This window comes from Acomys minous, assembly GCF_964271855.1.
Source record: "Acomys minous genome assembly, chromosome: 3".
NCBI lineage: Eukaryota > Metazoa > Chordata > Mammalia > Rodentia > Muridae > Acomys > Acomys minous.
The window spans coordinates 116108251-116180004 of record NC_140485.1 but is presented as its reverse complement, the minus strand read 5'-3'; the positions used below and the strand labels follow the sequence as shown (position 1 = coordinate 116180004).

General features: G+C 40.9%; 7 protein-coding genes across 7 annotated transcripts; 5 read left to right on the top strand and 2 right to left on the bottom strand.

Moving 5' to 3' along the window:
• Positions 1 to 3366: 3366 nt before the first annotated feature.
• LOC311593408 (trace amine-associated receptor 6) lies at positions 3367 to 5093 on the bottom strand (the record flags this gene model as incomplete). Its single annotated transcript, XM_084774670.1, has 2 exons — positions 4978 to 5093; positions 3367 to 4474 (listed from the first exon to the last, which is right to left on the bottom strand). Exon 2 carries the CDS (start codon positions 4396 to 4398, stop codon positions 3367 to 3369), a length of 1032 nt encoding a protein of 343 aa, XP_084630796.1. The 5' UTR covers positions 4399 to 4474; positions 4978 to 5093.
• Positions 5094 to 10404: 5311 nt separating this feature from the next.
• LOC311595109 (trace amine-associated receptor 7a) lies at positions 10405 to 11436 on the bottom strand (the record flags this gene model as incomplete). The annotated part of the gene is made up of 1 exon (XM_084777479.1): positions 10405 to 11436. One exon carries the CDS (start codon positions 11434 to 11436, stop codon positions 10405 to 10407), a length of 1032 nt encoding a protein of 343 aa, XP_084633605.1.
• Positions 11437 to 20155: 8719 nt separating this feature from the next.
• On the top strand, positions 20156 to 21232 carry LOC311595100 (trace amine-associated receptor 7b; the record flags this gene model as incomplete). The annotated part of the gene is made up of 1 exon (XM_084777470.1): positions 20156 to 21232. One exon carries the CDS (start codon positions 20156 to 20158, stop codon positions 21230 to 21232), a length of 1077 nt encoding a protein of 358 aa, XP_084633596.1.
• Positions 21233 to 24786: 3554 nt separating this feature from the next.
• Positions 24787 to 25863, top strand: LOC311595101 (trace amine-associated receptor 7b-like; the record flags this gene model as incomplete). The annotated part of the gene is made up of 1 exon (XM_084777471.1): positions 24787 to 25863. One exon carries the CDS (start codon positions 24787 to 24789, stop codon positions 25861 to 25863), a length of 1077 nt encoding a protein of 358 aa, XP_084633597.1.
• Positions 25864 to 35537: 9674 nt separating this feature from the next.
• Positions 35538 to 41680, top strand: LOC311595106 (trace amine-associated receptor 7c-like; the record flags this gene model as incomplete). Its single annotated transcript, XM_084777476.1, has 2 exons — positions 35538 to 35708; positions 40775 to 41680. 2 exons carry the CDS (start codon positions 35538 to 35540, stop codon positions 41678 to 41680), a joined length of 1077 nt encoding a protein of 358 aa, XP_084633602.1.
• A 3554-nt stretch (positions 41681 to 45234) lies between these two features.
• Positions 45235 to 46311, top strand: LOC311595105 (trace amine-associated receptor 7b-like; the record flags this gene model as incomplete). The annotated part of the gene is made up of 1 exon (XM_084777475.1): positions 45235 to 46311. The coding sequence occupies one exon, from the start codon at positions 45235 to 45237 to the stop codon at positions 46309 to 46311; it is 1077 nt and encodes a 358-aa protein (XP_084633601.1).
• A 13232-nt stretch (positions 46312 to 59543) lies between these two features.
• Positions 59544 to 60560, top strand: LOC311595110 (trace amine-associated receptor 7e-like; the record flags this gene model as incomplete). Its single annotated transcript, XM_084777480.1, has 1 exon — positions 59544 to 60560. One exon carries the CDS (start codon positions 59544 to 59546, stop codon positions 60558 to 60560), a length of 1017 nt encoding a protein of 338 aa, XP_084633606.1.
• Positions 60561 to 71754: the final 11194 nt, after the last annotated feature.

Below are 71754 nucleotides of genomic sequence, written 5' to 3'. Positions count from 1 at the left end.
ACCATCACTTTTTAATGGTGTGGTTTTTTTTCTCCCTGATAGGTGGGATGCACCTTATAGTCTACTTGGTTAAAGGCCTTGAGTAGAACTTTAAATTGTTAGCCCCTCACTGGTATCTTCCTGTGCCCCTTCCCTCTTTCACCCTATTCCCCTCCCCTAGGCCTGTGACAGAAGGGGACCTCCTCTCCCACTATATGATCACAGCCTATTAGGTTTGAGTGGAACTTTTATTCCCCATCCTTTTTGTTTTGTTTTGTTTTGTTTTTTTTGGGGGAGAGGTTGTTTGTTTGTTTTTTGTTTTGTTTTGTTTTGAGACAGGGTTTCTCTGTGTAACCTTGGCTGTCCTGGAATTATTTCCCCCAGTTTTTAAACATAAGCAAGTATGCTTACAGATGTAGAAGCAGCAAGATTAAGATAGCTATCTATATTTTTCTGTACTTTTAGGAGGGGAGTTAATACTTTTCGAAAACAAAATATTACATCATTTTCTCCCTCCCACCTGCTCTCATATCTATTATCTATCTATCTATCTATCTATCTATCTATCTATCTATCTATCTACCTATCTATCTATCTCATATATGGGGACACACACACACAAACACACAGGGCTCCTTGTACCCAGGAACAACTCTGATTTGGCGGGGACCATTTTGGGAGCAAGAATCTCAGCATCAAGCATGCTTGAGTCCCCAAGCCAAAAGCCACACCACCGTTTTCAGTGACACTGTTATTGAAATGACTGCTAATGCGCTTACCTCAGTTTCTGTCATCCTCAAAATCCTGACACAATAACCTGCCATTCATTAAATACCTCAAGGTGGGAGAAGCAGCTGTGTGAGGTTCCTCTTACACTTGACTATCCCTGGCCACTAGATGGAGCAGTCCATTAGGCCTTCTTGTTGATAGGCTCCAGCAAAGCATGAATGAAGGTTCTGGTTGAAAGAATGCGGTGAAATCTAAGCATCCTGCAGTCACTCATGTGAGGGCAGATGCCCAGGATAGCTTGCCCGGCACCGCATGAGCCAAAAATAACCCTTTTTATGCTAAGCTGTGGAAGTACTTGTTTTTAACTCAGCTATGTCTAACCTATACCTGACGGTGATCCTTGCATCCTAGACCTGTAATTGGTCTTAGGGCTTTGGGCATACTCCAGAATAGGATGCTGAGTATTCTGAATACATTATGTGTGTTTTGTAGGGCAGGGGCGGGGGAGAGTGAATACATATGTTTAATATATGGTCTAAAAGTGATTAAAAAATCATTGGCAAGACAAACTTATATGTTCTATGTTCTCTTAGGTGTAAATTTTATTAATTATATTCCTTTGTGGTATTTCTTCTTGTTTGTCCTAAATTTCCTCTTGCTTTTACTTATTGTTTAATTTCTCATTGTTAAATATTTGTTATATACCACAATTTTCCATAAAGACATTTCATTGAAATAATATCACATACTCAACCACATTCATACCCCAGTACCCTTCCCTTTGCCCCATTCCCACTAGCATCTTAATCTCATTTCTATTTTATGGCATTATATGTAGGTACATTATATAATGTGTGTATATGATGTAAAATCTAGGATCTGCAAATGACAGAAAATATTATATTCATCTTTCTAAGCTTGAGTTCTTTCACTTAACTTGATGACCTTCAGTTTGTATCTATTATTCTTCAGATGTTCCAATTAAACTCTTCTTTGTGACTGAATAAATCTCCATTGGGCATATATAAACATTTTCTTCATCCATTCATCTGTTGTCAGATAAACTGATTCCATAACGTGGCTATTGTAAACAATGCTGCAATAAACACTGTGGTATGCTGATTCAAAGTGCTCGGTGTATACTCAGAAGTGGTATAACTAGATCACATGAAAGGTCTGCCTCCCAAGTCCTTGAAAAATCTCCACACTAGTTTCCATTGTGGGTAGACTAGTTAGTATCGTGCAGCATTGTGCAAAGGGATCCTCTTTCTCCACATTTTTACCAATAGCTGATGTTGTTCATGCTCTCAGTTTTAGATATTCTGGGTGGGATAAGACAGAGTATGTCTCAAAGTAACTTAAGCTTGCATTTCACTGATGGATAAGGATGTTGAAAAGTTTTTTTTCATATATTTATTGACAACTTGTACTTCATTTTTGAAAGCAATCTGCCTCTTTTGTTGGGATATTTTCTGAATGTTTTGTTTAGGTTTTTAGTATTTATGTTTTTTATTTCTTTGTATAGTCCAGGTGTCAATCCCATGTCAGGTGTACAGTAAGCAAGAATTTTTCTCCTATTCTGTAGACTGCTAAATTTTTATTTATTTTAGAGAAAAGAATTTGAGCTTATTTATTTAAAAAAATATTTGCAATGAGCAACAATGTTTCTTACCAGAGTCATGGCTTACAAAGGGGGAGATGCCGTTCCCTGTTTCCAAAGCATTTAGCATGGATTTTACTATGGTGTAGGCACAAAGTTCATGTTTTGTTAAAAAACAAAAACAAACAAACAAACAAAAAAACCAAACCAGTAAACCAATGAATGTTTGAATGCTTGCTGTTAATTTATATTCTACATAGTTACTGAAACTCAGAAAATTTTCATGGTAGCCAAACTTCACTAAAGAAAATTAGAGACTTCACTTGAAAGAGATTCTCCTTAATGAACACTATTCCATGCACCTAAAGTGACTGGTGTGACGCAGAGTCCCGTGTGGCTCACGGATCCAGTTTCCACTCAAAGGAGCTGCCACAGAACCACAGGGCCTTCACTCTGGAAAGCCTAATGGAGAGAAAATGATGGTGTAGAACAGTAACAACAGCCCCACCGAGGTGGTGCCCATTTGCCAACTTTCCCCCTGCACTCTGGGATCTCTCACATGACTCAGTTGATTAAATTTGCCGAATAACCTCTTTTGTATGTTGTCTTTGAAAGATGAAAGGAAAGCAGGGACTGGTGGAAGCCTGTTCATGTCTGAAATGAAATATTGAGCAGGCTAGGGTCAACCTGGAAGCTTTGAAAAGAAAAAAGGAAAGCACCAGAGGTGGCCTGTGGTGCTTTAGCAGACGATGCTGGGATAAAGGAAAAACCAGTGGATTAAAAGAAGGAGTGTATGAGGGTAATCAAATGAAAGAAGTGTTGCTTGCTCAGCTCCGAAGTCGAAAACATATAATAACTTAACATTTGTTGGTCAGGTTGACCTTTAAGAGGAACAGCAGCAAGGTGCTCACCCCAACAAGGCTGGCAAATGCTGACTCATGATGCCAACGTGAGCAGCTGTTATTCTTTTCCATTAAGGGTCTTCTTAGACTTCTTAAGGACTCAGTTCATTAGGGAATTAAAGGTGTCCGCGCGCTCCTCTGTGCTGCTGCTTATATTTACTCAGAGACCAAGCTCATAGTGCTCGAGCTGTTTTTGAAGGCCTGGCCGCTTATAATAACCCTAATAGCTTTCTTAAACCATGGATAAAATAAAGCATAGATCAAGGGATTCATGGCTGAGTTGTAATAAGCGCACCAAACGCAAATCTCGTAAATGTAGGCAGGGGTGATGAATCCCATAAAAGCATCGATTAAAGAATCGATGCTGTACGGCAACCACGAGATCATGAACGCCACCACGGTGATTCCCAGGGTCTTGGCGGCTTTTCTCTCTCTCCTCGCCACTCTGGCTTTGTAGCTCTCCGAGGATGCTTCTGGTTTGCTACCAACATTTTCTATCTTTTTAGCCTGTTGTCTAGCCACCAGAAAAATGTTGCTATACAGAATTATCATAACAAGAGTAGGGATAAAGAAGGAGAGAAAATCTATCAGCACCCAGTTCTGATTCACAACTACTTGGCACCCTCCTATGCAGTTGAGCGCATTGGATACTTCCTCCAGACCATCGTCATAGACCCCAGTGTAGAACACGGCACCGCTATACACCAGAGGCAGAATCCAGGAGACGCCGATGCAAATTCCTGCCACAGGCACCGTGAACTTGGTGGGATAGACCAGAGGGTCGGTGACAGCGATGTGCCTGTCGATGGAGATGAAGCAAAGGTGGAAGAGAGAAGCGTAACAAAATGCCACGTCACAGCAGGTGTGGAAAGTGCAGAAGCTTCTCCCGAAGTACCAGCAGCTCTCGATGGACCTGACCATGCTGAAGGGCATCACCGAGAGCCCCACGCAGAAGTCAGCGCAGGCCAAGGACGCGATGAGGAAATTGGTGGGAGAATGTAGCTGCTTGAAGTGTAGGATGGAGATCATCACCAGGAGGTTTCCAAACACAGCCAGCACAGCCCCAAAGCCAAAGACTGCGTATAGGATGACGCTGGACCCAAGCGAGTAGGGAGTTTTCACGCAGGACCCGTTCACGTTCTCATAGCAGAGCTGCAGGACTTCGGGCAGAGACGAGTTCCTGCTCATGTCGCTGCTGTGTGCATGGGCAGACGGTCTGCGTTTGATCTTGGTTCTCACGATTCAGGAATTCTAGTTTTCAGTACTGTAGGGGAGAAGAAGTCCATATCAATCCAGTAGGATGATATCATGAGATATTAAGTCTACACGTCCCCTTGATGGGGAGGCCTGGTGGCACTCAGAGGAACGATAGCAGGCTACCAAGAAGAGACTTAATACCCTATGAGCATATACAGGGGGAGGAAGTCCCCCTTAGTCACAGACATAGGGGAGGGGAATAGGGGGAAAGTGGGAGGGAGGGAGGAATGGGAGGATACAAGGATGTAATATGAATTAATAATAATAATAATAATAATAATAATAATAATAATAATAATAATAATAATAAAAAAGATATTAAGTCTATTATATTTTTTTCATTTTTAACTCTTCTAACAATTTCCAAGCATTCTTTTGGTGGAAAAATCCAATAAATACTATATGGCCCAAAATTACTGGGGATGAATTTCAATTAACAAATGACATGTTTTCTTAATTGGTTAAATATTCTTTGATCCCTCAATATGCATATATATATATGTGTATTACCTCTTGTGCTCCTCTGGCAGCAGTCAGTAAGGGCGGATGTAGCTATGAAGCTGGTGGTTCACCTATAGATGACTTCCATGTGACATGTCTTAAACTACTGCCTAAATGGTGTGGCCCTTCAGCTAAATAGACACCACCAATGGGAAAACCCCTTGATGGGATCCCAGCAGGGCAAGGTGTGAACCAATAAGATTATATTCAACAGTGATTATTAGGAAAGTTGATCTACAAAACAAGTCTCTTCTACATTAATTACTATTGAGTGAGTTAGGCCAAATAATTATTTTCCTTTGTTGTCAGACTTGAACCACGCCTTCCTTCTCAGTCATGATTCAGTCACCTTCCTGGAATTTTAAAAAGATATGACAAGGCCACAAAGTTTAAAGGTCATCCTGGCTCTTTCCTGTCTGTTAACAGTCATTTATGCACCTACTGTGGCTACCAAGCAGAAAGATGACAAGCTGTGGGGAGATACTAAACTGCAGAGAGATGTGTTATAGAGGCCTTAAAAATGAAGCAGCTTTTCCCAAGGACTTCTGGGAAGATGAGTTCTGCTCTCGATCCATTGCTACCTAGGATATGTGTGCAAAGCCTGCCCATCCACTGACAGATCTACAGTGAGCACTCTGCTTGTGTGACACTTCCTTTGTGGTTACTGGAGACTGGCCTTTCTGCCCATGCTCCTAAGGAGATTTCATTTTACAAAGAGCAGTTTACAGGGAGTGAGAACTCTGAAATGGATTCCATATCCACAGTCTCAACCCTGGCAGAGCACTTGGGATTTTTTTTTCAATCTTCTTTGGTGAAGAGGTCAAGTCTCTGGCAGCGCAGGGCTGGAAACACGCAGGCATGTATAAGCTTGCACGGTGATTTATAAAGAGTGAGAAGTTATTTTTTTTTATCCATCCCACTGCCTACCTGCTCACAGATTAATATCAGCAATATTCTTATTTAGATATTGTTCAGATTTCTACTGACATTTTTTCTTAGTGCCCAACTTTACAAAACGATGTCAATTGCTTAGATTACAAAACCCTATGCCGGGCTTTCCCCGCCTGTGTTCTGTAGAGATGTGAACCAGTCCTACAGGCTGTGTGGCACCAAGTAGCATTCCTGACAGCCAATATTACCCACTCACAATCCCTGCTTGTGAATGTGTCTCTAAACATTCTTGAATATTCTCAGGAGGCAAACTTACCCCTTCCCCACATTGAGATCTATGTTCTGGCAAATACAAATCTTTCCCTTGGCATCCTTGCCACTGGGCAGACAGTGGATGTCTGTAACTGGGAATAAAGTAATGAAGAAGTGCATGTGATCTCCATGATCGTAAAGCCTGAGGTCCTGAAGATGAAGCGACGCTGATGGAGACCTGGGCATGTGACTGACTGCAGCGCCAGAAGGGATAAGACAGTGTTTATAATAGTACAGTAAGTGTAAGAACAGGCAGATCCAGGCCCAGAGATCCTAAAATAATAAGGTTATATGAATAACTGCTTCAGCATTTGTACAGTTCTAACTATCTCTCTCTATTTTTTTTTAATGTCATCTAAGACCAATAGGGGAACGTAGGTTAATTTGTACCCTCATGTTTACCAACTCAGGAAGAAGCACTTTCCCTGGTGCTGAGGTGGGATGGAACTGGAGGCTCTTTTGAGGCCTCTAAACTTCTTCCTCAAATACGACTCTCTAATGCTGCCCCCAAGGCCATGGCTAGTACATGGTTTGGCAGCGTCAGGAAGAGTTCCTGATTCCTGTGGGTTTATGACTGTAAAGTTCCTGATTCCTATGGGTTTATGACTCTAATGGCCAGGAAAGGGTTCCCAGGCAAACTTTTGGTTCTTACATCAGCTAAAGTTTTCCCTCTCATTTCTGCACTTGATCTTTAGTTTGGTCCTTTAAGACGTTCCTAATGAGACCGTCTCCCTGGTGACTTAATGTGTGAAATAGTCCTCATTATGACCAAAGTAGGCAAAGGATGTGATAACGATGGCCTGTGGTCATGGCAGAGCCCAGACCCACCCCGGGAGTGTTAATGAGAGGAAGCGTTTTTTTAGTCCTGTCTCTGTGGATTAGAGACTGGAGGTAACCAAACACCAGGCAGGTCAAAGTATTAATCTGTAAATGAAAACCACTGTGCATTGTGTACATGCAGCCAGGTTGTCTGGTGAGGCTCTCAGAAGCATTGCTAAATCAACTTGATTCTCTACGTCACCACCTTGCATTGACTTGACAAGTGTTTCTCTGAGTGTGTGTTGACTGCTTGTGGGTACTTGGAGTAGGGTGAGATGTTTTAGAAGCCATTTTTTTTCTCCAAGTGCAGTTTAACAAGTGTTCCCTTTTCCATTTGCTAGTCGGACCTCAACTGCCACACAGGCTTGTCTAGTCACTGTGGGCACCGGGAGCTTCAATGTTAGGATTCCAGTTAAGGCTGCAGTCCACACCCACTACAGTATGTCTGTCCTCAAAAAGCCCAGCTTTAGGCAAAGGATGAAAAAAATCCTTCACACACAAAAAGAAAAAGAAAAAAATTTTTTTCTTTTAAAGACAGGGTCACTGAGTAGATTTGTCTGTTCTAGAACTCACAGAGATGCACTATTGCATCTAGGAAGAATCTCAATCATATTTCCAATATTGTTTCTAAGCTTGGAATATCTGTACTAGAAGCTACATTTACTAGTTCCCCTGATTTTATGGTGACATACAAGATACAATTATGTGAACACATATATATCTAAAGAGTCAACCTTGCTCTGTGTCCTCACTATGTAGCCCTGGGTGCCCTAGAAATCACTTTGTAGATGAAGCTGGCCTCATACTCAGAGACCTGTGCACCTCTGCCTCATGAGTGCTGAGATTAAAGGTATATACCACCACACCCAACAGTGCAGATGTGTATGTATGTATGTATGTATGTATGTATGTATGTACGTATGTATGTATATGTGTATGTATGTGTGTATATGTGTATGTATGTGTGTAAGTATATATATACATTATGTACATATACACATATGTGTGTATGTATATATAACATATATTATGATTGCCTTCAAATCATCAGCCTTTATGTGGAAGAACAAACTCTTCCCTGATTTATATTCACTCATGGTAATGACTGAGAGGACTGAATTCTTAATAAGGATCTCAAGCAAATAAGGGACCTTTTAAAAGCAACCCTGCCTCCAAAAGAAAAGTAATGAAAAGAAAGGGAAAAAGAAGCCAATGAATCTTGTGTGGAATTTTCTGTGCTTCTAGGGCTGAGCCAAATCACACTGGTTTCACAGCGTAACATGAGCTCTCCAGTAGGGTCTGCCTCATGTACCCCACTACCTTGTGGCGGGGTGGTGTGATTAATTTTATTTGAACCCTTCATATTTACTCCTCAGATCCTGTAGAATGTGTCACTAACAGTGACAGAGGATAATATTGGATACTCTTCTTAAATCTCTCTGTGTGTACATCTGTATACCCCCATGCATGCAACACACACACACACACACACACACACACACACACACACACACACCCCAAACACAATTTAAAATATAGATATGCTTTCAAAATTCTGAGATTTCTTTTTGGGCCAGAGTTCTAATACCAGTTAAAAGTATAATTCTAATATAAATACCATAAATAGTCCATAAGTAATCAAAGAATAAATATAATGGTAATGTTTTTCACATTATGTTGGAGCAGGGAAGAGACAGCCATGGGTCCATAGAACCAGGATGGCACAATTTGATAGAGGAAGGGGAGGGTATGTTGTGACCAGATGAGGAGTCTTGGCTTTTCCTGAAGGACCACTGTTGGCCCAGTGAGTAGTAGAAACAGTAGAAGGGAGATCAGCGCCTCATCATCACTTACTGTGAGCGTGCACAACTCACATTTGTTAAGTGCTTCTGTGTTTAAAAGAAAGATGTTAAATATTTATGGATTTAAAGGAAAACACGTTTATTTGCCTAGTCACTGCTCAGCACACAGTGAAAAGTCCCTGGCCGGAGGCATACAGATGAACAAGGACACGGAGCACAGATGTGTGCATCACTATGATGCAGAATGTAGCATTATCACGGACAGGCGACCTCGGTCCTAAAGCCTGGGCTACAGTACAAGAAGGCTTCTGAAATCGCTTTTGTCTCAAGCTTTTGTACACAGGACACTTGTCAAGGTGCTGTTACATACATAAGCCACTGCAGGGACATGCAATTCACAAACATGGTTGCACTGTTCTTCCTAATAGCAAACTTGTGCCCATGGAGAGCAAGTTGTGACTCATCTAATCTGAATAAATGGGCTTGAATGTGCTAGTCTAGTTAGGGAGAGGTTCAAAGATACTGAAGGATCAAACTGTAGAAAATGTCATAGTCACAGTTTTGTTTGACGCACTAGCAACGCTGGTGTTAATAAGCAAAAAAGTTTGTCTTATTGACACTTTCTCTTTTTAGCCTTAGAGGAAAGCCATCTTGTACAACAAAGGTATTTTTGAATTGAGAAGTATGGATGAGAATGTTGGTGGATCAAACACATCTTACTGTAAATCAACTGTGCCTTCCGGTGTCTACTTTACCTGTGACTCTTATTTTACATCATGACAATTATTTTGCTCTGCCCATATAATATACATAAATATATTGCACTTCACAGAGCTCTAAGAACATTGACAACAGTGTCTGGGACTCTGTGTCCTCCCTTGGTGGGTAGAGGAGCATACATTTAAGAATAACCTCCTGTCCCCTGACTCGGAGGAGGAGGTCAGAGTGAACACTCATTTTGAGGTTGTAAATATGTGAACGGGTGTTACTGCTTATGATGTTAGTTTTCTTTATTGTTGCCAGTAGCTGCACCAACACTGTCATTAGTAAAGCTACTTATTGATTTATTTTTCATCACTGAAATTGAACTTTGTGACACACCGTGTACTTAAGTTTTGGGTACCTATGTTTTTATTTTGTACTTAAATTTCATTTTTTAAAAAACCATAGCAGATATATTATGTCTAGAGATTGAACTAATATGAAAGAGAAATGCTGTAATACACACACACACACACACACACACACACACACACACACACACACACATATGGATAGAGAAAGGGAAATATGCATAAACACTCACATTTTTCTCAAGAATACTACAAGGACAGGTTTACTAATCTATGAATATAGGGAAACTCAACGAGAGCACAGCAACAAAGGGCAAAGTGTGCTGGAATTTCCTTAAGCCTAGAATCGGTCCTGTTGGAACCATTATAAATAAGCTTCAATGTTATGTCACTCAGGGAACAATCGCAGATGGATTTACCCATTTGAGTCACAGCTGAAGTATAAGTCATCACTTTACAGGAGCATTCTGGGAACTCAGTTTCCCCAGTGAGAATGTTCTGGTATGAGTCTCTCTTTAATCCCCAAATAAACCAAGAATCTACTCAGGAAACAAGTTAGTGGTGGGGGAATTCTCTCTCAGGATTTGGCCAGTGACTATCATTCTGACAGCTTTTCGAAACCAAGGATAAAAAAATGCATAAATCAAAGGGTTCATGGCTGAGTTATAGTAAACAATCCAAACTAGTATTTCATACACATACGTGGGAGTGATGAAGCCTAGGAAGGCATCAATGATGGAGTCAATGAAGTATGGCAGCCAGGAAAGGAGGAAGGCAGCCACTGCGATTCCCAGGGTTTTGGCTGCCTTTCTCTCCCTCTTGGCCACCCTGTCCTTGTAGCTCTCTGCTGCATTGGCAGTCTGGTCACTCATCTTCTCAATCTTCTGAGCCTGCTGTTTAGCAATGAGGAAAATCTTAGAGTAGACAGTTATCATCACAAGCGTGGGGATTAAAAATATTACAAAATTGATGAAGACCCAGTTTTGATTCACAGCGACCTGACAACCCCCCACACAGGTGAGGGCACTGACTAGATCCTCCAGCCCTGCTTCACTTACTCCTGAGTAAAGGAGGGAAAAGATGTAGATAATGGAGAGGAGCCAGGAGAACAGGATGCACTTGCCAGATACAGATGCAGTGAACCTGGTGGGGTAGGTCAGGGGGTCACTGACTGCAATATATCTGTCCACAGAGATGAAGCTCAAGTGGAAAAGAGAAGAATAACAAAATGACCCATCAAAACAAGAATGGAATTTACAGTAAATCTCCCCAAAGTACCAGCATCCCTCCACAGACCTCACTGTGCTGAAGGGCATCACTGTCAGTCCCACCAAGAAGTCAGCACAGGCCAGGGACGCCACCAGGAAGTTGGCAGGAGAGTGCAGCTGCCTGAAATGAAGAATTGATGTCATCACCAGGAGGTTTCCACACACAGCCAGCACAGTCCCAAAGCCAAAGACTGCATAGAGGATGAGGCGAGGGCCTGTGGAGTATGGGACCCTGACACAGGAAGTGTTCAGCTTCTCATAGCACAGCTGGGCAGATGTGGCAGAGAGCAGGTCTTCACTCATAATTCTGGGTTGATCCCTGAGAATATTGCCATCCAATATGTCAATGTATGCTACTCCAGGTTTCAAAAAGTCCTTGGAAAAATATATAAAACATGTCAGTAATTGCTACTACTTGTCCTCTTCCTTGTACCTGTAAATAAATCTTTATAGCCACTTTTAGGAATCTACTTACATCTTCATTATATAAAATTAGTTTTTCATTACAGTTAAGCTGCTAACTTCTATCATCATTATTTCTTCCTTAATGTTCAAGTTGTCACTTTTCATTATCATATACAATGCTCTTTCTCTCTGCTTTCAAATGTGCTTCTAAATTACCTACTTTCTCTTATTGGAGAAGCAAGCTTGTGTCTTCCACAGTGCTCTCTTGTGTGGTACTTGCTTGTGGTCACATTTTATTGGTCATACTCCCTCAAGTCCCCAGACCCAAGAATGCCCAAAGCACACCTTCTTTGCAGGAAAGTAGCTTAATGGCTTCCAAAACCTAATGCCCTGAAGACTAAACCCCTAGAGTGCAAACAGGCAAGTAAGAGACTTTTCAGCATGTCTTATGTTTATGCCACAACTAAATTCACAGCCATTTAATTTGTGATGACATCACACCTTTCCTGGCGATGGAGAAAGGGGCAATTCCAGCTCTAACTGATCCCCATTCTGCGTTGTAAGCCATGATTATTATTTGAAATCGCCATTGTGTTTTAAGACCCTTTATGAACAATTCTTAACATTGGCGGCCTTAAAAATGTCTTCAGTAGTGTCTTTTGCTTTCCAGTACTGCTTTTTATTAATGACACAGTATGCTAAATTAGGACCAATAGTTAGATGTTTTTTTCTTTTTTTAAAATTAATTTATTCATATTACATCTAAATTGTTAGCCCATCCCTTGTATCCTCCCATTCCTCCCTCCCTCCCGCTTTCCTCCCTACTCCCCTCCCCTATGTTTGTGACTCGGGGGACCTCCTCCCCCTGTATATGCTCATAGGGTATCGAGTCTCTTCTTGGTGACCTGTTATCCTTCCTCTGAGTGACACCAGGCCTCCCCATCCAAGGGACATGGTCAAATATGGGGCACCATAGTTTGTGTGAAAGTCAGCTCTCCTCCACTTAACGGTGGAGAATGTCCTGTCCATTGGCTAGTCTGGGTAGGGGTTCGAAGTTTACTGCCTATATTTTCCTTGGCTGGTGCCATAGTTTGAGGAGGTCCCCAGGGCCCAGACCCGCCTGTCATACAGTTCTTCTTGTAGTTTTCCAGGACCCTCTGGATCCTTCTATTTCCTCATTCTCCCAGGCTTCTCTCACCTAAAGTCTCAGTAGGATGTCCTCCCCTCTGACCCACTTTCCTGGTAGGTAAAGTTTTTTATGGGGACGTACCCCTTGCACTAGTGTCTCGATATAAGTGAGTATATACCATTTAATGCTTTTTGCTTCTGGGTGAACTCACTCATTATGATCATTTCTAGTTCAATCCATTTGTCCACAAATTTCGGGAATTCTTTGTTTTTAATAGCTGAGTAGTATTCCATAGTGTATATGTACCACAGTTTCTTTATCCATTCTTCTACTGAGGGACACGTAGGCTGTTTCCATGTTCTGGCTATTATGAATAAGGCTGCTATGAACATGGTTGAGCATATGTCCCTGTTGTGTGGTAGAGCATCTTCTGGGTATATTCCAAGGAGTGGAATAGCTGGGTCTTGAGGAAGCCCTATTCCCAGTTTTCTGAGAAAGCGCCAGATAGATTTCCAAAGTGGTTGTACTAGTTTGCATTCCCACCAGCAATGAAGGAGTGTTCCTCTCTCTCCATATCCTTGCCAGCATGTGGTGTCAGTTGAGTTATTGATCTTAGCCATTCTGATGGGTGTAAGATGGAATCTCAGTGTCGTTTTGATTTGCATTTCTCTGATGACTTGGAGGTTGCACATTTCTTTAAGTATTTCTCAGTCATTTGATTTTCCTCTGTTGAGAATTCTCTGTTTAGTTCTGAGCCCCATTTCTCTATTGGGTTATTTGGTTTGGTGGTGTTTAATTTATTGAGTTCTTTATATATTTTGGATATTAGACATTTATCAGATGAAGGGTTGGTGAAGATCTTTTCCCAGTCTGTAGGCTGTCACTTTGTTCTGTTGACAGTGTCACCTGCCTTACAGAAGCTTCTGAGCCTCGTGAGGTCCCATTTATTAATTGTTGACGTTAAGGCCTGGACTGTTGGTGTTCTGTTCAGGAAGTTGTCTCCTGTGCCTATGTGGGACTCTTCCCCACTTTTTCCTCTAACTGGATTAATGTCTCTGGTTTTATGTTGAGGTCTTTAATCCACTTGGATTTGAGTTTTGTACATGGTGACAAATAGGAGTCTAATTGCATTTTTCTACATGTAGACATCCAGTTAGACCAGCACCATTTGTTGAAGATGCTATCGTTTTTCCATTGAATGTATTTGGCTTCTTTGTCAAAAATCCTGGCTTTCACTGGTGGAAAGAGAAGATACAAGGGATTCCCACCAGCGGTCTGAATCGCTAATGTCTCCAGCTGCTGGGGCTGCCAGCACTGACCTGGCACTCCCCAAACAACAGAACCTAGCTGGGTCCACTCTTGCGAGTGCGACAGGACCTAAAGCGATCTGGGAGCGTCCTGGCTTACAGGCGCGTGGAAATTGCTGCCTCCTTGGATACTGCCAGTGGCCTGAAACCATATTGTCTCAGGCCCACCAGGCACTGATCCTGTACTCTCCAACAGGCAGAACCTAGCTGGGTCAGCTCCTGCAGACCCAGCAAGACCTCCCAAATTCATGGGAGAGGCTGGACACTTCTACAGAGTATAGAGGAAGAGCTAAAAGACAGCTACAGCCCAGAAGATCTGATCCACCTGGGGTCTTGGCTACAAAGCAACAGTAAGGACAGGCAGCTGGGATCAACCTACACAACCAGAGAGCTTGTGTGTTAGATGTTTTAAGATTGTAATGCTGCAGGATTAGTTTTAAGGATTCTAACTTAGAATAATGTAAGAGTAGAATAGAAATAGAAAAGAAATAAAAATAGTCAATTCTTGCCACTTGGTGTGGCACATGCCTTTAATCCCAGCACTTGGGAGGCAGAGGCAGGTGGATCACTGTGAGTTCAATGTCAGCTTGGTCTACAGAGTGAGTTCCAGGACCGTTGGGGCTACAGAAAGAGAAACTCTACCTCCAAGAAGAAAAAACAAACTCTCTCTGTCTCTCCGAGCCCACTGAAACTCACTGAGGCCACTCTTTAGTTTAATGGGAAATATTGAAAACAATATATATTTAATATTTATTTTCATTTTTTATGTGTGTGTTTTGCCTGAATGTCTGTATGTATACCATGTGTGTTCCTGGTGCCTGTAGAGGCCAGAAGAGGGCATCAGGTCCTCTGGAACTGGATGGCTTTGCTGTTAACTCCTAACTCATTTTTCTACCTCTGGCATATGTATTTAAAATAAAATAGACAGAATGTAGACATTTTAATATGGCTTTCTTCTTAAGGTTTACATACAATAACTTTATTTATATACAATATGCACAAAAATGTTTATATCTGAGTGAGAACCCCAAACAGACAAAAATATAACTTTAATAGTGGTTTTCTTTTTTCTTTTCTTTTCTTTTCTTTTTTTTTTTTTGTGGTTTTCTTAATATGTCCTTATGGTAGAAATGTCACTGTTTGAATGTTTCATAGGCAACCCATATCTCACACTGATCTGTGTGTGATGGTTGTGTGGGTCAGCTACCATCTAGGCTTAATTTCTTTTACTCTACATAAGCATTCCTTGGACAAGGACAACTCTTCTCTTCTAGTATGTTAAAATAAGTTTTCATTAATTCTTTGATAATCTTATAGTATGTATTTATGTCTTATGAATATCTTTAGCCCCTTTCAGATCTATTGTCCCATTATTCCCCAACCTTGTGTCTTCTTTTCTCACTAATCCTGAATATGGCTTAATTTCATCTCACACAAATTTCCTTGTCCTCACAGAACTCCTGAGTCTTTTCTTTTTTATCTATCTATCTATCTATCTATCTATCTATCTATCTATCTATCCCCCCATCCTCAACCCTCTATTTACCATCTTTTCTTCATTCTCTCCCCCCCTCTGTCTGTCTTTCTGTCTTTCCTGTTTTCTAGTTAATCTCTTGATTGCTGTCCAAGCTGATTCCCCAAGTGCAAGGCTCCAGGATAGTGCCCTTGCCTCAGTTTCCCCAGTGCTAGGAACGTAAATATACACCATGACAATCAGCTTTCATCTTAGTCTTTGTAATATTTTGCTGAAGAATGACATTTGGTCATTTTCCAAAATCAGCATTGATATTGAGATATGGTAAATTCTGTAAAAAACTGTCATTTCAAATTTTCTTTACTAAACTTCAAAAAAAAATTCACTTTTATTAGCACATTTGACTATGTTCAATATGGAACATTGTTATGTTCTGAATTAAAATTTTAGAACTATAAAAAAATCTATTTTCATAATCCTGTTAGTCATATGTGTATTTTTTATTTCAGTGAATTGTCCACATTGCCACTGAAGTCATATTTATTATTACATTATTTATTCATTTATTTCCTTATTTGTGCAGGGCTGTGTGTTTCTATGTGTTTGTATGTGAATGCATGTGAGTGTGTGCATCTATGTGTGTGCCTATGTGCATAAATCAGTGTATGAGTGCATCTATATGTGTGTGCATCTATGTGTATGTGTATGAAAGTGTGTGTGCGTGTGTGTGCTCGAATGCACGTGTGTGTGTGTGTTTGTGTGTGAGACTCTCTTTTGTTTTTTGTTTTTTGTTTTTTTGGCTTGTTTGGTTTCTTTTCAAGACAGGGTTTCTCTGTGTAGTCTTGGCTGTCCTGGAAGTTACTCTGTAGACCAGGCTAGCCTTGAATTCAGAGATCAGCTTGCCTCTGCCTCTCAAATGCTGGGTGAAATTTTAGGCCTGCACTTTCTTATGTGGGGTTTTCAGGAGGATTAGGAGGATTCTGCAGCAAAGCCGGCACAAGGAACTCCTCCTTCGTATTTTCTTTTTTCTCTTCACTGTCCCAGTAGCTTAGAGCTCTTCTGTTTCTCCTTGGTTATAGTCTTTGGGGCTGTAGGCCATGCCCAGCCTGCTCTTTAGTTATTGTTTTTGTTTAATTGTGTTAAAAAGCACTCTTGCCAGGCTTGTCCTTTTCCATAGAGCGCCGTGGTCCTTCTGTTGCCCGCTTCTCTTTTCATGCATCTTGATCAAATTTCCAATTTCCATTTTTCTCAGACTCACCGCACCCTTTATGGTAGATTTCCGACGTCAGGAATTTTTCTTTCTTTCTTTGAATGCTCATGAGCTCTTCTCAGCTTTCTGTTTTCTGGTAAGCTAAACAGTATGTGCAGTGTTCATGGTGTAATTCAATATACTCAATTAGCAGCGTGATGACAGCTGTGGGACGCAGCCTCCACACTACTACATTTTAAACCATTTCTTTCAGCACATTTCTTTAAGCTCCCAAAGATCCAGGACCCAATCTTGTGTTCCATCAAACAAGAAAGGCTTTTAGTTTCTGCCAGCAAGAGTGAGCATGACATATTTGTCCTTCTGTGCCTGGTTAATTTTGCCTAAAATGTTGTCTTCCAGTTCATCATTTTCCTGCAAATGGTAGGATTTACTTCTTTGTGGTTGACCAGTACACCACTGTGGATATATACCATATTTTGTCTTTTGTTTTAAAGCTACCCGCTTGTTAGTGGGCATCTTGGTTAATTATTATAGCTATTGAGAATAGAGCTGTAAAGAACATGGGACTTCAGGTGTCATTTTGTATGTGGATTTCATTTCCCCAGGCACACTCCCAGGATCTGCACAGCCAGATCATAAGTTAGTGCCATTCTTAAGGTTTTTTTTTACTTTTAGTTTTAAAATTACATTTATGCCAGGTGTGGTAGCTTATGACTTTAATCCCAGCACTCAGGAGGCAGAAGCAGGCGGATCTCTGTGAGTTCGAGGTCAGCTTGGTCTACAAAGTGAGTCCAGGACAGCCAAGGATAACACAGAGAAACTCTGTCTCATAAAAAAAAAGAAAGAAAGAAAGAAAGAAAAGCACATTTATTTGTCCGTTTGTTTGTTTTGGTGGGAAGTTGGCATGTACATTTGCCATCGTATGTATGGATACGAATCCCTTATTGTACAAATAATTGTCCAAGATTTTCTTCACGTGTAGGTTGTTGGATTATCTTACTATTTGTTTTTGTTGTTTACAAAAGCCATTTAATTTGATGCAGTCTCACTGTATTCAATTCTTGGGTTCTTAAATTTTATTTAAAAGCACAAACTGTTTATTTTCATCATTTATTTATTTATTTATTTTATTCATTTGTTTTAATGTGGCCTTACTGTATCCCTGACTGACCTGGAGCTACGCAGACCAGGCTGGCCTAGAACCCAGATCTGTATGCCTTTGTCTCCTCGGTGCTAGGACCAAGTATGTGCCACAGTATCTGGCTTAAACTAGTTCTGTACAGATTTGCTGCTAATTTTGCACATGTCTGTCTGTCTCCGTGTGAGCACAGGCGGCTGTGAAGAACAGAAGACAGAGTTACCTGGAGACAGACGTACAGGGGCTTAGGGTCACCCAGTGCGGATGCTGGGCGCCAAACTCACATCTTCTTCAAGAGCACCACACACTCCCAGCCACTGAACCATCTCTCCAGCCCCTATACACCATTAAAAAAAAAAATAGAAGCTTTGTATTCAAAGATTATTGGTCTATTTTGATAAAGCTACAAAGAAGCCAGACTTTAGTTTCTGGCAATTTACAGACACTCTACCTGTGAGCTGACTATATCTAAGCCACTGCTTCCCACAGGTGAACAGTGGGCTCCACCTCCCGTACTCCTAACATCCCCCAGTCTGTAGCAAATTCAATCTCTAACTTCAGGAGACCTTCATTTTGTCAATCTACTCTCCCTGTAAAAGAAAACTGCCGCAGCTCTTGAGTCTGGGAAGGCTAGGAGAAGCTGATATCACTCCACCGGATGTAGCTAGGAGAATTAAAGGACCCCAGTGGAGATGGTAACCTCCATAGTGGCATATGGACAAGAGTCAGGCATGAGACCGAGGGAATCTGATAGCATAGACAAGATGGCCGAATGAAGAGGGCTGCGAGGCAAAGGAGATATAAAAATCAAAATGACAATATCGAATTATCTGGATGAAGAGAAAAATTCGATCAATAAGAAAAAAAAAACCAAACAAAATGAAAATTGTGGGATGCAAGGCGAAAGCTCTGACTTGGGTTACGTATAAGTAATAGTAGCTGGTCTAAGCTCCAACCCTGATGCAGACAACAGTGGTGCTGGAAGCGCAATGATCAAAGCATCAGAGAACAAGCGAGGCAGCTGGGGTTGGTGAGCAAACCTGCTAAGAAGAGTGGGATAGTCTTATTTCGCCGCAGTGTCTGTGATCTCCTGCTGGGGTCCACGGAAACTAGGCAGAAGGTGGCGTTCTGACTGCCTACTTTCAAGTAGCATTTGCGAGTAGTTTACTAAATTGCGTTAAATCGCCTGTCAATACCCAGGGCCCTTATAGCTTGGCTTAAGGAAAGCGGATCTCCTCTTAAAGGGACCACCGTTCAGATCTTCTGTAGTGTTCACACCGAGTTCACAGATCGTGAGAAAAGGGACTAGTCTCTTCATGAAGGCCCACAATGAAGGGAGAAGGAGCCACCAGGAGCCTAGGTAACGCATCGCAGACATGGAGCTTATAAGGAAACTTGAGGAGGAAACCAAAATGTCTAAGGAACGAAAAGAAATACTAGAACTGAAGAGCAAGCTAGGAGTTTAAAAGGTGCAACTGCTGCAAAACGGCTGAGTGAAGATGCTAAGGAGGCTTTAGCGACCAACAGCAAAACGTAATCAATGAGTAGAAGGTGACCAAGGGGAATCCGCAAGACAAAAGAATTTGGAGAAAACAGTGTGGGTTCTATGGAGAGAGATGAAAAGCTATAAATGCAAACAATGTGCACCCAAAAGCGTACATCACAATCAATAAAACACAGAAGGCAATTGGGAAGTCACTTGATTGACAGCTTTGCACATGACTGAGATCTGTGGTGATTACCTGGATCCCAGAGGTGGCCAAAGCTCTTTGCTACTGACATTATTAAAATAAAGCTCAAATATTTGGTAAAGTTCTATTGGGGCAGATAGCATATGCACATACATTGTACAGAAAGATCAGTTGTCACTAGCAAATTAGAAGGGGAAAATTGCTTATGAAATAAACAGCGTGCTTACTGACAAGCTCTCACTTGCCGCACCTTACACCAGGGGAATTTAGTCCTAGGGACACTGTATTTGTAATCATTAGGCCACTTTCTGGAGGGTTAGGAGTGCCTGGGTGTTAATGTAGGTTACGTAAATAAGGCTGAGAATGCTAATAAAAGGTGAGATTCATATGTGCATCTCAGAACACACTGGCACATTTGAGATGTGAAGAAATAGATGAAGGAGAAAAATTTTATTTGAAATAAAATTTAAATAGAAAATCTGTTTAAAACTTTAAAATAGAGTTAAACAACATTCCTTTAATTAGGAAGGTTACCGTGAATTAGGAAGGAGATCATTTTAGAAAATGAAAACCTGAATTGATGTCCAAGTCTGGTGTTAAGAAAGACAAAAAGCATTAGCAATCGCCCATTCTGTATTTTGATTCTGAGGACTTTTGAAACAGTGCACATGGCAGCAGAAGATGACAGTTTCCCTTGGGATCAAGGCAGCATCCTGAGCAGAGACCTGCTCTCTGCCACATCTGCCCAGCTGTGCTATGAGAAGCTGAACACTTCCTGTGTCAGGGTCCCATACTCCACAGGCCCTCGCCTCATCCTCTATGCAGTCTTTGGCTTTGGGACTGTGCTGGCTGTGTGTGGAAACCTCCTGGTGATGACATCAATTCTTCACTTCAGGCAGCTGCACTCTCCTGCCAACTTCCTGGTGGCATCCCTGGCCTGTGCTGACTTCTTGGTGGGACTGACAGTGATGCCCTTCAGCACAGTGAGGTCTGTGGAAGGATGCTGGTACTTTGGGGAGACTTACTGTAAATTCCATTCTTCTTTTGAAGGGTCATTTTGTTACTCTTCTATCTTCCACTTGAGCTTCATCTCTGTGGACAGATATATTGCAGTCAGTGACCCCCTGACCTACCCCACCAGGTTCACTGTATCTGTATCTGGCAAGTGCATCACCTTCTCCTGGCTCCTGTCCATCACTTACAGCTTTTCCCTTCTTTACTCAGGGACAAATGAAGTAGGGCTGGAGGATCTAGTCAGTGCCCTCACCTGTGTGGGGGGTTGTCAAGTCGCTGTGAATCAAAGCTGGGTCTTCATCAATTTTTCATTGTTTCTTATTCCCTCACTTGTGATGATAACTGTCTACTCTAAGATTTTCCTCATTGCTAAACAGCAGGCTCAGAAGATTGAGAAGCTGAGTGACCAGACTGCCAATGCAGCAGAGAGCTACAAGGACAGGGTGGCCAAGAGGGAGAGGAAGGCAGCCAAAACCCTGGGAATCGCAGTGGCCGCCTTCCTCCTTTCCTGGCTGCCATACTTCATTGACACCATCATTGATGCCTTCCTAGGCTTCATCACGCCCACGTATGTGTATGAAATACTAGTTTGGATTGCTTACTATAACTCAGCCATGAACCCTTTGATTTATGCATTTTTTTACCCTTGGTTTCGAAAAGCCATCAGAATGATTGTCACTGGGAAAATCTTGAGAGAGAATTCCTCCACCACCAACTTGTTTCCTGAGTAGATTCTTGGTTTAGTTGGGGATTGAAAAGAGACAGAAGAACATCATCACCGAGGGAATTGAGAGCTCAGAATGCTCCTGCAAAGTGATTAATTATGCTTCAGCTCTGACTCAAATGGATAAATCCAGATGACAGGCTTTAAAAAAAAAATTAAATGTAAAATTAACTTCTCATTGTAATGTAGTCAGAGGACCCCAGCTCTAACCATTTTCCAGAGTGTTTTGTGTTGATTAGTCTTGTTTGGTTTCTGTGGATCCATGCCTATTTTCCCCTTTTCCTGTATTTCTGAAATTCTAATTGTTGGCTCTTGTTAATCTTTTTAAGCCTCAAATTTGAGTACATAGTCTTTAATTCCCTTTGTGATATATTTGTGATACAATGCAAATGAAAAAATGAGACCCACAGGGCCCTTCTTGCTCACAGAAATGATATATGTTGGTCTCTGTCAACTGAGGCCTAGATTTCTGCATTTAAAAAATGTGAATTTTAAGGTCAAGATGTATAAACCAAGATGTTTATACATTAACACCTACTCAGTTGCTTATAGAGGAAAAGAAATGCTTTGTCACAGATAGCAGCATCTGTTCAGTGACTTGCTGTCTAGGGAGGAAGCACACAGAGGAATGGTCTCAGTCCTAGAGCTCTACAAGCTCTACAAGTTGTAATATGTTAAGTAAGGATTTTACGTTGGTCCTTCTTTAGCATCTATGAGATGATCTTTCACTTATTTTGAAAAGTTTCTAAAGATTTACACAGATTTTCAAACATGTGCATACTACTTTGCTCATGGGCTCTGCTTGGAGACACTCCTAGAATGAAATGATCCTGAGAACTCTTCCTGTTTGCAGGTTCCAGCTGTTGCCCTGGGTTCCGGCTGCTGCAGTTGCAGTCACCTTTGAGGAATTGCAGGTTTGCAGGGTTTACTTGGGCTGCTGGAATCTTCACCACAAACAGTGGAATGGGTCCAAGTCTATAAAGGTCTACTTCTCCTGTTTCCATGAACATGTTTTCTCTCGTATCTAGGGTAGGTGGGTTGAAAGGAAGGTATAAGTTTAAAAAAAACCCAAATGAAGTAGGTTTGAAAAAGTTCAAAGCCTACAAGTAGAACAGTAAACAAAAAACTCTAAGTCTAACATGTATAGCAAGGTTCCTGATACATATTGAAATATTCTGGCTTGCTTATGTTTTTCCAATTTTGATTTTGTCATGCACCATGACTATCATTAGTATACACTGTCTTTTTCTTTAGATATATTTTACACTGGTAAAGCTTTCCCTTAGCCATGATACTATTTCTGATGTTCACTTGAGATATGGAGACTTTCTCTGTAGCTCAGACTAACTGCAAACAATCCCCCCGCTTCAGCTTTCCAAACCTTGTGATTAGAGGTTTAAAGAACCACCTTTGCCTTATTTCCTATTTTAATGTGTTTGAGGAAGTATCTCTGTGTGACTGACAGGTGACTAATGGCACCTTAGACTCCTTGAAGTCCCCTGCCCATAGCTCTTCTGTTCATACCTTAAACATCGTCAGTTTGTGTTGACTTCAGCTGTTTCAGTAAGACCGGCTTCTTCTGCAGCTACAGAGATGCAAGTGCTAAGCTTCAGAAGAGCTCATGCTTACTGGAATCCTCTGCACTCAAAGGTAACTCTGATGGTTAGTTCCATTAAGTCAAAGTAGCAGTTCCTTTTTCAGTAGCATTTTGTGCTGTCTAGTCTTACATCAACTTGACACAAGCCAGAGTTATCTGAAAAGATGGAACCTCATTTGAAAAAAAAAATGACTCCATAGGATCTAGCTGTATGAAAATGTTAAACCAGTGATTGATTAGGGATGGTGCAGGATGTTGTAAGTAGTGCAATCCCTGGGAATGTAGTCCTGGTTTTATAAGAAAGCAGGCTGAGCAAGCCATGTTGAGCAAGCCAGTACGCAGCTCCTTGGCTTCTGCGTCAGCTCTTGCTTTAGGTTCCTGGCCTGTTTGAGTGTCTCTCCTGACTTCCAGTTACCTAGAAGTGTTCTATGGAATAAACCATTTTCTCCATAGGTTGCCTTGGACCTGGTACTTTATCACAGACGATGAGTTCCCTGTAGGTGTCGTGGAAGGAACAGAAATGAACCTTGAAGAGGTGAAAATAAAAACTTGGTTCTGATAGGCTTCGTCAAACTTGATGGACGTTTGGGGAGTCTGATGCCAGTTGATTTGATTTTAAGCGTCTCTAAACACAATCAAATTTGGAAAAGGTTTCCAGGAAACAATCATTGTGATTCCAGCTGCACAATAAAGCTTAAGATGGGACTAAGTATAGTAACACCTTTGCAATGTTCATGTGACCATGAAGGTGTGTTGTGTTGGGGAAAGGCCTAGAATCTAGTGTGTTTCTGACTAGGAAAGCATAGTGATCCACAGGCCATAAAGACCATGGGACAGTCATACTACAGGTGGGGTCCGGGAACTGAGAACTAGAGATAACAGCCCAGGTAAAGAAGAGTCTGGAATAGACATCCTGTTGTATTTGGGTGAGGTCTGCCGCTACTAATAGCAAAAAACTCACCTGGACAATAACAGCATCCTTTCATAGCTTTTAATGTGGACTGCCGGCATCTTATTTTATCTCCTGCACTGAGATGGTTCCCTGTGTGTTTATCAGTCCTGGTTTCCTTAGTGCTTATCACAACAAGCTTCTTGCTTCATTCCATGACCAAATTCGGGCAGTGAATGCCCTCACTTTCCCAAATCAGAAATATTAAACCCGAACACAGAGGACAATAGGTATTCACATAGCTTTGCATATTATTTCTTTGAGAGACCAATCTTTGAGGGAAGGAAGCTTTACCAGTGTAAAATATATCTAAAGTAAAAAAAAATGTATACTAATGATAGTCACAGTGCATGACAAAAATCAAAATTGGAAAAAATTAGCAAGCCAGAATATTTCTATATGTATCAAGGAAGGAATATTGGTAACAGGAAATGTGAGAGTCACTGGTAAATTTTCCCACTAAGGGGAAAGGTCATCTCTAATTAATTATCAAAGTTCAAATATTTGTTAAAGTTCTACTGGGGAAGAAATCACATCCATCTACATTGTACAGAAAGGTCAACAGTCACTAGCAAATTAGAAGGGCATGCTGTTTAGGAAATAAACAGCATAAATGGACAAGCTCTCACTTGCCTCACCTTCCACCAGGGGAATTAAGTCCTAGGGACACCTGGATTTGTCATCATTAGGCCATTTTCCTAAAGGTTAAGAGTGGTTGGCTGTTAATGTAGGCTAGCTAAATAAGGCTGGGAATGCTAATAAAAGGTGAGGTTTAAATGTGCATCGCAGAACACACTGGTGCTTTTGAGATGCGAAGAAATAGATAAAGCAGAGAAAGTGTTTTAAAGAGACTTGAATGGCATTCATATACTTAGGAAGCTTTCCTGGGGATTAGAAAGGAAATAATTTCAGAAAATGAAAACCTGAATTGATGTCTAGGTGTGGTGCTAAGACAAAATGCATTAGAAATTACACATTTTGTATTTGGAATCTGAGGACATTTGGAATGGCACACATGGCAGCAGAAGATGACAGTTTTCCTTGGGATCAAGGCAGCATCCTGAGCAGAGACCTGCTCTCTGCCACATCTGCTCAGCTGTGCTATGAGAAGCTGAACACTTCCTGTGTCAGGGTCCCATACTCCACAGGCCCTCGCCTCATCCTCTATGCAGTCTTTGGCTTTGGGACTGTGCTGGCTGTGTGTGGAAACCTCCTGGTGATGACATCAATTCTTCATTTCAGGCAGCTGCACTCTCCTGCCAACTTCCTGGTGGCATCCCTGGCCTGTGCTGACTTCTTAGTGGGACTGACAGTGATGCCCTTCAGCACAGTGAGGTCTGTGGAGGGATGCTGGTACTTTGGCAAGACCTACTGTAAATTCCATTCTTGTTTTGATGGGTCATTCTGTTATTCTTCTATCTTCCACTTGAGCTTCATCTCTGTGGACAGATATATTGCAGTCAGTGACCCCCTGACCTACCCCACCAGGTTCACTGCATCTGTATCTGGAAAGTGCATTCTGTTCTCCTGGCTCCTCCCCATTATCTATATCTTTTCTCTCCTTTACTCAGGAGCAAGTGAAGCAGGGCTGGAGGATCTAGTCAGTGCCCTCACCTGTGTGGGGGGTTGTCAAATTGCTGTGAATCAAAGCTGGGTCTTCTTCAATTTTATATTATTTTTTATTCCCTCACTTGTGATGATAACTGTCTATTCTAAGATTTTCCTCATTGCTAAACAGCAGGCTCAGAAGATTGAGAAGCTGAGTGACCAGACTGCCAATGCAGCAGAGAGCTACAAGGACAGGGTAGCCAAGAGGGAGAGGAAGGCAGCCAAAACCCTGGGAATCGCAGTGGCTGCCTTCCTCCTTTCCTGGCTGCCATACTTCATTGACTCCATCATTGATGCCTTCCTAGGATTCATCACTCCCACGTATGTGTATGAAATACTAGTTTGGATTGGTTACTATAACTCAGCCATGAATCCTTTGATTTATGCTTTATTTTACCCTTGGTTTCGAAAAGCCATCAGAATGATTGTCACTGGGAAAATCTTGAGAGAGAATTCTTCTACCACCAACTTGTTTCCTGAGTAGATTCTTCATTTAGTTGGGGATTGAAAAGAGACTCACAGCAGAACATCATCACTGGGGAAACTGAGTTCCCAGAATGCTCCTGCAAAGTGATGACTTACGCTTCAGCTCTGACTCAAATAGGTAAATCCAGATGACAGGGTTTTAAAAAATTAAATGTAAAATTAACTTCTCATTGTAATGGAGTCAGAAACTCCCAGTTCTAATAGTTTTTCACTGTATTTTGTGTTGATTAGTCTTGCTTGGTTTCTGTGGATCCATGCCTATTTTCCCCTTTTCCTGTATTTCTAAAATTCTAATTGTTGGGTCTTCTTAAACCTTTTATGCCTCAAATTTGAGTACATAGTCTTCAATTCTCTTTGTAATATATATGTGATACAATATAAATGAAAATGTGAGACCCACGGAGCCCTTCTTGCTTACAGAAGTGAAATATATTGATCTCTGTCAACTGAGGCCTAGATTTCTGCATTTAAAAAATGTGAATTTTAAGGTCAAGATGTATAAACCAAGATGTTTATACCTTAACATCTACTCAGTTGCTTATAGAGGAAAAGAAAAGCTTTGTCACAGATAGCAGCATCTGTTCAGTGACCTGCTCTCTAGGGAGGAAGCACACAGAGGAATGGTCTCAGTCCTAGAGCTCTACAAGTTGTAATATTCTAAGTAAGGATTTCACATTGGTCCTTCTTTAGTTACTGTGATTTATAGATGATCTTTCACTCATTTTGTGAAGTTTCTAAAGATTTACACAGGTTTTCAAGGTTGTGCATTAAAACAAAATTACTAGTGTGTTCAGAAGAAGAAACACTAAGATACATGGAAAAATAAGCAGTCACCCAGAGTCTGGAAATCACATCTTAGTATGGTCTGCTGATGTATTTCTAATGCCTCCTCCGGTAAAGATCTGAATTCATTGTATAATTTACTCTAGGTAAAGCCAACCAGGTGTGTTTGCAATGTCTTGCTTTTTTTATAAATTAGAGGGCAGGATAATGTGGAGGAATAATCAACCCTCACATTCTACTCTCTATTTTTTGTTTGATATATGAAATTACAGAACTCCAGATCTTAGGCTGGAGAGATGGCTGTGAAGGTAAGAGCATTGGCTGTTCTTCCTGATGACCAGGATTCATGACCCAGCATCCATGGCATCTCACAGCCATAGATCACGATAGTCCTATGCATAACTCAGGCTTCCTCAGGCCCTTCAGTCACATGGTACACAGACATGCAAACAAGACACTCTTACCAATATAGTGGTATATTGGATGTAAACATGTTTTTGTTTTGATCCCTAATGTGGGATGAAATAGATTTCTGTGAGAATGTATGGTATTTTTTTGCTGGAAACAGAGTTGGGAGGACACGTGGTGTTTGTCTATTAGAAGAGGAATTGCCTTTTGTGGGGATCATGATCTTTGTCAACTGATAAAACCCTAGTATGAACTCTGAGAGGATATGTATATATACATACACCAAAAACCAGAGGATTGGAATTCTGAATTTAGCATCGCTCCCTTTTGTTGGACTTTGTTTGACTGCTCATTGCTCTGCTTGGAGACACTTCTCGAAGAAATGATCCAGAGAACTCTTCCAGGTTCTGGGTTCCTGGTGTTGCCCTGGGTTCCAGCTGCTGCAGTTGCAGTCACCTTTGCTGAATTGCTGGTTTGCAGTGTTTACTTGGTCTGCTGGAATCTTGATCACAAAGAGCAGAATGAGTCCAAGGAACTGAGTCTACAAAGGTCTACTTCTCCTGTTGCTAGCAACCTGTTTTCTCTCATATCTACAGTAGGTGGGTTGAAAAGGAAGGTATAAGCATTAAAGAACCCAAATGAAGTAGGTTTTGAAAAAGCTCAAAGCCTACAAGAAGAAAAGTAAAGAAAAAATTCTAAGTCTACTATGTGTAGCAAGGTTATTGATACATATTGAAATATTCTGGCTTGCTAATTTTTTCCAATTTTGATTTTGTAATGCACCATGACTATCATCAGTATACACTGTCTTTTATTTTAGATATATTTGACACCGGTAAAGCTTTCCGTTAGGTGTGATACTGTATCTTATTTTTATTTGAGACTTTCTCTGTAGCTCAGACTAACTGCAGGCAATCCCCATGCCTCAGATTTTTGAACCTTGTGATTAGAGGTTTAAGGGACCACATTTGCCTTATTTCCTGTTTTTGTATTTGAGGAAGCCTATCTTTGTGTGACTGCCAGGTGACTAAGGAACCTCAGACCCATTAATATCCCCTGCCCGTAGCTCTTCTGTTCAGACCTTAAACAGCACCAGTTTGTATTGTCTTCAGCTGTTTCAGTAAGAGCTGCTTCTCCTGCAGCCACAGAACTGTATGTGCTCCTCACTTGAGTGGCAGTGTCAGTAAACAAAAGCTTCAGAGTATCTGCACTCAAAGGTAACTGATATTTAGTTCAATTCAGTCAAAGCAGAAGTTCCTTTTCCAGTAGCATTTTGTGCTGTCTAGTCTTATATCAACTGGACACAAGCTAGAGTTATCTGAAAAGAGGAAAAGTTATTTGGGAAAATACGTCAGTAAGATGTGACAATAATTTTTTTTCTTAATTAGTGACTAATAGGGGAGAGCCCTGGCCATTGTGAGTGGTGCAATTCCTGGGCTGGTGGTCCTGGTTTTATAAGAAAGCAGGCTGAGCAAGACATGTTGAGCAAGCTAGTAAGCAGTGCCCCTCCTTGACTTCTGCATCGGCTTCTGCTTTAGGTCTCTGGCCTATTTCAGTTTCTATCCTGACTTCCTTAAGAGAAAGCCTGTTAGCTGAAAGTGCTCACTGAAATAAGCCGTTTCCTCCACAAGTTGCCTTGGCCCTGGTGTTTCATCCCAGATGAGGGGAAGTCCTGCAGGTGTCATGGGAGGGACAGAAATGAACCTTGAAGATGTAAAAGTAAAAATTTGTTAGCCTTCATCATGGTAGTTTTGGGGATTCTGATGCCAGTTGGTTTAATTTTTAGCCTATCTAAACACAATCGAATTCGGAAAAGGTTTCAGGAAAATAATTGTTCTGATTCCAGATGCACAATAAGGCTTAGGATGAGACTACTTGGAAACTCCTTTGCAATGTACATGTGACCATAAAGGTGTGTTGTATTGGGGAAAGGCCTAGACTCTAGTGTGTTCTCTGACCATGAAAGCATAGTGATCAGCGGGACATAAAGTGCACGTGACAGTCATGCTACAAGTGGGGTCTAGTGTAGAGACCAAGTCAACACCACTTTGTGTTCAGGGCCTGAGCACCTGACCCTCCCCCCACCCCCAGAGCTTCCAGGGAGAGCCACAAGCACAGTTAGCAACTGTTCTTAGGAGCTTTGTACCCGGTCCCAACCAATCAGAGCTACAGGTCATAGTGACCAGAACAAATGAAAAATTCCCTCCTGTGATCTGGCCCTGATCCCCTTGCTTAGCCTTTGTCACTCAGACAATCATCTTAAATGCCACCTTGTTATCCAATCAAGTTTGTACTAATTGCTGTTGTTGAAGTCTGCTTCTATAAAGTGTATAAAAACCCACAGCTTTTGCTGTTCAGGGTCTCCTCTTTCTCAAAGGCACGTAGACCCCCATCGCAACAGATCAATAAAAGCTTCTTGCGTTTGCATCCATCATGGATTCTGTCTCTCAGTGTGGCTTCCAGGAAAAAGACTCTCCCCACACGAGTCTTACACTAGAAACTGGGAACTTGAGATAATGGTCAAGGAAGGGAAGAGTCTGGAATAGGCATTCTGCTGTATTTGGGTGAGGTCTGTCGCTACTAATAGCAAAAAGTTCACCGGGACAATAACAACATCCTTTCACAGATTTTAACGTGGACTGCAGGCATCTTATTTTATCTCCTCCACTGAGATGGTTCCTGTGACTACAGGACCTTCGTGCTCCCAACACACAGCAATAGTTATCCTGACTAAAGACACCGTTTAAACACATTTGACAAGTAATTTTTACCACGTCCCCTCCTCAATCATCATACTTTTCTGAATGTATTTGTACGCGCTGGAAAACTGAGTATAAATCTGAATGTGTTAGTGCATCATTAATTTCTAACAATCTCTCACCTGTGCTGGCTCTTTGTGCATGAGCCCTTCTTTCAGTGATCAGGTGTTGGGCTGCCCACTAGCAAACACACCAACTCTGGAAACTGGAACCAATTCACACAACATGGAGGGAACTTAAACCTTCAGAAGACTTGATGTAAATTTGCAGGGTGTGTTATGGACTATGTTAATTACAATAGTTCATTACTTTCACCACAACCTGCATTTAGGTCAGAAGAGGTCAAGTCTAAAGCCTAATGCCTTCATACTCAGGGTGAGCCCTCATCACCCAGGACTCAGAGTAAGGGGGCTGCTCCTATATATTCCTTCCATCACAGAGGAGACGAGGCCCTGCCACTACTGCAAAGCTGTTTAGTATAATTTTGTAACACATACATTTCACATAATTATTCGAAGGGAAAATTATTTCATCATTAAAATTAAAGATCTATGTGTGTGTATAAGTATGTGCTTGTGTGTGTGTGTGTGTGTGTGTGTGTGTGTGTGTGTGTGTGTGTGTGTGTGTGTTTGTGGTATTCTTTTTATTCCATCAATTTGATGACTTCTGATTTTTGTTTTTTTTTGGGGTTTTTTGTTTGGTTGGTTTTTGGTTTTTGGTTTTTCCAGGCATGGTTTTTCTGTGTAGCCTTGGCTGTCTTGGATCTTACTCTCTCCGCCAGGCTGGCCTTGAACTCACAGAGATCTGCCTGCCACTGCCTCCCCAGCGCTGGGATTTATCTTTCAGGCCTACGTCTTAAGCTATTTCAGTGAGAATTCATGAACAATGCAAGCAAAACTTTGTATTCAGTTAGTGTGAAGTGAGGTAGTGGACACTGATTAATAATTTGATTATTACAATGTGGAATTGTACAAGTGGAATATTTATTAGGAAATACCTAGGCCTTGGGCCTCCGTGTGACCCAATTCCATCCTCCGTGTCTGTCATGCTGCTGCATGGTCCAGAGGTCATGTGATCTGACCTCTTCCTCCATGCTGGTCATGCTGCTGCATGGTCCCGAGGTCACGTGATCTAATGGCCATACTTCACTCTCAGAATATCACAGACTCTGGTTGGTTGCTGCTCTATCCTTGCTCTTCTGCTTTTAGAATATGGACTAAGGAATCTTGTGATGACATCTCATTAAACATTTTCTCTGCATTTAAATTGTTTTAATGCAAGCAGACATATAAAAATTTAAGTGTATCAAAGAACTCTAAAGCATTAGTTGCTATTTATGTACAATGAATCATGATATGTCAACAGTTTTTCTACTTTCATTTTAATCTAAATTTGGCCTGTCACAAATTCAAAATGGCTTTATGATTTTATCTTTCTGTTCTGTTCACTGTCCCTAAATCAATTCATTACCTTTGATAAGTCCACTAAATAGATTTTATAAGTTATTACTTAGGTTCTGCATGGACTCGGTTGCCTGTCTTAGATCCCTGTCCCCTATCTGGGCTGCCTTGTCTGGCCTCAGCGGAAGAGGATGTGTTTAGTCCTGATGTGACTTGATGTGCTCCTGGTGGGTTGGTGCATGAGGGAGGCTCCCCTTTTCTGAGGAGAAGGGGAGCAGGGAGAGGGGGAAGAGGGTGGGAGGGCAGGACCAGGAGGAGAGGAGGGAGGAGGGTGCAATCATGAGGTAAAGTGAATAAATCAATAAAGTTAATAACAATACAAAAGACTTTGTCAAATAGTATTGAAAATTACTTGTTCTAGGTCATAGTTATAGAAACAATTGTATAATTTAGAAACTTCTCAGTGAGTGTCTTTTCTTAATATAAATTTAGTGTGAGATGTGGAAACAGCTTACAAATTCTAAGAACCTACTTGAAAATTATAGACTTTCATGAATCATATGCTTTATGATACTGTATTATTGTGAATTCTGGGAAATTTATTTATCATAATTAAATAAAGTTGCCTTTGTGAAAATATATGATACACTATGTTCTGTATAATGTGTTACAATGTTCTTAATAAATTCTAATAATTCTGAAATCAAAGAAAAGATTTTATTAAATTATTGAGACACATAAAATTAAAGAGCTAACAACAATGATGAAAAAGGCTTAGTATTTGCATAAAATGTAATTTAATTTACAACTTCAAAATCATTTACAGTATAACACATTATATTTCACGTCTATGCGATCCACTTCCATACCAGAGACTGATATTTCTTAGTTTTCAGTCTCTCCATTCCCTCCTTTTATAATCCCACTCAATGTCCAGAATAGAGAAAAAAAATGAAACGAGAATATTGATACTCTGAGGGCAACATCCTACTGTCTAGTTGTCGGGGGTGGGGGATGTATGGACATCTCCATGTGCTGTGCAACAAATGTAAGCTCCGGGATGTGGTATACACCTGATTCCATTGGGAGAATCCTGTCCTTCCCACCCAAAAGACATGTGGATGAGCCTTTCCAGTGGCTCTCCCAACTCCTGTTGGCAGTGTCAATGACAGAAAACTTTATGGGACTTTCATATGGTCATGTTCAGTAAAGGACTATATCTTCGAAGAAGTCATTGACAAGAGGGTTCCAGATTTAGTCTCTAACAATGACTCCTTGTTCAGTAATATGCCTTAACTCTCCCTGTGTATATTTGGAACAGGAGGAAGGCAATCTGGGAAGAAAATTTGGGTGATGGGGAGAAACCTACACTAGCCCTCTCTGACATGTGTGTGCTATTCGTGCATGTATGTCTGTGCACCACTTGCATTTTTGTGCCCATGCAGATGAGAGGAAAGCATCAGATCCCTTGAAACTGGAGTTAAAGAGAGTTTTGAACGACTCTTTGGGTGGTCAAAACTGACCCTAAGTCCTCTGCAAAGGCAACATGTGTACTTAGCCACAAAGCCATCTCTCCAACACCTAGACATTGTCTTTTGTGGGAATCTTTTACACTTATCTGAAATTTTGTATGTCCAGTGTCACAATATACAGCAATGTTGTCTTTATTTTTTGCCAACTACAATATTTTTACAGTGTTGATAATAAAATACCCACAATGTAGAATAAGATATGGAAAAAGAATAGATTATTTAAGAAATGATATTGGAGTATAGAGCTATTTAAACATTACTAAGTAGCTTACCCACACATATCCTTCACAGAGTGTACTTAGTTCATGTGGATACCAAGTATTAAAAGAAAATGTTTTTTTCTTGGACAAAATATTAACATTATAAAATATAAACATAGATTTTGGGATACTTGTCACAGGAATGGAAAGTAATAAGATGTATAAATGTTTGAAACTATAGAAATTGCACACGACCCCTGAGATATATATTGAGATAATAATGTACCCTATAAAATCCATAGGACTAAAACTAAGTAAATGTTCCCCAATCATAAACTATAAGCAAAATATCTCCAATAATAGAATGGAAAGTTTAGAATTAAACAGAGAATGGAACATTACTTCTTGTCATTATGCTAAGCGGGTGTGTGCATGTCAGAACATGTGCCTGTGGAAGCCTGAAGGGGTCACTGTGAGACTTCTTCAACTACTATCCCTTGTCCTTCAAGGCAAGGTCTCTCAGCTGAGCCTGTAGCTTGCTAATACTTCTACTTAACTGGCCCACTTGCTCTGGAATCAACTGCATCTTTATTCTGAGCACTGAAATTATGGGTGAGCAGCCAGGTACACCGGGCATTTACAAGGGTCTGAGGGTCCACACACCCATCCCCACATGTGTGGTGCCAGCACTTTATTTTTTGAGCCTCTCCCAGCCATGAATGCATGGTTTTATTTTGAGTAGAACCATAAATGTAATGCAAAGAATGTTACCCCTTTATGGTTCTGTGTGGCAAATATGAATATACCATTCTGTAGATGAAGACGATGGTGAAAATAATGCTATGTTTCCGACACTCAGTCTACAGGGAAGTTTCATAGTAGTATGAGCTGATGAAAGCAAAAATTGTGTAATTAAAAAAATTTAATGTGAAGAATTTAAAGTATAATTTTACAAGTCAATACCACTAAAAACAAAACAAAACAAAACAAAACAAAACAAAACAAAAACAGTGTTAACAATGTCCAGACTTGCAAAGGAAAAACCTTTCCCAAGCTTGGGCAGATTCTGTAGCAGTGTTGTGGGAAGGAAGGAAGCATTTCCAAGGTAAAACGGTGTATCGGTGTAACGGTCGGCTGCTTTTTATCTGATTGTTAATTATTTCGCCAGCTCAGGTATGCTTGCTCTCTTTTAGGAGCAGACACTCACAAACCCCGAAATGACATTTGTAATCCTTGCCTCCAACTTCTCCCTGATTGGCTGAATAAATGCCTGCTTGGGGGCGGGGCAAAACTGAGGTAGTGTGGTCAAAGTTCCCAGGCTTGGAGGAAGAAGGGTCAAGGAAGAGGCTGGTGGGGAGAGGTGGGGTAAGGGAAGGGCAGCCACCACCCACAGGATAGGAAAAGAAAAAGAACCGCTCCGGCCAGGAGGGGAGAATTCTGAGCATGGCCTAGAAAGGAGTGGCCTAGATAGGAAGCTCGCGCAAGTGTTTATGGGTATATTGGATGGAAAATTGATGAAAGCAAATGGTATTGATTGTGGGGCTGGGTGGTAACGGGAGCTTAGGGGTTAATATCTGCCCAACCCCAGGTAAAAATATCTAAACTCTATCAAGTGTAGGTGTTTTTTTACAGGTTTGGTAGTGGATTAGAGGATAATACGGCAGCAATACTTAGGCTTTTAATGATAAACATTATTAACTATTTTTTATTTTCTACAACAAAATGGAAGCACACACTCTGAAAACCTCTTACACGTTGGATCTTACAGTATTTTTCCAGTGATTCCGTTAAACCAAACAAGGAACACAGTGAAGGAACTCCTATATGTTGCCTCATTCCATGAAAAATTCTGGCAGTCAAGGCCTCACTATTCCAAATGAGAAATATTAAAGCCGAAGGTGGAGGACAGTAGGTGTTCACATGGCTTTGGATCTTATTTCTTTGACACAGACCAATCCTTGAAGGAAGGAAAATTTTTTCATGAAGGAATTTTGGTCACTTCCAGTGTGAGAGCTATTGGTAAATTTTCTCACTAAGGGAAAAGGTCATCTCCAATTAATGACCAAAGTTCAAATATTTGGTGAAGTCCTATTGGGACAGATACCACAACCAACCTACATTGTACAGAAAGGTCAACAGTCACTAGCAAATTAGAAGGGCAAAACTATTTAGGAAATAAACAGCATGAACGGACAAGCTCTCACTTGCCTCACCTTCCACCAGGGGAATTAAGTCCTAGGGACACCTGGATTTGTCATCATTAGGCCATTTTCCTGAGGGTTAGGAGTGCTTGGGTGTTGATGTAGGCTATCTAAATAAGGCTGGGAATGCTAATAAAAGGTGAGGTTCAAATGTGCATCGCAGAACACACTGGTGCTTTTGAGATGCGAAGAAATAGATAAGGCAGGGAAAACGTTTTAAAGAGACTTGAATAGCATTCATATACTTAGGAAGCTTTCCTGGGGATTAGAAAGGAAATCATTTCAGAAAATGAAAACCTGAATCAATGTCTCGGTATGGTGCTAAGACAAAAGGCATTAGAAATTACACATTTTGTATTTGGAATCTGAGGACATTTGGAATAGCACACATGGCAGCAGAAGATGACAGTTTTCCCTGGAGTCAAGGCAGCATCCTGAGCAGAGACCTGCTCTCTGCCACATCTGCCCAGCTGTGCTATGAGAACCTGAACACTTCCTGTGTCAGGATCCCGTACTCCACAGGCCCTTGCCTCATCCTCTATGCAGTCTTTGGCTTTGGGACTGTGCTGGCTGTGTGTGGAAACCTCCTGGTGATGACATCAATTCTTCATTTCAGGCAGCTGCACTCTCCTGCCAACTTCCTGGTGGCATCCCTGGCCTGTGCTGACTTCTTGGTGGGACTGACAGTGATGCCCTTCAGCACAGTGAGGTCTGTGGAGGGATGCTGGTACTTTGGGGAGATTTACTGTAAATTACACACTTGTTTTGATGTATCATTCTGTTATTCATCTATTTTTCACTTGAGCTTCATCTCTGTGGACAGATATATTGCAGTCAGTGACCCCTGACCTACCCCACCAGGTTCACTATATCTGTATCTGGAAAGTGCATCACCTTCTCCTGGTTCCTGTCCATTATCTATGGATTTTCTCTCCTTTACTCAGGAGCAAATGAAGCTGGGCTGGAGGATCTAGTCAGTGCCCTCACCTGTGTGGGCGGTTGTCAACTTGCTGTGAATCAAAGCTGGGTCTTCATCAATTTTTCATTATTTCTTATTCCCTCACTTGTGATGATAACTGTCTACTCTAAGATTTTCCTCATTGCTAAACAGCAGGCTCAGAAGATTGAGAAGCTGAGTGACCAGACTGCCAATGCAGCAGAGAGCTACAAGGACAGGGTGGCCAAGAGGGAGAGGAAGGCAGCCAAAACCCTGGGAATCGCAGTGGCCGCCTTCCTCCTTTCCTGGCTGCCATACTTCATTGACTCCATCATTGATGCCTTCCTAGGCTTCATCACTCCCACGTATGTGTATGAAATACTAGTTTGGATTGCATACTATAACTCAGCCATGAACCCTTTGATTTATGCATTTTTTTATCCTTGGTTTCGAAAAGTCATCAGAATGATTGTCACTGGGAAAATCTTGAGAGAGAATTCTTCCACCACCAACTTGTTTCCTGAGTAGATTCTTGGTTTAGTTGGGGAGTGAAAAGTGACTCACAGACAGACTCAGCTAGAAACTGAGTGCACAGAGTGCTCCTGTAAAATGACGAATTATATTTCTTCTGTGACTCAAAAGGGCAAATCTAGCTGACAGGCTTTTTAAAAATTAAATGTAAGGTTAAGTTCCAGTTAAATGGAGTCAGAGGACGCCAGCTCTCACCATTTTCCACTATGTTTCACCCTGGTTAGTCTAGCTTGGTTTCCCTGAACCATGCCTCGTTGTCCCTTTTCCCGTTTTTCTAAAAATTATAATTGTTGGCTCTTATTGAACCTTTTAAGTCTCAAATTTGAATATATAGTCTTTAATTCCCTTGGTATTATGTCTTTAATACAACATACATGAAACAAAGAGACCCTCATGGGCCTTCTCGTGCTCAAAGATGGGGAATACGTAGGTCCTAGCTTTGTGCATTTCAAAATGCTACTTTTGAAGTTATTAAAGTAAGCCAAGATGTTTATGAATTAAGTAATACCCAGTGTCGCAGACATGAGGACAAGTCACATTGTATTTGGTTGACAAAGTTCCAGAGACCTCTGACTGTCCAAAGTGGTCTCTAAACATCTAGAACTGCTATTGAGGCTTTGCTTGACAAAGTTCCAAAGATCTCTGGCTGATTACCACTACAGCTAAATATTATGTATGGCCCAGGTGTAATGTTGTTTACAAATGTGCTATTTCTACTAAAACTGTTTTTTTTTCTTTATTTGTCAGTCCTTAGAAAATTCATACAGGGAAATTTTTCCCATAGAGAATGTTAAAAAAAGAGGGTATCTGGCCGAAGTCTTGAGACAATCATAGTGTTTTTTGCTCTGAATGTGAGCACCCAAGGAGAAACTGCATGAAAGATAGTTAAGACCTGGACATGACAGTACCTGAATAGATACTGTTACCTGCAGAAACATTTCCTTATAATTTGCTTTGAGAGCACTAGAAGGTGGGCTTGGACCGCCAGGCTTTACAGATATTTTACAATAGAGGACCCCTTGGCAGTTAGCCTAGGTTTAGATAACACACCTGTTGGTCTGGGACTGGAAGTAGGTCAAGTTATTTTCTTTAGAGAACATTTAGGTCAAGCTATGTTGCTATGACCATCTTGTTAACACATTGGCTGTTGCTCGGGGAAATTTTTGATTAAACTTTCCCGTGTAGTGTTTAAAAGATAACAAGCAGGTTATTCTGACCATTATTTGGAAATTAATTGATTTTTGTTGTATGCTTTGTTGTAGGCTACAGAACGTTTTGTATTTCCTTGTTACTCTGTTGATTTTTGATTGCTTTAGTGTTTGTAACGATGAAAAAAATCATGATGTGAGGTGTGATGAAAAAAACTGAACTTCATTGCAATAAAATACGGGGTTTGGCCCAAGGAAGAGAGGGCAGGCAAATAACAGATATGAGCGAGTAAGCTGGAGTGAGATGGGGGACAGCAAGAGAGACAGACAGATGGGGAATGGCAAGAGAGATAGGTAGATGGGTAACAGCAAGCAAGGAAATTAGAAAGATGGGTGACAGCAAGCAAGGAGCCAGAAAGATGGACAACGGCAAGCAAGAAGATCGTTATATAGAAAGACAATGAGCAAGTAAGGGAGCAAGGAGCAAGGAGTCAGCCAGCCAGCAAGTGAGACAGAGACAGAGACAGAGACAGACTGAAAGCCAGAAGAAAAGTTCTCCTGGGCTTCAAGACCTTCACCTTATAATGCATATGCCCGAGTTTCTGGGTGTTTCTTTCTCCTCCATTCCTGAACTTCTCCTCAACAACTGGGTCATTTAGATAGTTGTTCAGCCAACAGTTGGTTTCCCTTAGCCAGCTGTTCACCATCTGATCAGTTCTCCCTACGGCGGATCCGCCTCTCTTCTCTCCTCTTCCCCGTTCCTGGAGCTGGTCTTGGGAAGCGGCAATTCACTCAGTTGCTTACAGAGGAAAAGGTAAATGTCACCACAGATAGTAACTTCGGTTCAGTGACGTGCTGTCTTCGGAGGAAGCACACAGAGGAATGATCACAGTTCTAAAGCTTTACAATTTGTAATGTGTTTAAATCAAGGATTTTAAGATGATCCTCTTAAGCCACTATGGTTTGCAAATTAGCTGATCTTTCACTTATTTTGTAAGGTTTCTAAAAGTTTGCATAGTTTTAAAAAGATGTACATAAAAGTGAAATTAATATTGTGTTCAGAAGAAGAAAACTCTAAGATAAAGGGCAAAATATGCAGTCACCCATAGTCTAAAAATCACATTTTATTAGGGCCTGCAGATGTATTTCTAATGCCTCCTCCTACAAAGATATGAATTCCTCATATAATTTATTCTGGATGAGGCCAATTGGGTATGTTTGTAACGTCTTGCTTTAATATAAACTAGAGGGCATTATATAGCAGAGGAATAATCAACCCTCACATTCTACTCTTTATTATTTTGTTTGACATATGAAATTACAAAACTCCAAACCTGAGGCTGGAGGGTTGGCTGTGCAGTTAAGAGCACTGGCTGCTCTTCCTGATGACCAGGATTCATGGCCCAGCATCCACGGCATCTCACAGCCATAGGACACTATAGTCCTGTGCATAACTCTGGCTTCCTCAGACACTTCAGTCACATGGTACACAGACATATGCAAACAAGAAACTCTTACATATAGTAGTATAATGGATGCAAACTTAATTTTCTGAGCATCTACCAGCCATGAAAGCATGATATTTTTTTTGAGTACAACCATAAATGTAAATCAAAGTGCATTGCACTCTTGTTGTTAAAGTAGGCAAATATGAACAATGCTATTTTGTATATGATGATGATAATGATTATGATGACGATGATGATATTGTAAATAGTAATGCCATGGGGACTATAGTTAATCTAAGGGAAGTTTCATGTTAGTATGTGCTAATGAAATAAAAAATTGCTTAGCATTCTTTAAATTTTCATGTAAAATATTTAAAGTATAGTTTACAAATAAATTTTTAAAAACCTAGTGCTAACTATGTACAGGCAATCAAAGGAAAAACATTTTCTGAGCTTAGACACATTCTATTACAGTATTCTGGGAGGGAAGCAGACATTTCTCAAGTAAAAAGGAAGCACGCACTAGCAGCCCACACTCTGAAGATTGCTGCCACATTGGATCTGTGCAGTGTCTTCCAGTGATTCCACCACAACAAACAGAGCGCACGGAGAAGAAACTCCTACGTGTTTTAACACCCTGCTTGTTTCATTCCATGAGCAAATTCTGGCCGTGGATGTACTCACTATTCCAAACCAAAAAGATTAGAGCTGAAAGTGGGGAAAAGTAGGTGTTGTCAGAACTCTGCATCTTATTTCTTTAACACAAACCAATGCTTGAAAACAGAAGGAACTGTAAGCAGGAATTTTGGGCCCTTTCAATGTAGAATCATTGATAAAATTTCTCACAAAGGGAAAGGCCATCTCTAGTAAAAGAACAAAACCTCAACTTGTGAGCAAAGTTCTGTTGGGACAAGTATCACATCCACCTACATTATAGGGAAAGGTCATTAGATCCATCAAATTGGAAGGTAGAATGTGGTTGTGCATTAATAACCTGCTACTGACAAACTCTCACTTACTTCACCTTACACCAGGGGAATTCAGTCCTAGCGACACAGTATTTGTCATCATTAGGCCACTTTCCTGAGGGTTAGGAGTGCCTGGGTGTTAATGTAGGTTACATAAAAAAGGCTGAGAATACTAATAAAAGGTGAGATTCAAATGTGCATCACAGAACACACTGGTGCTTTTGAGATGTGAAGAAATGAATGAAGGAGAAATATTGCTTGAATTTAAATTTAAATAGAAAAATCTTTTCTAAAAATTTAATGTAGAGTTAAACAGTATTCCTGTAATTAGGAAGGTTTCTGTGAACTAGGAAGGAAATCATTTGAGGAAACGAAAATGAATTAGTAGGGATTTTTTTTGTCAGTATTTTCTTTCTCAGGATTTTGGAATGGCACACATGGCAGCAGAAGATGACAGTTTTCCCTGGGATCAAGGCAGCATCCTGAGCAGAGACCTGCTCTCTGCCACATCTGCCCAGCTGTGCTATGAGAAGCTGAATACTTCCTGTGTCAGGGTCCCATACTCCACAGGCCCTCGCCTCATCCTCTATGCAGACTGTGCTGGCTGTGTGTGGAAACCTCCTGGTGATGACAACAATTCTTCATTTCAGGCAGCTGCACTCTCCTGCCAACTTCCTGGTGGCATCCCTGGCCTGTGCTGACTTCTTGGTGGGATTGACTGTGATGCCCTTCAGCACAGTGAGGTCTGTGGAGGGATGCTGGTATTTTAGGGAGACTTACTGTAAATTCCATTCTTCTTTTGAAGGGTCATTCTGTTATTCTTCTATCTTCCACTTGAACTTCATCTCTGTGGACAGATATATTGCAGTCAGTGACCCCCTGACGTACCCCACCAGGTTCACTGCATCTGTATCTGGAAAGTGCATCACCTTCTCCTGGCTCCTGTCCATCACTTACAGCTTTTCCCTCCTTTACTCAGGGACAAATGAAGTAGGGCTGGAGGATCTTGTCAGTGCTCTCACCTGTGTGGGGGGTTGTCAAGTCGCTGTGAATCAAAGCTGGGTCTTCATCAATTTTATATTATTTCTTATTCCCTCATTTGTGATGATAACTGTCTACTCTAAGATTTTCCTCATTGCTAAACAGCAGGCTCAGAAGATTGAGAAGCTGAGTGACCAGACTGCCAATGCAGCAGAGAGCTACAAGGACAGGGTGGCCAAGAGGGAGAGGAAGGCAGCCAAAACCCTGGGAATCGCAGTGGCTGCCTTCCTCCTTTCCTGGCTGCCATACTTCATTGACTCCATCATTGATGCCTTCCTAGGTTTCATCACGCCCAAGTATGTGTATGAAATACTAGTTTGGATTGCTTACTATAACTCAGCCATGAACCCTTTGATTTATGCATTTTTTTATCCTTGGTTTCAAAAAGCCATCAGAATGATTGTCACTGGGAAAATCTTGAGAGAGAATTCCTCCACCACCAACTTGTTTTCTGAGTAGATTCTTGGTTTAGTTGGGGATTGAAAAGAGACAGCAGAACATCATCACCGGGGGAACCTAGAGCCCAGAATGCTCCTGCAAAGTGATTAATTATGCTTCAGCTCTGACTCAAATGGATAAATCCAGATGACAGGCTTTAAAAAAAATTAAATGTAAAATTAACTTCTCATTGAAATGGAGTCAGAGGACCCCAGCTCTAACCATTTTCCACAGTGTTTTGTGTTGATTAGTCTTGCTTGGTTTCTGTGGATCCATGCCTATTTTCCCCTTTTCCTGTATTTCTAAAATTCTAATTGTTGGCTCTTGTTAATCTTTTTAAGCCTCAAATTTGAGTACATAGTCTTTTATTCCCTTTGTGATATATTTGTGATACAATGCAAATGAAAAAATGAGACCCACAGGGCCCTTCTTGCTCACAGAAATGATATATGTTGGTCTCTGTCAACTGAGGCCTAGATTTCTGCATTTAAAAAATGTGAATTTTAAGGTCAAGATGTATAAACCAAGATGTTTATACATTAACACCTACTCAGTTGCTTATAGAGGAAAAGAAATGCTTTGTCACAGATAGCAGCATCTGTTCAGTGACTTGCTGTCTAGGGAGGAAGCACACAGAGGAATGGTCTCAGTCCTAGAGCTCTACAAGCTCTACAAGTTGTAATATGTTAAGTAAGGATTTTACGTTGGTCCTTCTTTAGCATCTATGAGATGATCTTTCACTTATTTTGCAAAGTTTCTAAAGATTTACACAGATTTTCAAAGATGTGCATACTACTTTGCTCATGGCCTCTGCTTGGAGACACTCCTAGAATGAAATGATCCTGAGAACTCTTCCTGCTTGCAGGTTCCAGCTGTTGCCCTGGGTTCCGGCTGCTGCAGTTGCAGTCACCTTTGAGGAATTGCAGGTTTGCAGGGTTTACTTGGGCTGCTGGAATCTGCACCACAAAAAGTGGAATGGGTCCAAGTCTGTAAAGGTCTACTTCTCCTGTTTCCATTAACATGTTTTCTCTCGTATCTAGGGTAGGTGGGTTGAAAGGAAGGTATAAGTTTTAAAAAAAACCCAAATGAAGTAGGTTTGAAAAAGTTCAAAGCCTACAAGTAGAAAAGTAAAGAAAAAACTCTAAGTCTACCATGTATAGCAAGGTTCCTGATACATATTGAAATATTCTGGCTTGCTAATTTTTTTTCCAATTTTGATTTTGTCATGCACCATGACTATCATTAGTATACACTGTCTTTTTCTTTAGATATATTTTACACTGGTAAAGCTTTCCCTTAGCCATGATACTATTTCTGATGTTCACTTGAGATATGGAGACTTTCTCTGTAGCTCAGACTAACTGCAAACAATCCCCCCGCTTCAGCTTTCTAAACCTTGTGATTAGAGGTTTAAAGAACCACCCTTGCCTTATTTCCTATTTTAATGTGTTTGAGGAAGTATCTCTGTGTGACTGACAGGTGACTAATGGCACCTTAGACTCCTTGAAGTCCCCTGCCCATAGCTCTTCTGTTCAGACCTTAAACATCATCAGTTTGTGTTGACTTCAGCTGTTTCAGTAAGACCGGCTTCTTCTGTAGCTACAGAGCTGCAAGTGCTAAGCTTCAGAGGAGCTCATGCTTACTGGAATCCTCTGCACTCAAAGGTAACTCTGATGGTTAGTTCCATTAAGTCAAAGTAGCAGTTCCTTTTTCAGTAGCATTTTATGCTGTCTAGTCTTACATCAACTTGACACAAGCTAGAGTTATCTGAAAAGATGGAACCTCATTTGAAAAAAAAATGACTCCATAGGATCTAGCTGTATGAAAATGTTAAACCAGTGATTGATTAGGGATGGTGCAGGATGTTGTAAGTAGTGCAATCCCTGGGAATGTAGTCCTGGTTTTATAAGAAAGCAGGCTGAGCAAGCCATGTTGAGCAAGCCAGTACGCAGCTCCTTGGCTTCTGCATCAGCTCGTGCTTTAGGTTCCTGGCCTGTTTGAGTGTCTCTCCTGACTTCCAGTTACCTGGAAGTGTTCTATGAAATAAACCATTTTCTCCATAGGTTGCCTTGGACCTGGTACTTTATCACAGACGATGAGTTCCCTGTAGGTGTCGTGGGAGGAACAGAAATGAACCTTGAAGAGGTGAAAATAAAAACTTGGTTCTGATAAGCTTTGTCAAACTTGATGGATGTTTGGGGAATCTGATGCCAGTTGATTTGATTTTAAGCGTCTCTAAACACAATCAAATTTGGAAAAGGTTTCCAGGAAACAATCATTGTGATTCCAGCTGCACAATAAAGCTTAAGATGGGACTAAGTATAGTAACACCTTTGCAATGTTCATGTGACCATGAAGGTGTGTTGTGTTGGGGAAAGGCCTAGAATCTAGTGTGTTCTCTGACTAGGAAAGCATAGTGATCCACAGGCCATAAAGACCATGGGACAGTCATACGACAGGTGGGGTCCAGGAACTGAGAACTAGAGATAACAGCCCAGGTAAGGAAGAGTCTGGAATAGACATCCTGTTGTATTTGGGTGAGGTCTGCCGCTACTAATAGCAAAAAACTGACCTGGACAATAACAGCATCCTTTCATAGCTTTTAATGTGGACTGCAGGCATCTTATTTTATCTCCTGCACTGAGATGGTTCCCTGTGTGTTTATCAATCCTGGTTTCCTTAGTGCTAATCACAACAAGCTTCTTGCTTCATTCCATGACCAAATTCGGGCAGTGGATGCCCTCACTTTCCCAAATCAGAAATATTAAACCCAAACACAGAGGACAATAGGTATTGACATAGCTTTGCATATTATTTCTTTGAGAGACCAATTTTTGAGGGAAGGAAGCTTTACCAGTGTAAAATATATCTAAAGTAAAAAAAAAATGTATACTAATGATAGTCACAGTGCATGACAAAAATCAAAATTGGAAAAAATTAGCAAGCCAGAATATTTCTATATGTATCAAGGAAGGAATATTGGTAACAGGAAATGTGAGAGTCACTGGTAAATTTTCCCACTAAGGGGAAAGGTCATCTCTAATTAATTATCAAAGTTCAAATATTTGTTAAAGTTCTACTGGGGAAGATATCACATCCATCTACATTGTACAGAAAGGTTAACAGTCACTAGCAAATTAGAAGGGCAAACTGTTTAGGAAATAAACAGCATGAACGGACAAGCTCTCACTTGCCTCACCTTCCACCAGGGGAATTAAGTCCTAGGGACACCTGGATTTGTCATCATTAGGCCATTTTCCTAAAGGTTAAGAGTGGTTGGCTGTTAATGTAGGCTAGCTAAATAAGGCTGGGAATGCTAATAAAAGGTGAGGTTTACATGTGCATCGCAGAACACACTGGTGCTTTTGAGATGCGAAGAAATAGATAAAGCAGAGAAAATGTTTTAAGAGACTTGAATCGCATTCATATACTTAGGAAGCTTTCCTAGGGATTAGAAAGGAAATAATTTCAGAAAATGAAAACCTGAATTGATGTCTAGGTGTGGTGCTAAGACAAAATGCATTAGAAATTACACATTTTGTATTTGGAATCTGAGGACATTTGGAATAGCACACATGGCAGCAGATGATGACAGTTATCCCTGGGATCAAGGCAGCATCCTGAGCAGAGACCTGCTCTCTGCCACATCTGCCCAGCTGTGCTATGAGAAGCTGAATACTTCCTGTGTCAGGGTCCCATACTCCACAGGCCCTCGCCTCATCCTCTATGCAGTCTTTGGCTTTGGGACTGTGCTGGCTGTGTGTGGAAACCTCCTGGTGATGACATCAATTCTTCATTTCAGGCAGCTGCACTCTCCTGCCAACTTCCTGGTGGCATCCCTGGCCTGTGCTGACTTCTTGGTGGGACTGACAGTGATGCCCTTCAGCACAGTGAGGTCTGTGGAGGGATGCTGGTACTTTGGGGAGATTTACTGTAAATTACACAGTTGTTTTGATGTATGGTTCTGTTATTCTTCTATCTTTCACTTGAGCTTCATCTCTGTGGACAGATATATTGCAGTCAGTGACCCCCTGATCTACCCCACCAGGTTCAATCTATCTGTCTCTGGCAAGTGCATCCTGTTTTCTTGGCTCCTGCCCATCATCTACAGCTGTTCCCTCCTTTACTCAGGAGCAAGTGAAGCAGGGCTGGAGGATCTAGTCAGTGCCCTCACCTGTGTGGGCGGTTGTCAAGTCGCTGTGAATCAAACCTGGGTCTTCATCCATTTTACATTATTTTTCATTCCCTCACTTGTGATGATAACTGTCTACTCTAAGATTTTCCTCATTGCTAAACAGCAGGCTCAGAAGATTGAGAAGCTGAGTGACCAGACTGCCAATGCAGCAGAGAGCTACAAGGACAGAGTAGCCAAGAGGGAGAGGAAGGCAGCCAAAACCCTGGGAATCGCAGTGGCTGCCTTCCTCCTTTCCTGGCTCCCATACTTCATTGACACCATCATTGATGCCTTCCTAGGATTCATCACTCCCACGTATGTGTATGAAATACTAGTTTGGATTGGTTACTATAACTCAGGCATGAACCCTTTGATTTATGCATTTTTTTATCCTTGGTTTCGTAAGGCCATCAGAATGATAGTCACTGGCCAAATCCTGAGAGAGAATTCCTCCACCACTAACTTGTTTCCTGAGTAGATTCTTGGTTGAGTTGGGGAGTGAAAAGAGATTCACAAAAGAACATAATTTAATTACTGGGGTAAGTGTGTGCCCAGAATGCTCCTGTAAAGTGACGAGTTATGCTTTGCTGTGACTCAAGTGTGTAAATTCAGGTGATAGTTTTTATTTATTAAATGTAAGATTAATTTCTAGGTGTAATGGAGTCAGAGGACCCTAGCTCTAAGCACTTTCCACTGTGTTTTGTGTTGGTTAGTCTTGCTTGGTTTCCGTGGATCCATGCCTACTTGCCAGTTTTCCTGACTTTGTACAATTCTAATCGTTGGCTCTTGTAAAACATATTAAATCTCAAAAATGAATATGTATTCTTTAAATCCTTTCACGGTATGTTTCTAATACAACACAAATGAACCAGTGAGACTCAGGGGCCCTTCTTGCTCATAGAAGACAGATATATTGGTCTCTGTTATCTGAGGCCTAGATTTGTGCATTCAAAAATGTGTTGTTTAAGGTCAGGATGTATAAACCAAGATATCTATGCATTAACTAACATCTACTCAGTTGCTTACAGAGGAAAAGAAAAGCTTTGTTACAGGTAGAAGCATCTGTTCAGTGACCTGCTCTCTAGGGAGGAAGCACACAGAGGAATGGTCTCAGTCCTTTTACAAGTTATAAAATGTTTAAATCAAGGATTTTAAGTTGGTCCTTAGTTAATCACTATGATTTATACATGAGCTGATCTTTTACTCATTTTGTAATGACTTTAAAGATTTATACAGTTTTCAAAAGATGTGCATAAAAGTGAAATTAATAGTGTGTTCAAGAAGAAGAAAACATGAAGATAAAGGGAAAACTATGCTGTTGCCCAGAGTCTGAAAAACACATCTTATTCAGGTTTGCAGATGTATTTTTAATGCTTCCTCCTGTAAAGATTTGAATCCCTTGTATAATTTACTCTGGATAAAGCCAATAGGCTATGTTTGCAATGTTTTTCTTTATTATAAACTAGAGGTCAGGATATAGCATAGGAATAATCAACCCCCACATTCCACTCTTTATTAGTTTGTTTAATAAATGAAATTACAAAACTCCAAACCTTATGCTGGAGAGATGGCTGGGCAGTTAAGTGCATTGACAGATCCTCCTGATGATCAGGATTCATGGCCCAGCATCCATGGCATCTCACAGCCATAGGTCACTATAGTCCTATGTGTAACTCTGGCTTCCTCAGGCACTTCAGTCACATGGTTCACAAACATACATGCAAGGGAACCATTGTTATATATAGTACAGAAATAAAGAAAAATAATGAGACTTGTTGAATGAAGCGCCCTTTGAGGCATTTTTTTCCTCAGCCTCAGTTCTTCAGAGCTCTTGGGAAGCAGGCTGGGGAAGGCTTGTCCCAAGAACCTGGTGACACAGAGGGCTGAGATTTATCTGGGGGTGAATGTGGCCACCTGTGAGTTCTTAGGCAGAGGGCAGGCATGTTCTCCAGCTGTCCTCTGAGGAGAGGGCACTCTTTATTTCTGGGTCTTCTGGGAAGGATCCAAACCCTGAACTTGAGTAAGCGCAGGGTAGCTGAGCATATTTAGCCAAAATAAGACAGCTGAGGGACAAACAACTAGGTTTTAAAAAATATTTTATTAATTTATTAATATTAAATTTCAATTGTTATCTCATCCCTTGTATCCTTGCATTACTCCCTCCCCCAACTTTCCCCCTACTCCCCTCCCCTATGACTGTGACTGAGGGGGACCTCCTCCCCCTGTGTATGCTCATTGGGTATCAAGTCTTATGAGGGGTGGATCTGGGCCCAGGGGTCCTGCTCAAACTATGGCACCAGCCATGGACAATACGTGCAGTAAACTTCACACCCCTACCCGGATCTAGTCAATGGACAGGACATTCTCCACAGTTGAGTGGAGAGTGGGGACTGACTTTCACATGAACTCTGGTGCCCCATATTTGACCATGTCCCTTGGAAGGGGAGGCCTGATGGTGCTCAGAGGAAGGATAGCAGGTTACCAAGAAAACAACTAGGTTTTAATTCGCTATCTTCCTTGAGTTCCATCTACCAACAAGAGTTCAAAATAAACTCGTGTCTTTATAAAAGAGACAAGGACAAAGGGCTAAAGGAAAAGAAGAGACAGGAGAGCATCCCTAACTCAGGGACCCCTGGTTTTTAAAGGCCTGGTATGTAAATTGCAGGAGGTGTACCCAGGGCATCCAGGGGGAGGCGGTGGGGGCGGGACCTGCCTCTGGGATGCATTCTGGGCAGCTTTGAAATGTTTCTCTGAAAGGAGGCAGCATCTTGACACCTTTTGGCCCTAGGCCTTTGTGGTCTTCTGGCAGCAGGAGAGAGGTGCTCTCCTTCTTCTAAGCCTAGAAAGCTGGCCTACCACAAGGATGAGCCTCTGGACCTCTGCTGGCTGGCAATGGTCCACAATTCCCTCTCTCTTTTTCTTAAGGAAAAAAGAAGTGTGGCCGTTGTGGTTCCAACCCTGGGGATTGTTTGGTATCAACCAGGATCCAGCAGACAGTGACCTCGGCAATATTCTTCATCTGTTGTTTTAAAAATTGGATAAGGCAGGGAGCAAGGAGGAGCAGGGTTCCAATGCCCAGGTCATGGCCGAGGTGGTGAGGGGGCAGCATCAGGTTACAAAAGGGTCTAAATACCATGCTGTGGGGAAGTAGGAAACGTAAAATATGCCGCGCGGTCCCGCTGGAGATCTCTGAGCACCTTACACTTTGCTCTACCAGTCCAGATTCACTGACATAAAAACAGCATTCTTTCTTTAATAGCACGCAGGTTCCAGACTGCTATGCGGCGGTCATAGGTCCAGCGCTCTCCTTATGGAGGGCAATTCCTGCCAGGGACGGACGTAGTCTGGCATTGAAGTGATTCTGGACTGGCTGTGGTGGAAGCCATTGCCTGATCGAATCTTTCCTGGAAGTCATTGGCCAGATGATGACGGGTTTGGGCGAGGGCCACTCCAGCAGTCCCAGTGGCAACCAGGGAAACTGCAAAGCCCAATCCAAAGAGGAGGGGGTAAAGCTCTCTCTCCTCTGTTGGCTCCCATCCAGTTGTAAGGCATGTTCTTCAGGCTCATAGAGATAAGCCTGGGGAACATGCGTTACAGGGCTCAGAAGCCCTGAAAATAGAATTAAGGCAGGAACTGGTGGTCTCTTTACACCAAAGCATGGCAGGAGGGTTAACACCGATAGGCTCGGTGACTGTGATGCTGCTGGAGCCCGTAGGATGACGGTCTGAGGAGGTGCCCTACAAAGCAGAGGGGCGGAGGTAGGTTGAAGAAAGGGATGCCTTGTGCCTTTTTAGTGGATAGGTATCCCTGGGCTTCATAAAAGGAGGAGTTAATTGAATCAGCTGCTAATAACAACCGAGTAATAGAAATACAGAGAAAGCACAGAGACTAGTTTGGGTGAACGTTAAGGGAAGGAGCTCAGCGGCATATTGAATATACTGTGTCTGGAAAGCGTGGTCTGAAGCTCCTTCTGGGATTGACCTTCCTGCCTGAGAATGTTATCATAGCTTAGGCCTGATTGGGAGGTGGAGACAAGCTGGTGAGACACATGAAGGTCAGCTATAGGGTGTTTGGCATAGCCATCAGTGTCGGGCTAGCCCATGACACCCAGCTGCCACGGTTCATCCCAAGGGTCACCGATAGGAAGCTGGAAATGAATGTTAAGATTGGTGAACACCCTGTCATCCTGACCGGACAACTCAAACCTGCAACTCCAACATCTGCAACCTCCACATGTGGAGAATTCCTGGAGGCGGGGAAAGCAGAGGAAACTGCCGCAGGAAGTGGAGGGGATGGATCTGAGGTGTAGAGGAATTGTAACCCAGGTTTGGCATCTTTCCAGTGGGCAGTCAAGTTACGGATATCTTTACAGAAGACTTTATTGTTTCGTGGAAGGTGACATCTCTGTTTTGTTTTTCATCTTTGATCCATCAGAGAGAGCCGGGCCATCTTCTCAGTTGGAGGGCTGGTGTTGGGCATTTCTGGCAAATAGGTCTAAGCAGGTCCTGTGGAAAAACACAAGCAAAACCCCTTCCGGTTTTAAGGAGTGGGTCTGGTCCCTTCTAGATCCCATCTAAGGGATCTGGCCATCTTACTAATATTGGAGGGGCTATGTCTGGTGTACATCAACGGAGGGAGAGAAGGCGTGTGGTTAGCTCCCTACTTTAGGGGAGGGATCTTTAGTCTCCATCTTGTGCGTGAGTAGAAAAATATCTGTGCAGGACCCCAGGCAGCTGGGTGTCTATATAGGAGGTTGTTTAAGACAAGAAGGTAATGCACAGTCTGGTTGCATAAGCATCTGATTGGCACTGCATTATGTAGACTTGGAAGAAAGGCAAGACAGAGGGTCTGGCAAACCATCAAAGCATCTGTTTAGTTAAAGGGCAGCGGGATTTTTTTCCTTTGGCCTAGGTTTTTATAAAAATATAAAAATGTAAGATATCAAGAACCATCAATACTTTGTTACATCTAATTGTACGGTTCTAGTTTTATTTTAATATAAATTTGATCTATCACAAATACAAAATGGCTTTATCATTTTATCTCTCCTCTCGGTTTAGTGACCCGCCATCAATTCACTACCTTTGATAAATCCGCTAAATAGAATCCAAAGCCTATCACTTGGGTTATGAATGGACTGTTTTAGCATCACTTTTCCGTAACTAGGCTGCCTTGTCTGGCCTCAGTGGTAGAAGAAGTGCTTATGCGACTAAAGCTGTTAGTACATGCACAGACTTGGGGGGGGGCACCCCCTTTTCTGAGGAAAAGGAGAGGGGGGAAAGGAAGAAGAAGGGGGAAGGGAGGGACCTGGAGGAGAGGAGGGAGGGGTCTGTGAACAGGGTATAAAGTGAATAATTTAATAAAGTTAATAATAAAAAAGATTCCCTAAAAAATTAGTATTCAAAGGTTAGTTGTTCTAGATTGTAGAATAGAAACAATTGCATAACTTAGGGACTTTCCAGTGAGCATCTCTTCTTAATTTAAGTTTACTGTGAGATGTGGGAACTGAGCTTACAAAGGCAAACTCTAAGAACCTACCTGAAACTATAGACTTTCATGAATCATATGCTTTATGATACTGTATAGTTTTAAGTTCTGAGAAATGTAGTAATTGTAATTAAACAGACTTACCTTTGTGAAAGGTATAATAGGCTAGGTCTGTATAATGTGTTCCAATATTATTAATAAATTCTAATATTTTTAAAGTCAAATAAAAGATATTATTAAATTACTGAAACACAAAATTATTATTTTTGTAATATTTTTTATTTTTCTAAATATACATTTATATTATTATACATATATAAACTACATGGAGCAAGAAGAACCACAAAACAATCAGGAATTATATTAATGTTACATTCATAGTGTTCTGGTTATTTGTATTTGGCAACCTTTAGAGAACATTTTCCTATCTTGGTGAGTATAAAATTCTGAATGTATTCAATATCTATCATATCTCATCTCTATCAACTTAAAACATCTATCTAGAGGTAAAAACATCTTAACCCCTAAACAATTAAGCTTAATTGTGAAACTAAACTATTTGATCTTCAAGTCCATCAAAGACTTGAGAAGAAATAAAATTAATTACCTGAGTAAACAGGAAGTTCAGGTTAGCAGCTTCCAAAATGAAAAAAAAAAAAAGACAGAGACAGTTTGCTGCCTGAACGTCAGCCATAACTCTCTGTAACATTAGAACATCATCTTCAGCCTTCTGGACTAATGTATAGACAGACATATTTGTGAGGCAGGAACTATTGAGGACTTGCTTACCCTGTCTCGCCAGAGTTTGGCCATCAATTCTACCTGCATGCAAACTTGCCTATTTTTAGGCAGCATTCTGTCAGTGGTTGAAATGAGGACATTTTCCCCAGAGGCTTGTTTGTCACATTTGATGCCATTTTTATAAGGAGGTTCTTTGATGTTCATCATCTTCTTTGAGGTAGGCTTGGTGTTGTCAAGAGTTAACCTGTTGTATTGTCAAAGAATCCTTAAAAGAATAAAAACATCTTTCTGACATATTTTGTAGGACTCTGAGGTTTTTGAAGGCCTTATCTATTTTACCTTGTTCGTCTAGGGACTCATACCTATCTGTTACATCTAGGATGTATATTCTCATGATATAAAAAGACTAGTAATTGACATAACCATGATTTGATCAACTGACAATTAACTTGTCGAACTCACTTGTCCTAAACAGCCTGCAATAGTACTCTCAAGGCATTGGAGGTAAACCTTGTATTCTACTTGGGTGGTATGGGAGCAATACCTCATATTAGAGTAGAGATATATCTAATGTGTGTGAAAAATAATCTTAAATTTGAATTCCATACCAATGTATTAAAATTAAACTTATTCTGCCTCAAATACAAATTTCTATACCAATGACATAAAAATAACCTTATGAGTAACAGTTAAGGCCTTATGTTGAGGAGTCGACTCAATAATGTACTTTTTGTCCTATCATCCCTGTATATTTCTATATTCCCCCTTCTTTCTTTTCAGCCCCTATCTCCAAACCTAAGAAAAAAAGATACTGGAAAAGAGAGACATCCCTGAATCCAACCTCATTTTCTCTCTGGTTAAGACCAATAGTAACTTATAACCAACACCCAATGAAAATAAACATCTATAGCCCAAGAAAGTGACCAAAAACCTACCCAATCCCTCTGATGGGAAATGGGGCATCATTCTCTTAGGGTTTCGTTGTGATGATTTGAGACAAAAAATACTTTGTAGGGGCCCAAATAAAATTAGGGAAAGTGGTTAAACAAGCTAGGAATAGCATTTGTGGCCCAGTTTCTAAATGTTGCATAATTCCAAGCTTAATAGACGTCCTGGAAACACAAAATTTATAAAGTGTTTGCATAAACGTAATATAATTTAATTTAAAACTTCAAAGTCATTTACATCATAAAGCATTATCTTTCATGTGTATGCTATCCACTTCCAGACCAGGGAATCATATCCCTTAGTTTCAATCTCTTCAGTTCCTCTCTTTATAATCCCACTCAATGTCCAGAATTGAGTAGAATGAAACAAAAGGAATATTGTTACTATGAAAATGACATCCTCTTGCCTACAAGTCATGTGGTGAGATGTATGGACATCTCAATGTGGTGTCAAAACAAGTGTAAGCTCTGTGGTGTGGTACATATCGGATTCCACTGGGAGAATCCTGCCCTACTTGACCCCAAGGCAAGTGGGTGAGCCTTTTTAGTGGCTCTCCCTCAATTCCTGTTGGCAGTATTGATGACAGAAAACTTTGTGGGATTTCCATATGGTCATGCTGTATAAAGAACTATGCCTTTGAAGATTTTTTTGACAAGAGGGTATGAGTTTTGGCTCTAACAATGACTCCTTGTTCAGTAATATGCCTTAGTTTTCCCTGTGTGTATTTGGAGCAGAAGGAAGATAAACCTGGAAAGGACATTTGAGTGATGGGAAGAAGCCTACCCTAGCCCTCTCTGACATGTCCTTGCATGTATGTCTGTGCACCACTTGCATTTTGGTTTCCATGGAGATCAGAAGAAAGTATAAGATCCCGTGGAACTGGAGTTAGAGTTTTGAACCATCATAGGTCAGAACTGAACCTAAGTCCTCTGCAAGACCAACAAGCGTTCTTAACCACAGAGCCATCTCTCCAACACCTAGACATTGTCTTTTGTCAAGTTCTTTGACATTTTCCTGATATTTTGTATATCCCATGTCACAATCTATAGTGATGTTGTCTTTATTTTCTACAAACAACAATATTCTGCAATGTTGGAAATAAAAAACCCACAATGTGGAATAAGACATGGAAAAATAGTAGATTATTTATTAAATGATATTGGAGTATAGAGTTGTCTAAAAGTCACTAAGTTACCCATATCCCTCATAAAACTATAATTAATTCATTTGGATATCAAGTATTAAAAGAAAATGTTTTTTCTTGGACAAAATATTAATATTATAAAATATAAATACAGATTTTGGGATAATTGTCACAAGAATGGAAATTAATAAGATGTATAAAATTTTGAAATTATGGCCTATAGAAATTACACATGACTCCTGAGATATATATTAAAAGATAACAATGTGCCATATAAAATCCATTGAATTAAAACTAAATAAATGCCCCCAACCATAAACTATAAGCAAAATATGTCCAACAATAAAATGGACAGATTACAATTAAACAGAGAATGAAACATTACTTTTATTCAAGTGGATTAAAGACCTCAACATAAAACCAGAGATACTAAGTCACTTAGAAGAAAAAGTGAGGAAGAGCCTGGAACATATTGGCACAGGAGACAACTTCCTGAACAGAACACCAACAGCCCAGGCATTACTGTCAACAATTAATAAATGGGACCCCTTGAGGCTGAGAAGCTTCTGTAAGGCAGGAGACACTGTCAAGAGAACAAAGTGACAGCCTACAGACTGGGAAAAGATCTTCACCAACTCTACATCTGACAAAGGTATAATATCCAAAATATATAAAGAAGTCAAGAAATTAAACACCACCAAACCAAATAACCCAACTGAGGAATGGGGCTTGGAACTAAACAGAGAATTCTCAACAGAGGAATATCAAATGGCTGAGAAACACTTAAAGAAATGCTTAACCTCCTTAATCATCAGGGAAATGCAAATCAAAACAACTCTGAGATTCCATTTTACACCCATCAGAATGGCTAAGATCAAAAATTCAAGCGACACCACATGCTGGCGAGGATGTGGGGAGAGAGGAACACTCCTTCATTGCTGGTGGGAATGCAAACTAGTACAGCCACTTTGGAAATCTATCTGGTGCTATCTCACAAAAATGGGAATAGGGCTTCCTCAAGACCCAGCTATTCCACTCCTTGGAATATACCCAGAAGATGCTCCAGCACACAGCAAGAAAATTTGCTCAACCATGTTCATAGCAGCCTTATTCATAATAGCCAGAACATGGAAACAGCCTAAGTGTCCATCAGTAGAAGAATGGATAAAGAAACTGTGGTACATATACACTATGGAATACTACTCAGCTATTAAAAACAATTTAATAGCTGTCCCGAAATTTGTGGACAAATGGATTGAACTAGAAATGATCATAATGAGTGAGTTAACCCAGAAGCAGAAAGACTCAAATGGTATATACTCACTTATATCTGCATATTAGCCCAAGGGGCATGTCCCACGAAAGCCTTCACTTACCAGGAAACTGAGACAGAGGGGAGGACATTCTATTGGGACTCTAGATGAGAGAAGCATGGGAGAATGGCAAAGTAGAGGGATCCGGAGGGTCCTAGAAACCTACAAGTAGAACATTATGATAGGCAGATTTGGGCACAGGAGTCCCGCTCAAACTAAGGCACCAGCCAAGGACAATATAGGCGGTAAACCTTAAACCCCTACCCGGATCTAGCCAACGGACAGAACATTCTCCACAGCAGAGTGGAGAGTGGGATATTACTTTTTCACATACTCTGGTGCCTCACCTTTGACCATGTCCCCTGGAGGGGGAGACCTGGTGGCACTCAGAGGAAGGACAGCAGGTTACCAAGAAGAGACTTGATACCCTATGAGCATATAGAGGGGGAGGTAATCCCCCTCAGGAATAGTCATAGGGGAGGGGAATAAGGGGAAAATGGGAGGGAGGTCAGAATGGGAGGATACAAGGGAGGGGATAACCATTGAGATGTAACAAGAATAAATTAATAAAGAAAGAAAAAAATAAATAAAAATAAAAATAAAAAAATAATAAATAATAAATAAATAAATAAACATAAAATAAACATTACTCTAAGAAAAACATTATTTCTTATCATTATGCATAGCATGTGTATGCGTGTCAGAACATGTGTCTGTGAAAACCAGAAGGGGCCATTGTGAGGCTTCGAAAATTACTATGCTTTTTCTTTGAGGCAAGGTCTCTTAGCTGAGCCTGTAGCTTGGTAACACGTCTACTCTAGATAGCCCATTTGCTCTGGGAATTGACAGTCCTCTTCCTTGTGATCTCTGGACTTATGGGTGGGCAGCCATGTCCACCAGGCACTTACAAGGGTCTGAGGGTCCACACACCCATCTCCACACGTGCACTGCCAGCACCTTATTTTATAGCATCTATCAGCTATGAAAACATAGTTTTATTTTGAGTAGAATCATAATGTAATGCAAAGAATGTTGCCCTTTTGCTCTTCTGGTAGGCAAATATGAATACACTATTCTGTAGATGATGATGATTATGATGGTGATGTTGGGGATGATGATGAAGATGAAAGTAATGCATGATGACTGCAGTTGTCTATGGTGAAGTTTCATGTTAGTATGAGCTAATGAAAGCAAAATGTTTCAGAAATTCTTTAAATTTTAATGTGAAGAATTTAAAGTATAATTTACAAGTCAATACCAAAAAACAAAGGAAAAAAAGAACCAGTACTAGCAATGTTCAGACATTCAAAGGAAAACCCTTTTCCAAGCTTAGGCAGATTCTGTAACAGTATTCTGGGAGAGAAACAGAGCACAGGGAGAAGAAACTCCTACTTATTTTAACATCCTCCTCGCTTCATTCCATGAGCAAATCTGGTAGTGGTCCCACTCAGTCTTCCAAACCAAAAAGATTAAAGATGAAAGTAGGTAAAAGTAAATGTCAGGACTCTGCATCTTACTTCTTTTTTTATTATTTTGTTTCTTTTTTTAACATATACATTTATATTATTACACATGGGTAAAATAAACTATATATAGCAGGAAGAACCACGAGACAATCAGGAATTATATGTTACATTCATAGTGATTTGGCTATTTGTATTTGGCAAACTTGAAGTAAAAATCTTTCCTATCTTGTTAGGTCTAAAATTCTGAAAGGAGTTAATATCTATCATATTTCATCTCTATTAACTTAAAACATCGATCTTGATCTAAAAAAATCTTAACCCCTAACCTACTAAGCTTAATTGAAAGACTAAACTATCTGGTCTTCAAACCCGTCAGAGACTTGAGAAGGGATAAAGCTTAAATACTTGAGTGAACATGGAGTTCAGGTTAGCAGCTTCCAAAATGAAAAAATGACTGAGACAGTTTACTACCTGAACAGTCACCCAACACTCTCTATAATGTTGGAGCATCATCTTCAGCCTTCTGGTCCAATATATCTGACAGACATATTTGCGAGACAGGAACTATTGAGGACTTGCTTACCCTGATCTTGGCAGAGTTCGGCCGTCGACTCTACCTGCATCTAAACTTGCCCATTTTTAGGCATAATTCTGCCTGGCAGAAACAAGGGAGGGGATGGGATTAGAAGGGGATGAGGGAGGAGCTGGGATCTGGAGGTGATGAGGGAGAGGGCTTCAATCGTGATGTAAAGAATTCAAACTGCAGAACAAGCAAGTAACTAGTATTGTTAATCCCACTACAGCTCTGAGACTGGCTGAGATATGAAGGTTTATAGATAAGGTTTTGTCTTGGTCGCATATTCTCTGTGACTTTTAATTAGAGGCCATTCTTAGTATGGCATGAAGCAAGATTTGCAGATGTCTTACTTCTGCTCATACAATGAACAGAGAACCAGCCTTAATTGCTCTGTACACCCTGCACACCTCATGCCATCACAATGTTAGAACTGTATCATGCCTGTGAGAAATTATGTTTTCAGAACAAAAGAACTGGACACCGACCCTGGATCAGATCTGACAGGATTCATTCCTCTCAGTAAGCTGGATGCTGACATCCTGCATCCTCCATGTTCCAGCCCCAGGCGCTTCAGTTGCTGTTAAACATCAGAATAGGAAAGGACAGCTTTCAGGACAGTGCTGTAGAAAGCTTCTGATCCCAATTGGTCCAGCAGTTCAGACTGTCCAACACAGGACTCCTAGTAGGCCTGGAATTTCACTTCTTTTGAAAAAAATGGATTAAAAAAATGCTCCTGCTGGCTTACTTAACCATTTCTCCAATTTTTGTGGGCCCTCAAAGGAAGTATTTGCCACAAATCAGCCTGAAGAAAACTTAAGAGAATGATCTCTCATTTCCTCTAAGGTGGATTGGATAGGTTTTGGTTTACTCTTTTGGTCTATGGATGCTTATTTTCATTGGGAGTTGGTTATAAGTATTATTGGTCCTTTACAGAGAGGAAAGTAGGTTGGACTCAGGGACATATCTCTTTTCCTTTATCTTTCTTTTGTAGCTAAGGACATAGGAGCTGAAAAGAAAGAGGGGCATATAGAAATATAGGAGGAGGATAGAACAAAAGGTAAATTATTGAATCTACCCCTCATCTCAAGGCCCTAATTGTTACTCACAAATAAGGTTACTTTTAATTCATTGGTATTGAATTTTGTATATTAGTGCCAATCATAAGCTAGTCTAATTTTATCACAAGAATATATATTCTAGGTCTAATAGGTAGATATGATTCTATAGATATATGAGGATAAATAGTTAAAGAAGGTCTTCAAAAACTTCAGAGACCTACAAAATATGGCACTTAAAGATCTTTTTTATTACACTAAATATTTTTCTGACAACAAGACAAGTTAACTCCTGGCAATACCCAGCCTGCCTTAAAGAAGACGACTTGCATCTTGTTTCTTTAACACAAACCAGTGCTTGAAAACAGAAGGAAGTATATGCAGGAATTTTGACCACTTTCAATGTAGAGTCATTGATAACATCTCTCACTAAGAGGAAAGGCCATCTCTAATAAAAGAACAAAACTTCAACTTCTGAGTAAAGTTCTGTTGGACAAGTATCACATCTACCTACATTATAGGGAAAGCTCATTAGATCCATCAAATTAGAAGGGAAAATGTGGTTGTGCATTAACAACATGTCACTGACAAGCTCTTACTTACCTCACTTTACACCAGGGGAATTCAGTCTCAGGGAAACACTGTATTTGTCATCATTAGGCCACTTTCCTGAGGGTTAGGAGTGCTTGGGGCATTAATGTAGGTTAGCTAAATAAGGCTGAGAATGATAATAAAAGGTGAGATTCAAATGTGCATCACAGAATACACTGGTGCTTATGAGATGTGAAGAAATGAATGAAGAGGAAATTTTACTTGAATTTAAATTTAAGTAGAAAAATCTATTTAAAACAGAGTTAAACAGCATTCTTGTAATTAGGAAGGTTACCGTAAATTAGGAAGATCATTTTAGGATATGAAAATGCACTAGCAATGACACATTATCTTTTTTTTTTCTCCTTAGGATTTGGGAATAGCACACATGGCAGCAGAAGATGACAGTTTTCCCTGGGATCAAGGCAGCATCCTGAGCAGAGACCTGCTCTCTGCCACATCTGCCCAGCTGTGCTATGAGAAGCTGAACACTTCCTGTGTCAGGGTCCCATACTCCACAGGCCCTCGCCTCATCCTCTATGCAGTCTTTGGCTTTGGGACTGTGCTGGCTGTGTGTGGAAACCTCCTGGTGATGACATCAATTCTTCATTTCAGGCAGCTGCACTCTCCTGCCAACTTCCTGGTGGCATCCCTGGCCTGTGCTGACTTCTTGGTGGGACTGACAGTGATGCCCTTCAGCACAGTGAGGTCTGTGGAGGGATGCTGGTACTTTGGGGAGATTTACTGTAAATTACACACTTGTTTTGATGTATCATTCTGTAGTTCTTCTATCTTCCACTTGAGCTTCATCTCTGTGGACAGATATATTGCAGTCAGTGACCCCCTGACCTACCCCACCAGGTTCACTGCATCTGTATCTGGCAAGTGCATCACCTTCTCCTGGCTCCTGTCCATCACTTACAGCTTTTCCCTCCTTTACTCGGGGGCAAGTGAAGCAGGGCTGGAGGATCTAGTCAGTGCCCTCACCTGTGTGGGGGGTTGTCAACTTGCAGTGAATCAAAGCTGGGTCTTCATCAATTTTTCATTGTTTCTTATTCCCTCACTTGTGATGATAACTGTCTACTCTAAGATTTTTCTGATTGCTAAACAGCAGGCTCAGAAGATTGAGAAGCTGAGTGACCAGACTGCCAATGCAGCAGAGAGCTACAAGGACAGGGTGGCCAAGAGGGAGAGGAAGGCAGCCAAAACCCTGGGAATCGCAGTGGCCGCCTTCCTCCTTTCGTGGCTCCCATACTTCATAGACTCCATCATTGATGCCTTCCTAGGCTTCATCACTCCCACGCATGTTTATGAAATAGTAATTTGGATTGCATACTATAACTCAGCCATGAATCCTTTGATTTATGCATTTTTTATCCTTGGTTTCGAAAAGCCGTCAGAATGATTGTCACTGGCCAAATCTTGAGAGAGAATTCCTCCACCACCAACTTATTTCCTGAGTAGATTCTTGGTTGAGTTCAGGATTGAAAAGAGACTCACAATAGAATATCATCAGCGGGAAACTGAGTTCCCAGAATGTCCTGTAAAGTGATGAATTAATGTGATTTTTAAGGTCAGGAATTGTAAGCTAAGATATTTATGTATTAACTGACATCTACTCAATTTCTTACAGAGGAAAAGATAAATGGTATTACAGATAGTAACATCTCTTCAGTGACCTGCTTTCTAGGGAGGAAACATTCAGAGGAATGGTCACATTTCCAAAGCTTTGCAAGTTTTAAGATGTTTAAATCAAAAATTTAAGATGGCCCTTCTTATTCATGCAAGTTATAAATGAGCTGATCCTTCACTTATTTTGTAAAGTTTCTAAAGATTTTCATGGGTTTTCCAAAATGTCCTTAAGTGTGAAATTAATAGTGGGTTCAGAGGAAGAAAACATGAGACAAAGGTAAAAATATTCAGTCACTCAGACTCTGGAAATCACATTTTCTTAGGCTCTGCAGATGTATTTCTAATGCCCTCTCCTGAAAATAGCTGAATTCCTTGTATATTCTACTTGGTAAAGCCAGATGTATATTTTGAGATGTTTTGGTTTATAATAAACTAGAAGGCAATATACTGCAGATGAGTAGTCAAACCCCATATTCTATTCTCTATCATTTTGTTTCAGACAAGAAAATTACAAAACCCCAAGCCTTAGGCTGGAGAGATGGCTGCGTAGTTCATAGCACTGGCTGCTCCTCCTGATGACCAGGATTCATGGCCCAGCATCCATGGCAGCTCACAACCATAGGTCATTATAGTCCTGTGTGTAACTCTGGCTTCCTCAGGCACTTCAGTCTCATGGTACACAGATGTATATGCAAGCAAAACATCCTTACATATAGTAGAAAAGTAAAGAAAAATATCTGAGTCTACTATGAGTGCTAAGGTTATTGATCTATATTGAAATACTCTTGTCTGCTAACTTTTTCCCAATTTCAGTTTTGATATAGACCATGACTATTTTTAGTGTATGCTGTCTTTTACCCTCAGACCTATTTTATACTGGGAAAGCTTTCCCTTCGCTGTGATACTATATCTGATTTTTATTTGTGACAGTGTCTTTCCCTATAGCTCTGACTAACTTCAGGCAATCCCTGTGCTTTAAGTTCCTGAACTTTGTAATTAGAGGTTTAAGCTACCACTGCCTGGGGCCAGCCCCAGGGTCAGGGATGGGGCCTCAAGGAGAATGGATGCAGAGAGGTGAGAGGGTGAACAGAAGTAAATGGAGGACCGAGCCAGGCACAGGGATCGGGAGGAGTTTACAGCCTGATTGACTGGCAGTCAGAATGCTTCTTTATTTATACAGAACTTAGTAGGCATAGATCTAAGCGTGTGTGTGTGTGTGTGTGTGTGTGTGTGTGTGTGTGTGTGTGTGTGTGTCTGGACACACATTTTAACTTCCTCTTGGTTATAAGTTAAGTTTTCATTGACAAACCATGACAGGACAGAATTACCATTTATAATCACTTTCACTCATCATCTCTACAACCCAATTGTTAATAATAAAGCATGGCATATTTTGCAAAAGCATGACAGCCCATTCTCAGGCTGGTAGCTCTTGTGGTTTCAAGGGCACTAGACAGAAACAAACTCTCCATGCCAGCCTGGGAAGATTGTCATGTCCCAAGCAATGTATTATCAAAAATACTTTTTTAAATATTTTAAGTGGATAAACAACTTTATTTTTTGCTTGTTTGTTTTTTGTTAAAACATCAATCTAGACCTAAAAACATCTTAACCCCTAAACAATTAATCTTAATTATAAAACTAACTATCTGGTCTTCAATCCCATCAGAAACTTGAGAAGGAATAAAATTGATTACCTGAGTGTACAGAGAATGCAGGTTAGTAGCTTTCCATATGAGAAGATGACAGAGACAGTTTGCTACCTGAACAGTCGCCTAAAACTCTCTATAACATTGGAGAAACATCTTCAGCCTTCTGGCCTAGTATATCTGACAGACATATCTGTGAGGCAGAATCTATTGAGGACTTTCTTACCCTGTCTTGGTAGAGTTTGGCCTGCATCCAAACTTGCCTTTTTTAAGGCAGAATTTTGTCTGTGGTAGAAACAAGGACATTTTGTCCAGTGGCCTGTTTGCCACATTTGAAGCCATCTCCATAAAGAGGTTCTTTGATGCTCATCATCCTCTTTGAGGTAGGCTGGGTGTTGACAGGCGCTAACCTGTCTCATTTTCAGTGAATCTTTAAAATAACAAAAAACATTTTAAATGCCATATTCTATATGTTTCTGAGGTTTTTAAAGACCTTGTCTAACTATTTTACCTTGTCTTTCTATAGAATCATATCTATCTGTTGCATCTAAGGTGTATAGTCTTTTGATAAAAAGTAGACTAGTAATTGATATAACCATGAGTTGACCAACTAACAATTAACTTGTATAACTTATTTATCCTAAACAGCCTGCAATAGCACTTTCAAAGTATTGGAAGTAAACTTTGTATTATATTTGAGTTATATGGTTACAATAACTCATATTAGAGTAAAATATCTAATGTGTGTAAACAATTATCTTACATTTGAATTCTATACCATGTATCAAAAGTTAAACTTATTTTGTATCTATATACAAAATTCTATACTAGTGAATTAAAAATAACTTTGTGAGTGACAATTGAGGCATTAAACTGAGGAGTAAATTTGCTAATCTACTTTTTGTTCTACCTTCCCTATATATTTCTATGTCCCCTCTTCTTTCTTTTCAACTCCTATCTCCAAACCTAAGAATGGGAGATAAGAGACATCTCTGAGTTCAACCTTGTGTTCTTTCTAAAGAATACAAATAATAACTTATAACCAGCTCCCATTGAAAATAACCCTCTCTAGCCCAAGAACACAACCAAAAACCTACCCAACCCCCTTAAAGAAAAGGGGGCATTGTTCTCTTAAGGTTTCTTCTGCCTGATTTGGGATGAATAATACCTTTGTAGGGACCCAAATAAAATCGGGGAAAAGGTTAAACAAGCTAGAAATAGCATTTGTGGTCCAGTTTCTAAATGTTGAGAGATTACAGGCTTAATTAGAGTCCTGTGTGGGACATTCTGAAATGCTGGACCAATTGGGATTGGAAGCTCTCTTTGAAGCTGTCCTGGGAGCTGTCATGTTTTTGTGAGGATCCCAAACTGAAGCACTTGGTGCTGGAACATGAAGGATGCAGGATGTCAGTGACCAGCTTGCTGAGAGGAATGTATCCTATCAGGTCTGATCCAGTGTCAGTGTCTGCTTCTTTTGTTCTGAAAGCATATAATTTCTCACAAGCATTATACAGTCCTAAAATTATAAGTGTATGAGATGTGCATGATGCACAGAACAATTAAGGCTGGTTTTCTGCTCTTTGTATGAGCAGGAAAAAAAAGACATCTGTAAAATTCATTCATGCCATATGAAGAATGGTATCTAATAATAATAATTCATAGGGTTCTGTAGCCAACAAGAATCATCGTCCATGCCTATATATTCATGCCTCAGCCAGTCTCAGAGCTATTCCCATATAGTGGGATTAGCAATATAAGTTACCTGCTTGTTCTGCAGTTTAAAAATTTCACATCCTGACTGTATTCCCCTCCCTCATCCCCTCTGAACACCCCCTCCCTCCTTCATCCCCTCTCCCTCCCTTCCCTAGTCCTCAGAAAAGGGAGCCTTCCTCCCCTAACATATGACCTCAGCCTATCAAGTCTCATCTGTACTACTTGTAACCTCTCCCTCTGTAGCCTGGCAAGGCCATTGTGCCAGGCAGAAGTGATCTAAGTTCGGTGACCAGAGTATATGTCCAAAGTAGTCCCTACTCTCCACATTTTGGGATCCACAAGGAGACTGTACTGCTACATCTGAGTAGAAGGTCTAGGTCCACATCATACATAGTCCTTGGTTGATGTTTCAGTCTCTGTATAGTAGTGTAGTTAATATGTAGCCTATATTATGTGGCTAATATCTGCTTATGAGTGAGTATATACCATGCATGCCTTTCTGGATCTGGGTTACCTCACTTAGAATGATCTTTTATAGTTCCATCTATTTGCCTGCAACTTTCAAATTTTCCTTGTTTTTAATGGCTAAATAGTATTCCATTGTGTAAATGTACCACAGTTTCTTTATCCATTCTTTGGTTGAGGGACATCTAGGCTATTTCTAGATTCTGGCTATTATAAATAAGGCTGCTATGAGCATAGTTGAGCAAATGACCTTGGATGGTGGAGCATCTTTTGGGTATATTCCCAGTAGTAGTATGGCTGGGTCTTGAGGTAGAATTATTTCCAATTTCCTGTGAAAGCACCAGATTTATTTTCAGAGTGGTTGTACAAGTTTATACTCCCACCAGCAATGAAGGAGTGTTCCCCCTTTTCCACATCCTCACAAGCATGTGTTGCCACCTGAGTTTTTGATCTTAGTCACAGGGATAGGTGTAAGATGGAATCTCTGAGTTGTTTTGAGTTGCATTTACCTGATAACTAGGGATGTTGAGCATTTCCTTAAGTGTTTCTCAGCCATTCAATGTTCCTCTGTGGGGAATTCTCTGTTTAGTTCTGTACCCCATTTTCAAATTGGATTATTTGGTTTGGTGGCATTTAATTTCTTTATATATTTTGGATATTAGCCCTTTGTCTGATGTAGGTTTGGTGAAGATCTTTTCCCAATCTGTGGGCTGTCATTTTATTCTGTTGTCAGTTTCCTATGCCTTACAGAAGCTTTTCACTTTCATAAGGTCCCATTTATTAATGGTTGATCTTAGGGCCTGACCTGTTGTAGTTCTGTTCAGGAAGTTGTGTTCTGTGCCAATGAGCTCAAGGCTCTTCCCCACTTTTTCTTTTGACAGATTTAGTGTGTCTGGTTTTATGCTGAGGCCTTTAATGCACCACAGTTTCATGTGTGCTGTTAAGTTGCTAGTATGGGATCTCTCCAGTTTCTTTATAAAGGCACTTAGTGCTTTGAACTTTCCTGTTAGCACTGCTTTCATTGTGTCCCATAAATTTGGGTATGCTGTACCTTCAGTTTCATTGAATTCTAGGAAGTTTTTAATTTCTCTTTTTATTTTGTCACTTACCTAGATGTCATTGAGTAGGGAATTGTTCAGTTTCCATGAGTTTGTAGGCTTTCAGTTGTTTCTTTTGTTGTTGAGTTCCAGCTTTAATCCATGGTGATCTGATAAGATGCAAAAAATTATTTCCATTTTCTTCTATCTGTTGAGGTTTGCTCTGTGACCAAGTATGTGGTCAATTTTGGAGAATGTTCCATGAGGTGCTGAAAATAAGTGGTATTGTTTTGTGTTTGGGTGGATTCTGTAGATATCAGGTTGGTCCATTTGTTTCGTGATGTCTATTAGTTTCCTTTTTTCCCCCATTTAGTTTATGTCTTGATGGTCTACCTCTTAGGGAAAGAGGGGTGTTGAAGTCTCCCACTATTAATGTGTGGGGTTTGATGTGTGATTTAAGCTTTAGTAATGATTCTTTTATGAATGTGGGTGCTCCTGCATTTGGGGCATAGATGTTCATAGTTGAGACATTATCCTTTGATGAGGATATAGTGACCTTCTCCATCTCTTTTGATTAGTTTTGGTTGAAAGTCTATTTTGTTAGATACTAGAATGGCTCCTCCAGCTTCTTTCTTAGGTCCATTTGCTTACAATTCAGTTTTCCAACCCTTTAATCTGAGGTAATGCCTACCTTTACTGCTGAGGTGTGTTTCTTGTATGCAACAGAATGATGGATCCTGTTTTCGCATCCATTTTGTCATCCTGTGTCTTTTTACTGGGGAGTTGAGGCCATTGATGTTAAGAGATATTAATGACCAGTGGTTGTTAGGTCCTTTTATTTTGATGTTGGTGGTGGCAAAGTGTGTATGTTTCTGTGTTTTGAATTTGTGGTTGTGGAGTTATTTATTTCCTGTGTTTTCCTGGGTGTAATTTGCCTTTTTGAGTTGGCGGTTTCCTTCTAGTATCTTCTGTAGGTCTGGATTTGTGGTCAGGTACTCATTAAACCTGGTTTTGTCATGGAATATCTTGTGGAGGAATATCTTGAATGAATGGATGTAACAACTGTCAATAAAGCACTGTATCCAATCAGCTGGGCAGAAGGACAGGAATTGGAAAGTGAGTCATCCTGGGCAGGGGGTGGAGCCAGGAGTTGATAGTTAAGAGTTGATAGTTGACAGTTCATGGAGGGAGTTGGAGGAGAGAAGCCACCTGAGGAAGATCAGATTGGCAAGTGCTTGGGGATATATGTAGGTTATGAGGATTAAAGTAGTTTATTTTGTTTATTGTTAGATTAGTAGCAGTTTAGATTCTGCCCAGCATAGTGCTTGCAGCTTTGAATTACTTTTCAGTCTCTTTGTGTCAGTTATTGGCTTCCTAGGCTGAAAAGTTACAATTTATTGTAACACTATCTTGTTTTCTCCAGCTTTGATGATTGAAAGTTTTGTTGGATACAGTAGTCTGGGTTGACATCTGTGATCTCTTAATGTTGGCATGACTTCCATCAAGGCCCTTCTAGCTTTTATAGTTTCTGTTGAGAAATCAGGTGTGATTCTGATGGGTTTGCCTTTATATATGACTTGACCTTTTTCTCTTGCAGGGTTTAATATTCTTTCTTTGTTCTGTACATTGAACGTTTTGATTATTATATGGTGGGAAGATTTTCTTTTCTGGTTGAATCTATTTGGAGTTCTGTAAGCTTCATGTATGTTTATGGGGATCTCTTTCTTTAGGTTGGGGAACTTTTCTTCTATGATTTTGTCGAAAATGTTTTCTGGGCCTTGGAACTTCGAGTCTTCTCCTTCTATTCCTATTATTCTCACATTGGCCTCTTGATAGTGTCTCAAATTTCTTGGGTGTTTTGTGTCAGGAACTTTTGAGTTTTAATGTTTTCTTTGATTGACGTATCGATAATTCTGATGGTATCTTCCACACTTGAAATTCCCTCTTCTATCTCTTGTATTGGGTTGGTGTGGCTTTATGACCATTGTTCCTGTTATCTTCCCTGTGTTGTCCAGCTCTAAGATTGACTCAGCTTGTGTTTCCTTTGTTGCTTCTAATTCCCTCTTTAGATCTTGAATAGTCTTATTCATTTCTTGCTCCCATCTGATTGAATTTTACTGTAATTCTTTGTAGAATCCATTCAATTATTTTATCTGTTTGGATGCATTTTCCTGTAGCTCTTTGTAGGATTTGTTCAATTGCTTCATGTGTTTGAGTGTATTTTCCTGTATTTGTTTGAGTAACTTATTCTCCTCTTTCAATACTTCTATCATTTCATCACTTCAGATTTGAAGTCTTCTCCTTGAGCTTCATGGGTGTTCATATCTCCAGGGCTTGATATAGTGGAAACACTGGTTTCCAGTGCTGTTATATGGCACTGAGTTTCATTGATAGTCTTCTTGCACTGTCCTCTAAGCATCTGGTTGTCTCTGGTGTTAGCAGGCCTAGAGGTTTCTCCAATGAGGTCGCTATCTGTGTCTCACGTTGGCCAGACTAGTTGGGAGCAAGTAAAGGGAGCTCCAAGCCAAAGTTTGTTTGCTAGGGCTCCCCAGAGGCTTCCTCACGATGTTGCACAGTGGATGTTAGAGCCTGTACCCAGCTCAGCTCAGCTAGATTCCCTGACTGCATCCCAGTTGGATCAGGCAGAAGAGGACTGGGCTGATAGATTTCCAGTGCAAAGGTGCTCAGGTGCCCTACAGTCCTTTTCAAGATGACAGGGCTCTGCCTATCTGCTCTGTGTTCCAGATGGGCTAGGCCAGTAAGCAGCTGAGGGGGATATGAGAGATTAAAGCTTGAATTTGCTTGGGTGCCCAAAAGAACTTTTTGAGATGACAACAAATGTGAGTCTTGATCTGCGACAGACTCAGCTCTGTCTATATGCTCTGTATCTCAGATGGGCCAGGCTGGTAAGCAGGTGGGCATCTGCGGGGGCCAGAGCCCAAACCTGCTGGTGTGTTCTACAGGCTTTTTTTTTTGAAATGATAGGGCTCTGTTTATCTGCTCTGTGCTCTGGTTGGGCTAGGCCTGTAAGCTGCTGGCCTTTAGAGAGAGATTTGAGCTCAAAGCTGCTCATGGAAGAGCAGCTAATGTGGGGTGTGGCCCACACAAGTCTCTGCTCTGCATGTCTTCTCTGTGACCTAGATGGATCAGGCCAATAAACTGCAAGTGAGCAAGGTGAGATCAGGGCCAGAAGCTGCTAGCAAGATAGCAGCTAATGTGAATTACGGCCTGAGCCGGTCTCTGCTCAACCTGTTTGCTTTGTGTCTTAGCTGTGTGAGAGCAGTATGCTTCAGGCAGGTAGGCAGAGACATACCAAGGCCCAAACTTATTCAGATTGTGGCCTGTGCCTGGATTCAGCTCTGCCTGTATGCTCCATGTTACAGATGGGCCCAGCTGGTAAGCAGAGGGGGAGGGGGGATGGGCTGTGAGAAATCAGAACTCCAAGCTGTTCAGATGCTCCACAAGCAGGCCCTCTTGAGATGACAGGGCTCTGCCTATCTGCTCTGTGATCCAGCTGGGCTAGGCTGGTAAGCAGCTGGGGGAATGAGAGGGATCAGAGCACAATGGTGCTTGGGTGCCCCACACTCTTTCTCAAGAGGCACTGGATTGTGTCCAGTGCAGGGACTTAGCTCTCCCTGTCCACTCCCTATCCTGGATCCGGCAAGCAGTAGACAGGTGGAGAGAGCCTAAAGCTGCATGGATATCATGCAGTCCTTGACAAGATGGTGGCTAATGTGGGCTGTTTCCTGGGATTTTTCTGTGGGTTAGCTGGGTGGCCAGGAGTTGGACCCATCCAGGCTCCCCACAATGTGGATCCCTCTCACCTGTGAATCTGCAGCACTGGTGCTTTGTAGTTCTCAGTTTGGTCTTTAGGTCACTGTGCAGTCCTGGGTGTCCTGGTAATCAGATGCAGTGTGTGATTGGTGTTGCCATATTGGATCCTTCTGTATTATCAAATTATAATGGTCAGAGCGCCAACTGTGATTAGACCCAGGAAAAGTCTTCAGGCCAAAGCTGCTGCACTGTCATTCAATTTCTGGCATAATACAATTTTTATGTCTTACATATTTGTTGAATTTATTTTTATGTCTAATCTTGGTATATTTTGTTCTTTGACACTGCTATGGCACTGTATAAATTAAGATTTTTCTAAGAACAGGAGGTCTTGATATTTTACTCATTTATCATTTATACAAAAAATTCTTTGTTTATTCATATATGGAAGTGGCATTTAATTTGATCTGCTGCCAGGTTCTCTAGCCCACCAAATATTGTTTACCTTTTAAAGTTTGTTTTGATTATCTTGTTCCTGAGTAAGGAACAAGATGTGCCAAAGAATATCTTTGAGTCAGAGCCTCATAAGGAGGTCTCTGACATAATTATTTGAGTCCACAGCCTTCAGGTCATAGGCCAGACCTTCAAGTAGGGACAGATAAAGATATCTCCCTAAAAACAGGAGGAGGAGTATTCCTGGGAAAGCTTAGAGGGCATAAATGATTCATAAGAAAATTTCCATCAATCCAATATCCTCGAGTTGTACAAATAATAAAATCTTCCATCATGCAACAAATAGAGATCAAGGTTAAAAAGTAGGGCACTACACCACAGCGATTGCATCACTAGGCTCAGCCTTGCTGGAGCTTTGTCAAAAGCTGTGCTGGATTTAGGACTCTTGCTGTTCCCTTTAGATAGGGTTGTGTCACACCATACTTGTCGTATTTCCTATTTTCACAGGTTTGAGGAAGCCTGTCTTTGTGTGATTGACAGGTTACTAAAGGTACCTCAGACTCCTTAATATCCCCTGCCAATAGCTCTTCTGTTCAGACCTTAAACATCACCAGTTTGTGATGACTTCAGCTGTTTCAGTAAGAGCTGTATGTGTTCCTCACTTGAGTGGCAGTGTAGACAAACAAAAGCTTCAGCATGGCTGGGGCTTACTGTAATCCTCTGCACTCAAAGGTAACTCTGATGTTAAGTTCCATTCAGCCAAAGTAGCAGTTCCTTTTCCAGTAGCATTTTGTGCTGTCTAGTCTTACATCAACTCGACACAAGCTAGAGTTATCTGAAAGGAGGGAACCTCATTTGTCAAAAGGCTCCCATCACATCTGGGTATGACAATCTTTCTTAACTACTGACTAGTAGGGAAAGGCACAGGATGCTGTGAGTGGTGCAGTCCCTGGGCTCATGTTCCAGGCTCTATAATAAAGCAGGCTAAGCAAGGCATGTTGATCAAGCTAGTAAGCAGCAACCTGCCCTGTCTTCTGCATCAGCTCCTGTCTTAGGTTTCTGGCCTGTTTGAGTTTCTATCCTGACTTCTTTAAGTGAAGATCTGTTGGCTGAATGTGTTGGCTAAAATGAACGCTTTCCTCCACAAGTCGCCTTGGTCCTTGTGATTTATGATGGGGGTGGGGGAAAACACCTGAACCTGTCACGGGAAAAAGAGGAATGAACCTTGAAGAGGTGAAAAATAAAACCTTGATTCTGATAGACTTCATCCACCTGCATGAAAGTTTTGAGAGTCTGATGACTGTTGGTTTAATTTTAAGCATATTTAAGCACAGTAGAATTTTGAAACAAGTTTCCAGGAAACAACCATTCCAATGCCAAGTGCACAATAAACCTTAAGTTGGGACTATGAAGAAACTCTTCTGCAATGTACATGTGACCATGAAGGTGTGGTCTATAGGGGAAAGCTCTAGAATATAGTGTGGTCTCTGACCAAGAAAGCACAGTGATCCACAGGCCACAAAGACCATGGGACAGTCATACTACAGGTCTAGGAACTGAGAACTAGAGATAATGGCCCTGGTAAGGAAGAGTCTAGAACAGACATTCTGTTGGATTTGGGTGAGGTCTGCTGCTACTAATAGCTGAAAGTTCACTGGAACAATAACAGCATCCTTTGGCAGCTGTTCATGTGGACTGCAGGCATCTTATTTTATCTCCTGCACTGAGATGGTTCCCTGTGTGTTTATCAATCTTGGTCTCCCTAGTGCTTATCTGTGACTACAGGACCTTTGTGCCCTCAACACACAGCAATAGCTATCCTGACTAAGACACCGTTTAAACACCCTTGACACATAATTTTCCCATGTCCCCTCCT